Below are 72,089 nucleotides of genomic sequence, written 5' to 3'. Positions count from 1 at the left end.
TCCCTCCCTCGGCGGAGGCCCTGGCCTCGGCTTCGCGTACGGCGCTCAGACGGCGGCGGTGGCGCTCAGCGTGCCGGTGTGTGTCCGCATGGCTGGGCGAGGCCGCCAGTCCCCGTCTAACGGCGCCTCGGGCCCCGCGCCGCACGCGGTCTCCCAGAACTACTGCCCATCTTGTGCGGAGCGGCGCCCGCAAAACCCGGAGCGGAGCCGAGCCGCGCCACGGGGCTGGGAGCCGGAACGCCCGCCCGCCCGCAATGCCCCGGCGCTTTCCCTCCCCAGTCCGCTACCCCCACCCCCCCCCCCCCGCGGCTCCTGCTGCCTCTGCCGGCCCGGCCGGCCCCTGCCTCCCTTCTCCTCCCTTGCAACCCCCCCCAACCCCCACTCCTGTACCCTCTCTCTCTCTGTCACCTTCACCCCTTTCTTCCCTCCAGTTTCCTCTTTCTCCATCCATTTCCCCCTTTCACTTCTTTCCCCCCCCCCCCCACTCTGTCCCCCATTCTCCCCCCATTTCTCCCCCCCCTCTATCCCCCATTTCTCCCCCCCCCCATCTTCCCATATCTCTCCCCACCCCTCTATCCCCCATTTCTCCCCCCACCCCTCTATCCTCCCATTTCCCCCTTTCTTCCTTCTATCCCTTCTCCCTCCCATTCCCCTCTCTATCCCCACTTCTCCCTCCCATTACCCCCTCTATCCTCACTTTCCCCTCCCATTACCCCTTCTATCCCCACTTTTCCCTCCCATTAGCCCCCTCTATCCCCACTTTTCCCTCGCATTACCCCCTTCTCCACTGCTTTCCCTTCCTTCTCCCTCCAATTGTTCACCCATCTCCATCCAATTTCCCCTCTTCCTTCCCCCATTCCACTCCTTCTCCCATTGCCCCCTCTTCCCCAATTTCTGTCTTTCTCCCCTCTCTCCATCTCCTTTCTCCCTCCCATCCCCCCCCCCTCCTTTCTCCCATATTATTCAAGGCCTAACTTTATGCCCGTGCTTTTGGTCAACTTTTCTCCACTTCCATCTCTGTCGTTCTCCATCACTAGTTTGGGTGCCCAGCAGCTATGTTAAGTGCTTTGAGATGTCCTCCTGACGTGAAAAGATCTATTTAGATGTATATCTCTTCCCCCTTTACTCCCCACACCCCTCCCTTACTCCCTCCGCACCCCATTTACTTCCATCACCCCCTCTCACTCTCGCCTTTCTCTTCCCAACCTTACCTCTTTGACCTGACCAATCTTCTCAAATGCTGCCACCATATTCCCAGTTTATTGCCCGACCACTCATTTCCCCCGAGTCCCAGGTGAGGCTTGCGGGACAAAGCGTTAGACTGGAAATATCCAGGTGAGAATACAAAAACGAGCTAAATAAGTAGAGATCAGAAAATGGATCCAAACATTGCAGAGTCTCACAATACATTTGTATTGACCATAACAACAGTGAAACCAGAGACTGGACCTTGTGCACATAAAGGAAGACAGCAGAAATTGGATAAATATTAATCCTTGCAATTGCTTTAGCGCCTAAAACATCCAAACATCTCAAAGACCTCCTCGCGGAATGACTGCTCAGTGTAGTGACTGTATTTATTGGAAAACTGGAGTTACATGGTACCTAGAGGTTCTCAAACCGCCAGTAAACCATGTATCTGGAGGATTGTTGGCCAGGAACACTGTGAGAAACAGTTTTCCCCCAATAGTGTGACAGGATGTGTAATATCCACTTGACAGGAGACACTGCCAACGGGGCGGGAGCTCCAACGTTTATTGACATTTCACAAAGATCCCAACATCCGATTTTAAAGGTGTAAACACCACCATTTACGAGAGGGGATGTGTGTTGCTATTAAAAGTATATCTCAGGGAAAGCTGCGTTCCCGGTGGAATGTCTGTGACACCACTGAGCAAAACACAAGAGGGTGTGAATGGTTTTAATTTTGCACATGTGGACAAACCGGTTTTTTTTCTCTCCCCCCACACACATCAAACGACATGAATTCAAACCCCCACCTCTCCCGCACCTCTTGCGGGGCGATCCACACCAACCTCAAGGGGGGGACACACACTCGTCCTTCCACTGCTGCGAAAGGGGAAACGTTAACAAAAGTCTTTTTTTTTAATATATGTATATGTGTGTGTGTGTGTGTGTGTGAAAAAAAAGGTGAAGAGGTGAACCCACTGAGCCGGGGATTGTGTATATATATATACACACACACACATACACAGCTCTGCACACACGGTGCGGATTGCACTGGTTCTGTCCCTTCGCTTTTTTTGTGTGTGTGACTATTTTTTTAATCCCCCCCCAAAAAAAAAATAAGCCGTGCAATAAAACATATTCCTGGGGGAGGATTCCCCCCTAAAGCGCTCGTTGCTTTTGCGCGAGAGAGAAAGAGAGAGAGAGTGATGTGAGTGAGTGAGTGATGTGAGTGAGAGAGAGAGAGAGGGGAGGAGGTGGCGGTGGGAAAGGTCACAAGAGCGCGGCCCCTCTGCTCCTCTGGGACCCGCCGTCTCCGGTCCAAAGTCACCCCCCACCGCTCGCACCGGGAGGTCGGGGTCGGGTCGCATCCGTGTGCGGTCCGCCCGGTGCGGGGTGGTGGGGGGGGGGGGGGGGGGTATGGGCAGCGCTGCGCTGCGCTGGAGGGTTCGTGTTCGGTGCGGATCCAGTCCGGGTTTTACATCGGCTCCGACTTCCTCCATCCACACTGTGCGCCGAGAGCCGCAGCACTCACAGGGCCGCTCCCGCTCCTTCCACCCCGTCCCCCCACTCCCCCCACCCCCGGGTGCTGGGCCCCGCCCGCCCGCCCGCCCGCACCGCGACCCCCCGGGGCCTCCCCCCGCCGGGCCTGAGTGGGGGGCATTTCCCGGCCTTTCCCGCTCGGGTCGGGCGGACGCGGTCTCTCAGACGCGGGCGGACTACTTCCTCGAAGCTGTCTTTTTGGCACATTCCTGTGTCATTGCGCAGTGCAGTGTCTCTCAGCGCTCTTCCTGGAAACTCCCGCCCAAAGCACAGCACCGACACACTGCACCGGGACATAGCACCGATACACAGCACCGGGACACTGCACCAGTACATAGTGCACAGCACTGATACACAGCACCGACACACTGCACCGGGACACAGTGCACAGCACCGACACACAGCACCGGGGACATAGTGCACAGCACCGGGACACAGCACTGATACACAGCACCGGGGACATAGTGCACAGCACCGATACACAGCACCGGGACACACAGCACCGGGACACAGCACCGGGACACTGCACCGACACACTGCACCGGGACACTGCACTGATACACAGCACCGGGACACTGCACCGACACACTGCACCGGGGACACAGTGCACAGCACCGATACACAGCACCGGGACACAGCACTGGGGACATAGTGCAAAGCACCGGGACACAGCACCGGGACACTGCACCGATACACAGCACCGGGACACTGCACCGACACACAGCACCGGGACACAGTGCACAGCACCGATACACAGCACCGGGACACAGTGCACAGCACCGATACACAGCACCGGGACACAGCACTGGGGACATAGTGCACAGCACCGGGACACTGCACCGATACACAGCACCGGGACACTGCACCGACACACAGCACCGGGACACAGTGCACAGCACCGATACACAGCACCGGGACACAGTGCACAGCACCGATACACAGCACCGGGACACAGCACCGGGACACAGTGCACAGCACCGGGACACTGCACCGATACACAGCACCGGGACACTGCACCGACACACAGCACCGGGACACAGTGCACAGCACCGATACACAGCACCGGGACACAGTGCACAGCACCGATACACAGCACCGGGACACAGTGCACAGCACCGATACACAGCACCGGGACACAGTGCACAGCACCGACACACAGCACCGGGACATAGTGCACAGCACCGGGACACTGCACCGGGGACATAGTGCACAGCACCGGGACACAGCACCGGGGACATAGTGCACAGCACCGGGACACTGCACCGGGACACAGCACCGGGACACAGCACTGATACACAGCACCGGGACACTGCACCGACACACAGCACCGGGACACTGCACCGGGACACAGCACTGATACACAACACCGGGACACAGCACCGGGACACAGCACTGATACACAGCACCGGGACACTGCACCGGGACACAGCACTGATACACAGCACCGGGACACTGCACCGGGACACAGCACTGATACACAGCACCGGGACACAGTGCACAGCACCGATACACAGCACCGGGACACAGCGCACAGCACCGGGATACAGTGCACAGCACCGATACACAGCACCGGGGACATAGTGCACAGCACCGGGACATAGCACCGGGGACATAGTGCACAGCACCGATACACAGCACCGGGACACAGTGCACAGCACCGATACACAGCACCGGGACACAGCACTGGGGACATAGTGCACAGCACCGGGACACAGCACCGGGGACATAGTGCACAGCACTGATACACAGCACCGGGACACAGTGCACAGTACCGATACACAGAACCGACACACAGCACCGGGACACAGTGCACAGCACCGATACACAGCACCGACACACAGCACCGATACACAGCACCGGGACACAGCGCACAGCACCGGGGCACAGTGCACAGCACCGGGACACACTGCACAGCACCGATACACAGCACCGGGACACAGTGCACAGCACCGGGACACAGTGCACAGCACCAGGACACAGTGCACAGCACCGGGACACAGTGCCCAGCACCGATACACAGCACCGGGACACAGTGCACAGCACCGGGACACAGCACCGGGGGACACAGTACACAGCACCAGGGACACAGTACACAGCACCGGGGGCACAGCACCAGGAACACAGCGTCAGGAACACAGCACCTGGCACACAGCACCAGGGACACAGCACCTGGCACACAGCACCAGGGACACAGTACCAGGAACACAGCACCCAGTACACAGCACCCAGTGCACAGCACGAGGGACACAGCACCAAGTACACAGCACCTGGCACACAGCACCCAGTACACAGCACCTGGCACACAGCACCCAGTACACAGCACCAGGAACACAGCACTAGGGACACAGCAACCAGTACACAGCAGCCAGTACACAGCACCAGGGACACAGCGCCCAGTACACAGCACCAGGAACACAGCACCCAGTGCACAGCACGAGGGACACAGCACCAAGTACACAGCACCAGGGACACAGCGCCCAGTACACAGCACCAGGGACACAGCGCCCAGTACACAGCACCAGGGACACAGGACCCAGTACACAGCACCAGCGACACAGCACCAGGGACACAGCATCCAGTATACAGCACCAGGGACACAGCACCCAGTACACAGCACCAGGGACACAGCACCAAGTACACAGCACCAGGGACACAGCCCAGTACACAGCACCCAGTACACAGCACCAGGGACATAGCACCCAGTACACAGCTCCAGGGACACAGCACTCAGTACACAGCACCAGGAACACAGCACCCAGTACACAGCATCAGGGACACAGCACCAGGGACACAGCACCAAGGACACAGCATCAGGGACACAGCAACCAGTGCACAGCACGAGGGACACAGCACCAAGTACACAGCACCTGGCACACAGCACCCAGTACACAGCACCTGGCACACAGCACCCAGTACACAGCACCAGGAACACAGCACCAGGGACACAGCAACCAGTACACAGCAGCCAGTACACAGCACCAGGGACACAGCACCCAGTACACAGCACCAGGGACACAGCACCCAGTACACAGCACCAGGGACACAGTACCCAGTACACAGCACCAGGGACACAGCACCCAATACACAGCACCAGGGACACAGCACCCAGTACACAGCTCCAGGGACACAGCACCCAGTACACAGCTCCAGGGACACAGCACCCAGTGCACAGCACCAGGGACACAGCACCTGGGACACAGCACCCAATACACAGCACCAGAGACTCAGCACCCAGTACACAACACCAGGGACACCGGACCCACTACACAGCACCCAGAGACACAGGCTTCCAACACACAGCACCCAGAGACACAGGCTCCCAATACACAGCACCCAGAGACACAGGCTCCCAATACACAGCACCCAGAGACACAGGCTCCCAATACACTGCACCCAGAGACACAGGCGCCCAATACACAGCACCCAGAGACACAGGGTCCCAATACACAGCGAAGAGACACAGCGTCCCAATACAAAGCGCAGAGACACAGGGTCCCAATACACAGCGAGCCGAGATACAAGCTCACAATACACAGGACCCAGAGACACAAGTTCCCAATACACAGCACCCAGAGACAAAACCCCCATAATACACAGCACCCAGAGACACAGGCTCCCAATACACAGCACCCACAGACACAGCTTCGCAATACACAACAACCAGAGACACAGCCTCGCAATACGCAGCACCCAGAGACACAGGCTCCCAATACGCAGCACCCAGAGACACAGGCTCCCAATACGCAGCACCCAGAGGCGCAGGCTCCCAATACGCAGAACCCAGGGACACAGGCTCACAAACCATAGCACAGAGACACAGGCTTGCAAGAAAAAGCACCCAGAGACACAGGCTCACAATACACAGCACCCAGAGGCAAAGGCTCGCAATATACGCCACCCAGAGACACAGGCTCGCAATACACAGCACCCAGAGACACAGGCTCTCAATACACAGCACCCAGAGACACAGGCTCGCAATACACAGCACCCAGAGACACAGGCTCGCAATACACAGCACCCAGAGACACAGGCTCGCAATACACAGCACCCAGAGACACAGGCTCGCAATACACAGCACCCAGAGACACAGGCTCGCAATACACAGCACCCAGAGACACAGGCTCGCAATACACAGCACCCAGAGACACAGGCTCGCAATACACAGCACCCAGAGACACAGGCTCGCAATACACAGCACCCAGAGACACAGGCTCGCAATACACAGCACCCAGAGACACAGGCTCCCAATACACAGCACCCAGAGACACAGGCTCCCAATACACAGCACCCAGAGACACAGGCTCCCAATACACTGCACGCAGAGATACAGGCACCCAATACAAAGCGCAGAGACACAGGCTCCCAATACACAGTACCCAGAGACACAGGCTCCCAATACACAGCACCCAGAAACACAAGGTCCCAATACACAGCGCAGAGCCACAGGGTCCCAATACACAGCGCAGAGACACAGGCTCACAATACACAGCGCAGAGACACAGGCTCGCAATACACAGCGAGCAGAGACACAGGCTCGCAATACACAGCACCCAGAGACACAGGCTCGCAATACACAGCACCCAGAGACACAGGCTCGCAATACACAGCACCCAGAGACACAGGCTCGCAATACACAGCACCCAGAGACACAGGCTCGCAATACACAGCACCCAGAGACACAGGCTCCCAATACACAGCACCCAGAGACACAGGCTCGCAATACACAGCACCCAGAGACACAGGCTCGCAATACACAGCACCCAGAGACACAGGCTCGCAATACACAGCACCCAGAGACACAGGCTCCCAATACACAGCACCCAGAGACACAGGCTCCCAATACACAGCACCCAGAGACACAGGCTCCCAATACACTGCACGCAGAGATACAGGCACCCAATACACAGCACAGAGAGATAGAGGCTTACAATACACAGCACAGAGAGTCAGGCTCACAATACATAGCACAGAGAGATAGAGGCTTACAATACACAGCACCCAGAGACACAGGCTCGCAATACACAGCACCCAGAGACACAGGCTCGCAATATACAGCACCCAGAGACACAGGCTCGCAATACACAGCACCCAGAGACACAGGCTCGCAATACACAGCACCCAGAGACACAGGCTCCCAATACACAGCACCCAGAGACACAGGGTCCCAATACAAAGCGCAGAGACACAGGCTCCCAATACACAGCACCCAGAGACACAGGTTCGCAATACACAGCATCCAGAAACACAAGGTCCCAATACACAGCGCAGAGCCACAGGGTCCCAATACACAGCGCAGAGACACAGGCTCACAATACACAGCGCAGAGACACAGGCTCGCAATACACAGCACCCAAAAAAAACAATAATAAATTGGTCATTTTCAATCTACGACTGTTTGTGGGACATTGCTGTGCGCCATTGGCTGCCGCGTTCGCCCACAAATATACAGTCAATTCACTTTACAGTGTGTTCTGTGAAGCGCTTTGGGACGTCCTCCCGACGTGAAAAGCGCTATATCAAATGCAAGGATTATTATTATTATTATTATTACACAGCACCGAGAGACACAGGCTCGCAATACAAAGCACCCTGAGACACAGGCTCGCAATACACAGCCCCCAGAGAAACAGGCTCGCAATACACAGCAACCAGAGACACAGGCTCGCAATACACAGCACCCAGAGACACAGGCTCGCAATACACAGCACCCAGAGACACAGGCTCGCAATACACAGCACCCAGAGACACAGGCTCACAATACACTGCACCCAGAGACACAGGCTCCCAATACACAGCACCCAGAGACACAGGCTCACAATACACAGCACCCAGAGACACAGGCTCGCAATACACAGCACCCAGAGACACAGGCTCGCAATACACAGCACCCAGAGACACAGGCTCGCATACACAGCACCCAGAGACACAGGCTCGCAATACACAGCACCCAGAGACACAGGCTCACAATACACTGCACCCAGAGACACAGGCTCCCAATACACAGCACCCAGAGACACAGGCTCACAATACACAGCACCCAGAGACACAGGCTCGCAATACACAGCACCCAGAGACACAGGCTCGCAATACACAGCACCCAGAGTCACAGGTTCCCAAAACACAGCACCAAGAGTCGCAGGCTCAATACACAGCGTAGAGACACAGGTGCACAATACACAGCACCCAGAGAGATAGACTCGAGATACCCAGCACCCAGAGACACAGGCTCGCAATATACGCCACCCAGAGACACAGGCTCCCAATACACAGCACAGAGAGATAGAGGCTTACAATACACAGCACCCAGAGACACAGGCTCGCAATACACAGCACAAAGAGACAGGCTCGCAATACACAGCACCCATAGATACAGGCTCACAATACACACAGCCGGAGACACACGCTCCCAATACACAGCACCCGGAGACACAGGCTCACAAAACACAGCACCCAGAGATAGGCTCGCGGTATGCAGCACCCAGTGACAAATTCGCTGGATGCAGCACGCAGAGATATGCTCGTGTACACAGCACACAGAGACAGGCTCACAATACACAGCACCCACAGGGGTGCACTTGAATACACGGGTGAGGATCTTGAAATGGCCTCTGGGTGTTGGGCGTTGGGAGACTGCGCCTCGGGGTGAAATCGATCCTCTCTGGTATTGGCAGCCAGTGCAGTCTGGCCAGGACTGGGGGGATCGGGGAGCGGAGGTTCGTGCGGGTGAGAATGCGGGCGGTAGAGTTTTGAATGATTCGGATGGGAGACCGGCAACACAGCACCCAGAGACACAGGCTCGCAATACACAGCACCCAGAGACACAGGCTCACAATACACAGCACCCAGAGACACAGGCTCGCAATACACAGCACCCAGAGACACAGGCTCGCAATACACAGCACCCAGAGACACAGGCTCCCAATACGCAGCACCCAGAGACACAGGCTCCCAATACGCAGCACCCAGAGACACAGGCTCGCAATACACAGCACCCAGAGACACAGGCTCGACAATACACAGCACCCAGAGACACAGGCTCGCAATACACAGCACCCAGAGACACAGGCTCGCAATACACAGCACCCAGAGACACAGGCTCGCAATACACAGCACCCAGAGACACAGGCTCGCAATACACAGCACCCAGAGACACAGGCTCGCAATACACAGCACCCAGAGACACAGGCTCGCAATACACAGCACCCAGAGACACAGGCTCACAATACGCAGCACCCAGAGACACAGGCTCCCAATACGCAGCACCCAGAGACACAGGTTCCCAATACGCAGCACCCAGAGACACAGGCTCAAAATACACAGAACCCAGGGACACAAGCTCACAAACCATAGCACAGAGACACAGGCTTGCAACAAAAAGCACCCAGAGACACAGGCTCACAATACACCGCACCCAGAGACACAGGCTTGCAATATACGCCACCCAGAGACACAGGCTCCCAATACACAGCACAGAGAGATAGAGGCTTACAATACACAGCACCCAGAGACACAGGCTCGCAATACACAGCACCCAGAGACACAGGCTCGCAATACACAGCACCCAGAGACACAGGCTCACAATACACAGCACCCAGAGACACAGGTTCGCAATACTCAGCACCCAGAGACACAGGCTCGCAATACACAGCACCCAGAGACACAGGCTCCCAATACACTGCACCCAGAGACACAGGCTCCCAATACACAGCACCCAGAGACACAGGCTCCCAATATACAACAACCAGAGACACAGGCTCGCAATACACAGCACCCAGAGACACAGGATCGCAATACACAGCACCCAGAGACACAGGCGCCCAATACACAGCACCCAGAGACACAGGCTCCCAATACACTGCATGCAGAGATACAGTCGCCCAATACAAAGCGCAGAGACACAGGCTCCCAATACACAGCACCCAGAGACACAGGCTCCCAATACACAGCACCCAGAAACACAAGGTCCCAATACACAGCGCAGAGCCACAGGGTTCCAATACACAGCGCAGAGACACAGGCTCACAATACACAGCGCAGAGACACAGGCTCGCAATACACAGCACCCAGAGACACAGCCTCGCAATACACAACACCAAGAGACACAGCCTCGCAATACGTAGCACCCAGAGACACAGGCTCCCAATACACAGCACCCAGAGACACAGGCTCACAATACACAGCACCCAGAGACACAGGCTCGCAATACACAGCACCCAGAGACACAGGCTCACAATACACAGCACCCAGAGACACAGGCTCACAATACACAGCGCAGAGACACAGGCTCCCAATACAAAGCGCAGAGACACAGGCTCCCAATACACAGCACCCAGAGACACAGGCTCGCAATACACAGCACCCAGAGACACAGGCTCGCAATACACAGCACCCAGAGACACAGGCTCGCAATACACAGCACCCAGAGGCACAGGCTCGCAAAACACAGCAACCAGAGGCACAGGCTCGCAATACACAGCACCCAGAGACACAGGCTCGCAATACACAGCACCCAGAGACACAGGCTCACAATACACAGCACCCAGAGACACAGGCTCCCAATACACAGCGCAGAGACACAGGCTCCCAATACAAAGCGCAGAGACACAGGCTCCCAATACACAGCACCCAGAGACACAGGCTCCCAATACACAGCATCCAGAAACACAAGGTCCCAATACACAGCGCAGAGACACAGGGTCCCAATACACAGCGCAGAGATACAGGGTCCCAATACACAGCGCAGAGACACAGGCTCGCAACACACTGCACCCAGAGACACAGGCTCGCAATATACGCCACTCAGAGACACAGGCTCACAATACACCGCACCCAGAGACACAGGCTCGCAATACACCGCACCCAGAGACACAGGCTCGCAATACACAGCACAGAGAGATAGAGGCTTACAATACACAGCACCCAGAGACACAGGCTCAAAATACACAGAACCCAGAGACACAGGCTCACAATACACAGCACCCAGAGACACAGGCTCGCAATACACAGCACCCAGAGACACAGGCTCGCAATACACACACCCGGAGACACACGCTCCCAATACACACACCCGGAGACACAGGCTCGCAATACACAGCACCCAGAGACACAGGCTCGCAATACACCGCACCCAGAGACACAGGCTCGCAATACACCGCACCCAGAGACACAGGCTCGCAATACACCGCACCCAGAGACACAGGCTCGCAATACACCGCACCCAGAGACACAGGCTCGCAATACACCGCACCCAGAGACACAGGCTCGCAATACACCGCACCCAGAGACACAGGCTCGCAATACACAGCACCCAGAGACACAGGCTCGCAATACACAGCACCCAGAGACACAGGCGCCCAATACACAGCACCCAGAGACACAGGCTCGCAATACACAGCACCCAGAGACACAGGCTCGCAATACACAGTCCCCAGAGAAACAGGCTCACAATACACACACCCAGAGACACACGCTCCCAATACACAGCACCCGGAGACACAGGCTCACAAAACACAGCACCCAGAGATATGCTCGCGGTACGCAGCACCCAGCGACATGCTCGCGGTACGCGGCACCCAGACACATGCTCGCGGTAAGCAGCACCCAGCGACATGCTCGCGGTACGTGGCACCCAGAGACATGCTCACGGAACACCCCACAGAGACACAGGCTCACAATGCGCAGCGCCCAGAGGGTGGGGCTCCCAACACGCAGCAAAGAGAGACAGGCTCACAATACACACCACACAGAGACAGGCTCACAATACGCAGCACACAGAGACAGGCACACAATACACAGCACCAAGAGTAGCAGGCTCAATACACAGCGTAGAGACACAGGCTCACAATACACAGCACCCAGAGACACAGGCTCGCAATACACAGCACCCAGAGACACAGGCTCCCAATACACAGCACCCAGAGACACAGGCGCCCAATACACAGCACCCAGAGACACAGGCTCCCAATACACAGTACCCAGAGACACAGGGTCCCAATACAAAGCGCAGAGACACAGGCTCCCAATACACAGCACCCAGAGACACAGGCTCCCAATACACAGCACCCAGAAACACAAGGTCCCAATACACAGCGCAGAGCCACAGGGTCCCAATACACAGCGCAGAGACACAGGCTCACAATACACAGCGCAGAGACACAGGCTCCCAATACAAAGCGCAGAGACACAGGCTCCCAATACACAGCACCCAGAGACACAGGCTCCCAATACACAGCACCCAGAGACACAGGCTCCCAATACACAGCATCCAGAAACACAAGGTCCCAATACACAGCGCAGAGACACAGGCTCACAATACACAGCGCAGAGACACACCCAAAAAAAACAATAATAAATTGGTCATTTTCAATCTACGACTGTTTGTGGGACATTGCTGTGCGCAATTGGCTGTCGCGTTCGCCCACAAATATACAGTCAATTCACTTTACAGTGTGTTCTGTGAAACGCTTTGGGACGTCCTCCCGACGAGAAAAGCGCTATATCAAATGCAAGGATTATTATTATTATTATTATTACACAGCACCCAGAGACACAGGCTCGCAATACACAGCACCCAGAGTCACAGGCTCCCAATACACAGCACCGAGAATCACAGGCTCCCAATACACAGCAACCAGAGGCACAGGCTCGCAATACACAGCACCCAGAGACACAGGCTCGCAATACACAGCACCCAGAGATACAGGCTCGCAATGCACAGCACCCAGAGACACAAGCTCACAATACACAGCACCCAGAGACACAGGCTCGCAATGCACAGCACCCAGAGACACAGGGTCCTAATACACAGCACCCAGAGACACAGGGTCCTAATACACAGCACCCAGAGACACAGGCTCGCAATACACAGCACCCAGAGACACAGGCTCGCAATACACAGCACCCAGAGACACAGGCTCGCAATACACAGCACCCAGAGGCACAGGCTCGCAATACACAGCAACCAGAGACACAGGCTCCCAATACACAGCACCCAGAGACACAGGCTCCCAATACACAGCACCCAGAAACACAAGGTCCCAATAAACAGCGCAGAGCCACAGGGTCCCAATACACAGTGCAGAGACACAGGCTCCCAATACACAGCACCCAGAGACACAGGCTCACAATACACAGCACCCAGAGACACAGGCTCGCAATACACAGCACCCAGAGACACACCCAAAAAAAAGAATAATAAATTGGTCATTTTCAATCTACGACTGTTTGTGGGACATTGCTGTGCGCAATTGGCTGCCGCGTTCGCCTACAAATATACAGTCAATTCACTTTACAGTGTGTTCTGTGAAGCTCTTTGGGACGTCCTCCCGACGAGAAAAGCGCTGTATCAAATGCAAGGATTATTATTATTATTACACAGCACCCAGAGACACAGGCTCGCAATATACGCCACTCAGAGACACAGGTTCGCAATACATAGCACAGAGAGACAGACTCACAATGCCCAGCACCCAGAGACACAGGCTCCCAATACACAGTACCCGGAGACACAGGATCACAATACACAGCACCCAGAGACATGCTCGTGGTACGTTGCACCCAGAGACATGCTCGCGGTACACGGCACCCAGAGACACAGGCTCACAATGCGCAGCGCCCAGAGGGGAGGCTCCCAACGCGCAGCACAGAGAGACAGCCTCATAATACATAGCACACAGATACAGATGCACAGCTGCAGAGTGCCCAGAGCACAAACATAGCAGATGGCACAGATCACACTGCACAGGTATGCAGGGTGGACGGCACAGATACAGAGCACACAGCGCAGATATACAGCACAGATTTCAGACACCGGGCTCAACAGCACAAAATACAGAATTTAGACACACAGTAAGATACAGCACAAAATGCAGAAACAGCAACAACTATTCTAATTTGCATAACATCTTTCAGATTGGAAACATCTCATGGTACTTTAGTGAGACAGGGTGGAAGTTGCGTGGGCCATGGGGAAGGTGTGTTTTTTTATTTTGGTCAGCCGGGTGACTGGCACATCCATCACCCCGCTTAAGAGTATCCAAAACAAACTGAGAACTCCATCATCCCACCAACACATGGAAAATTCCAGAGACAGATTGTTGCTCTGGAAGGTGAGGGTGTCCAATCAGAGAAAGATGGGAGCGAAAGAGTGGGGAATGTGTCAGGTGGAGGTCCTATACAGTACAGAGAATAGAGAGGAACGCAGCCACTTATGTTGGATGAAAATACTCGGTGATTCGAAGTAGTCACCTGGCTCAGTGGTAGCTCTCTCACCTCCAATTCCAGATGATTGTGGGACCAAGTTCTACATCAGGACTTGGAATCATAAAACCAGGAGTAGCCCTTCAAGCCTGTTCTGCCATTCTATAAGATCATGGCTGATCTGTACCTCAAGTTCACTTACCCTTTCTTGCCCTTAATTCCTTAATATCCTGACCTAACAAATATATATCTAACAAATCACAATGCAGTGCTGGTTGGGGGGGGGTTGCATTGTTGGAGATGCCGTCCTTCAGATGAGACTTTAAACCGAAGTCCCGTCTGCCTGTTCAGGATCCCATGATGTTATTTCAGAAAAGAATAGATTTTCTCCCCGTGATCCGGCTGACAATAAAATTGGTCACTCACTCCAAGGCATTTTGTGGGGAATAATTGGCTACCACGTTTCACCCGCAAAATACACAAGTCAATCCATTTTATACAGTATATCCTGTGAAATGTTTTGAGACATCTTGACGACATGCCAAATGCAAGAATGCCTATAATTCACATCTTTAAGAAGCTGCTGTTCGACAATCCAATATGCAGCAAAGTTGGGCTTGCACTGAGGTCCCATTGCTGGCACTCAAATCCACGCTGCGGACACCAAATTAAATAACCTGAGTTATCAGTAGTTTATTAAAATACAACCTATATTGTAATTTACAACAGTCGGGCAGACTTGGAGCTGATAAGGAGGCAATTCACACCTTGGTGTTAATTAACACTTGACACCAGATGTTTTTAATCTGCAGGAAACAGCCAATGAGTCTGTGTGACTGAGGTTTTAACCAATGATTTTGCAGAAGAATGCTGACAGTATAATTTTCTATCAAAGTGTTTTAAAGAAGCCCAACATGACATTAAAGTGGCTTAAAAACAGGCACAATTTTCAATATTTCTAACAATGTTTCTGTTAACTACAGAGGCCTGAAATTGCAACTTGTCTCTCTCTCTGTCTTGTGATCATTTTTGCCTTGAAATTTAAGATCACTCAGAATTATTTAACATTCTTGAATTAAATTTAAATTTGGAAACCGGTTTTCAAAAAAGAAGCTGGCTTTCAAATTAATACTAAATTTTACCCAATTAAATCCAATTGGTCTCCAGGCTGAGACGGGATAGAATTCCAGGCCTCAGGAATAACGTTCTGTCTCTGCTGTGCCTCATAACTGTTAATACAATGTTATGGAGTATTTTGTCCATACATTACATGCTGAACTGTTTTGTAGAGACTGAAGGTTTATAGCTGCTAATAGTGTTCTCATGATTGAGCGTGTATGGAGATGCTGAGAAGCCTTGTCTCAGTTAGCAGATAAAAACTTGTGTACTTTTCATATCTGCCAGTTACTGGTGTGAAGTTCACAGCAAGTTATGTAGAAAAGGTGGGAAATGGGATTAAATAATAATAAATAGTAATCTTTCATTTGATACAGCACCGATAACGTTGAAGCACTTGCAAGCAATTCACTGGAAATTGCCGTCAATTGCAGTGACTGTTTTCTGTAGGCAAACAAACCAACCATTTTGCACACAGCAAGGCTCTCTAAGTACTGTAGTCATGAAGATCTGCCACGAGCCGGTGAAATGGTGGCACAGACTGAGGGGCCGAGGGAGCAATATGCACATTTGTTTATTGTAACAAATTGGGAGCTTGGGAAATTGTGATGGGGATTGTGAACGACTGAAGGAGGTCATAGATTGGCCAGGAGGCTGGCAATGCGCAAACAGTCAGACCCAGCCAGACACATACACACATGGGATGGAAAGGATCAGGCTCCGCTTTAATTCTACATTTACTATTTGGAAGCACGTGAGAGTGGCTCATGGGACAACGGGGATGGGGGTGTCAATACAAAGGGTGGTGGGTGGGGAGTGATATTTGTGCTGTACTTCCTGGTAATTTCTCTTCAGGGAAGCCTCCCCTCACGTTACTGGCAGTTTGTGAATTCCTGGTTGTGTTGGGCTGTGGCTCCCGTTTCATTAACAGATATTCCTCCCAGGACCTGGGGCTGAGGTCCTGTTCTGCACCATCTCATATATGATCTCATCTAATTGTCTGCGTGCAGCAGGAGTTGGGCCTGGGCATAGTTAGCATCATTTTATGTGCAATAAATTGTGCCGTTGCTGCACCGACTAGGACGTGGTCACTAACAGGCAGCACGAAGGACGTCCAACTAAACCAGTCAGACGGTGAGGGAATGGAGCCCTCAAAATGGCTGATTCGAACAGGAACCAAACCTTCACCCAATGCTGCTCTCTGCTGTCCACACAGAGCAACTGACACTGCTTAAAAATGTGATGCATAATCCGGTTCCATCACTGTTCTTTGTGTGTAACACATTATAAACCGCCCACAATCTCTCTTTCTCTCTCGGTTTGCAAACGTACTACTGGCACAAACGTCTGTGCCCGATCCAAAGCGCAGACACATTGCAGTCCATCTTCAGCTTTGTTTCCTCGACCCCGTTTGAATCTCTTCCCCTCCTCCATCGTGGTTTTATTGGTACATTCCCCAGCAGCCAGTCACCAAGCACACTCAACGTTAATGTACGAGGCTCCAATTCCCCCCCCCAACCCAGTTACTGAGCTCATCTACAGCAGCAGTTGGGGAGGGGGAGGGGGAGAGACTGAAAAACAATGAGTGAAAGGTTTATGGAAACCTATCTGCTGGGAGTGTATAATAATAACAATAATCCTTGCATTCTATATAGTGCTTTATCGCGGCTTTGAGACGCCTCAAAGTGCTTCACAGAATATACTATAATGTGAATTGACTGAATATTTTGTGGGCAACACACAGCAACAAATCTTGTACAGCGGTGTCCCACAAACAGTCGTGGATTGAGTGACCACATTTTTGAAGAGATTCTTAGCCCCAGAAAAGCAATCCACCAATTAACTAACAACTGGATTCCAACTACCGCGAGGCAACTAGAGACGTGTGGAGTATGGAAACCTGCCTAACGTTTCACCCTGCCGGGAATCGAACCCCGGGAAGGGTAAAACTTTAACTGATTCCACGCCCCGTGTGGATCAACACTCCGCAGCTTTGTATCCCACCACATTATGGTACTCTACCTTCCTGGATCCCTTCTCCAGGCATCAGCTGCCTCATGGGCTCATTGGTTCCCTTCCACACACCAGAGTTCTCGGGGCCGTGGGATCAGCCACAACACTTGCACTGTGATCTTTCCCTCTCTGCTCTCACCCAGAGAGCAGCTGATATGCCAAACTTGATGTGCCTGAAAGAAATAATGTTAGTCACATGAAGGCTTTGTGTCTCATTCGCTTTCTTGTTTCTTTGTCTGTGCTTCTGTCTGTCTGTGTGTGTGTGTATGTGAGAGCGAGAGAGAGAGAGAGAGTTAAATAAGGAATTCTACTGATGGGGGCTGCATTTTCCTCGTGTCTCACTACCCAACCCCATTCCTTTACCATGTCTGGGCAATTCTCGCCATCAGAGGGCGTCCCGCGCACACATTCCATTCAAAGGTCTTTAGCCTCACAATAAAGCACAGAATTTACAATTAAACCGCAGGCGCTGAATCAACACTTCGCACGCTTGGAGCAGCTGGTAAACAGAGAAGCTGGAGTACATCCCCAATGGGCAGAGAGGCGCAAAAATAACCAGCATAGAGCTGATAAATATCGGAGCCTTCCCTGGTCTATACGATGAAGAATCAGAACAGTACTGTACCAGGAACGTTCCCTTTTAACGTGGATCGTGTCGGAACTTGAGTTTATTGTCTCGGCTAACATTCCAGCACAGTCCCGAGGGAGCTCTGCATTGTCAGAGGTGTCATCTTTCAGATAAGATGTTAAAATGACATTCCCCTCTGCCTGTTGGATGGTAAAGATCCAGTACAGTAATGTAAACGAAAAAGCAAGTTTCTCAGGGTGTCAGGAATAATGCTCCAGATAAAATTGGTCATTGACTTCAAGGCTGTTTGTAGGAAATTGCTGTGAACAAATTAGCTGCCACATTGGTCTACGAATATACAGTAACTACAGTAATTACATGTGTAGAGCTGTGGAACCATTAGACATTGCAGGTGCTGGATCACAGATTACAATGTAGACAGTTTTTTTTTGACAGATGCAGACACCCATCACCAGGCTTAAGAGTATCCAAACCAAACTGACAATTCCATGCATCCCACCTCCACATCGAAATCCCAGAGAGAGATTGTTGGAATGGAATGCGCACTCCCTCTCCCAGGAGGATCACATCCTGCTTACCTGATTCCGGAAAGTATTAGGAGCAGATTGGCAAGAGCCCAGGTTCGGGGTCCCCAGAGTGTGCGTTGTAGTAACTTCTGGAATCTAACCAGCTAAAGCCGCATAGTTTGCCATTGGTATTGCTGCCTAGCAAGCTTTCCCGCTGCTTGTCCAGCTAGGACCACCCTACCCATTAGGGCTTTGGCTTAACAGGAGCCGAGTGGATGACTCTCTGCCCCTAGTGACAGGCGTGCCTGTCCATGACTTGCTCCTGACGTGAAAGGCGCTTTACAGATGTAATTTTGTGTTGTATTTTGTATTGCTGATGAGCCAGACGGGCTGATGTTACCAATGGCTCAATGCAACCAGCTCTGCTTGCTGTGTGCAGAACATCATGTGGGCACAGATGGCACCATCTCTCACATAGACGCTGTTTCAAGAGCTTCACAGCAGTTTTAACATTTTATTACAGGAAAGCATCTGTTCCTGGAGTCACAGAAGCGTTTTTGTTTTTAGGTTTCCTATAAATACTGTGTAGCCAGGCACACGGTTGCCAGAGGGCAGAAGTTTTCACACACACAGAATTGAGTGTTGCAGGTTTCATAACAATCATGGAAGCTGGTGACAAACACACACGCGCACACACACACAGGTGCTGTGACACCCTGCAATACAGTGTTTCACCAGGTCTTGTGAGGACAGGCAGGAGGTGGGGTGGGGTGGGATGGGTTGGAGGGATTGTCCCTGTGTCCCAAACAAGTAGCCAATTAGAATTGAATTTTGAAAAATAAAAAATAAAAAATTGGAATTGAGATACGGGTGAGAATGGCGGAACAGACTCCAGGGTCTGAATGGCATGTTCCCATGTTCCAATATATATATATTAGGGCTTCCAACAGCCCACTTCTACTCTAGTGCTGTACTGACAGGCTACTGGGCAGCTTTAGGAGGCGACTGCTCACAAATGGCGACACACTGAACCATGCTCGGAACTCCAGAGTTCAGGCCGGCTGTAGCCAGCACAGAGTTATCCAGGGGTAGCTTTCCCTCATCCTGCCTCCTCCTCCTCCTCCTTTCCACCCAAGCCTGCCTGTAATGGGTGCTCAGAGCTACGCAGCGCATATAGGGCAGCTGCGGCCCAGGGAAGGCTGGCGTCAGTGAAGTCTGCATCACAATCCTTACATAACTCCTCTCAGCAGCCAAACGCGACCAGACCGTATAGCACCCTTGAAAGAAAGGCTGGAGAAAGGCTGTAAAACACTCTAGGTTAACGACAAATTTATTCAGAAACACAAAGATATATTATTCAACAGTAATCCCAACAATTTTGATATCAATTATTTCAGTGATCATGACCCGTCAGTAATGTCCCAGGATAATCTAACTTTGTTTCTGTGCCTTTATGTGGCTCAAGGCTCAGTTGGTCACACTCAGGAGGTTGTAGGTACAGAACTTTGAACTCACAGTCTATACTGAGGTTTGGGGCAATATGGAGGGGACGGGTGGGGGGGGGGGGGATGGGCGGGGACTGCAATCTCAGAGATGCCGTCCTTCAGATGAGATGTTAAACCAAGGACCCGACTACCTGGTCAGGGGAACATTATAGATCCACAAACCTATTGGGAAAGAGAAGAGATTCTTCCATTGTGCTGACCAGCAATCCTCCAGGAAAATTGATCATTTGCTTCACGGCTGTGAGTGGGACCTCACGATTGGCTGCTAGCTTGCCACAAATGCACAGTCACTACACTTAACAGCTATTCCAAGTGAAGGATTTTTAAAGTATTTGAGCGTGATAGGCACTACATCATTTACAGGAAGCAATATTAGACATGGGCTCAGAGGGATTCAGGGTTGAGGAGAGATCCTTTAGTGAGAAGCCGGTACAGATTGCAACAGTTGCACAATGCTGACCAGAGGAACATTTGTCTGCCCGCAACCGTTCAGACCCATGGTCTGAGGGACAGAGCTTGGCTGCCCTGGCTGGTGCTGACAGTGGAGATAAGAATCTCTCAGCTCCCAGTCCGTGCAGTCACCTAGTCCAGACTAGAAACTATTGACTGCAAATCAGAGATAAGGAACTAACTGAAGCTCAGCAACGGGCCATGGGAGGGCAGGGGTATACGTCCCACTTGCTGACACCCTCTAATGGCAGCGAGCGACACCTTCTGAGATAAGATTGTGTGCCCCAGCACACCTGCAACAGGTGGACTTTGCCTCAATTATTGGTGTGCGAGAGCTCTGACTGGCAGGAGAATACTCCCTCCAACCCTGTGATCAGGCAGAAACCCCCCACCACCCCCCCACCCTGGGGCAAATCCCCTCTTACAACAAGGGTTCAACCAACCCCTCCCCAGCTCCATATTGAAGATATAAAGCTCCGAGATGCTGCCCGACATGAAGGACGCTATATAATAAATGCAATTTGTTGTTGTCATAACAGCACAAGACTGATGAGATAGGGGTCTCGGTGAATGGTTGTGAGACAGAGATAAGGTTCCTGTTCCTCTCTGGAGCCGTGGATGTGGGCGTCCTGGAGAACAAGGGTCAGTACGTGGCCCATTGATCAGCTTGGGGGAGGGGTGATCAGATGCAGTGTTGCTCAGGGTCTCAGGGCTCCAGCGAGGACTTTGCCTTTTGAGTCATTCTCCTGGTGCTGTAACAGGACAGCCCGAGGCCCATCATGGCCAAGAGCAAAGCCGACAGGTTAATGAACCTGTCCGTGCTGTTCACCACGATCTCCCCAGCAATCTGCATCTGCCAAAAAACAGCAACAGTTAGACTGTCTGAGAGCAGCTTCACCCACTCCCCCCACTCCAGCATTTTGAGACGTCTCAACAACATGACAAGCCGCTGTATCAAATGCACGGATTTGATTTATTATTATGCACACCCACACACCCCCATCTCTCATGCATACAGACATGTGTACACAGGCTGTGTTCCTGTTTCCCCTGGACGGACGCAGAGGGTGACCAGCTGCTATATGGTGGGCACAAACAGAAAGCAGACCCCATCCCCCAACCCCGCAATGCAACATTGCTCTCTGGTCCCTCGACTGTTCGTTCCCCAAGACCCCAATGTCAGATGTGCATCGGGAGAGAAACGGCACCTGAGACACATACAAACACACACAGCCAAGTAGAGAGAGACACACACAGTGTGAGAGAGACACACACGTGTGCACACACACAGACAGTGAGAGACCGAGAGACACACACACACACAGACAGCGAGAGAGAGCGACACACACACGCAAAGACAGCGAGAGATGGGTAGAGAGAGTCAGAGAGAGAGAGACACGGACAATTGTTCGCAAACTGCCTCCAGCTTTTCAATGTCACGTGTGCAAACCCCCATGTTGCATAAACAGTATTTTGTGGTTAAATATATGAAACACAATCACAATTGGCGCAAAGCAGCTTCCTGTGACCAGTGTGCCCGTGGGTGCAATACACACAGATCAACAGGCGAAATGGAATTCCTAAGGACTGAGATCCAGGAAAAGGATGTTTGTCTGGGAAGCTCTGTAAACTGCATAATCTGAGAGTCCCAGATGATCCGCTCTGGGAAAAACATCCCACTCACCTGCAGCAGTCGGAAGTAGCTGGGAGTCAATCGACTGAGCCGAATAATCATCTCCAATCGGATTCGACGTTCTGGGATTCAAGGCTTCGGTGAGGCTCGTTCCAAATGAGTGCGTATTCCTGGCGGAGCTGTCAGTCTGAGGGACTGAATCCACGGAGTTATTTTCGGTGTCAGTGTTGGTGTGCGTCTCCCGAGTGGTGCCGAACCGAGAGGCCACTCTCCCGGCCGTAGGCAGAGTCGGGAGAAAATTAATGTCTCCGTCTGTAAACAGGAGCCGTCTGTACTCTAGCCTTTCCCTCTCAGAGATGACACCGATATTGTGGCAATCTGTCACTGAGAATCAGCTCAATGAGCGTAGGGTTTGGGGTGGAGGCGAGGGGAGTGGGGGGGGGGGCTGTGTGCGCGAAGCCCGGATACACGCTCCAGTGTACACACGTGTCACAGCACTGGACGAACATTGGCCTGACGGCTCAAGCCTCTCCCGCGTGTGGAGCTGCACAGCACTAGCGAGAGCGGCTCGAAACAGGAGCTTAGCTGCCCCTCGGACAGACCCTTAACCTCTGAGCGTAGAGAAAAGATGTGATAGCTTCCCACACCTCCTCCCCTCCAGCAGCAAAGTGTCCACATCAGCGACACTGCTACAGAATCAGAGCTTGGACACAGAAGCCTCTTCACTCAACAACTATCAGAGATGGTCGCTATCCTCCCAATAGCCAATAAAACTGCTCAGCTGCCCTGCTATAACTTTCCTGGTGTCTGGCTTGACGTTCGGAAGATCAAATCATCTTAAAATGTTTCACCCCCCAAATGTTTCGGCTGCAAAACAGTCAATTCACTTAGCAGTATATTCTGTGAAAAGCTTTGAGACTTATTGAGGACGTGTTAGGGCGCTATATCAAATGCAAGGATTATTCTTATTATTCACAGAGAATTGTAATCAAGTGTAGCGGCTGTGTATCTTGCACACGGCCAGTACCTGCAAACAGGTAAGAAGACAAATGACCAATTTACTTGGAGTTTTGCTGACCAGGAAACTGGAAGAAGTTCCCCTCCCTTTTAGTAACTCCTTCGTGACACATGATGTGCAACATCCACCCGAACAGCTGTGTTGTCAAAGGCTGAATGCTGCTGGTGTAACATTAAAGCAAGGTCCTACCTGTCTGTTCAGCTGTTCGGGGGGATGTTAAATGTCGCGTGACTTTATTGAAGGGTTTCTTCCAATGTCCTGACCGGCAATCCAACATATCTTGACCATTCGCTTCATTGCTGTTTATGGGACTCTGGTCCGCTCAGGGCTGTGATCCCTCCCTCCTTCCCCCACAAGTGATCAGGAGACAGACTCGGTCCCCTGGCGAGTGGCAGCCCAGTGTCACTCACTCACTGGCAATGTCCAGTCACCACAATCCTCAGAGCAAATCCTCAGGGTACACAAATCTGCCAGGCCAACACGGCTCCCGACAAAATCCATACTGTAAGAAAGATGATTACTTTCTGTGCAGTTGTGTTAATGTTTATAGGAATGTGTCTACACTCACTGACTGATTGAGCTGGTTATTACTCCAAATGTCAGCATATCTGTCAGCCTGAGCCTCAGTGAATCTGACACTTTATTCGAAGCAGAAGAATGTTTGCTGATGTGCAGAGGCTCACAGGTTAGAGACATCACGTTGGTTACTGAGCAGAGTAGCTGCCCCCCACAGCCTGTCACAACACACACACACACACACACACACACACACATATAAATACACAACACAAAGATATTCACAACACACTCGCAAAACACACACACAAATAAACACACAACACATACACACACTCACACACTCCTTGCATCAGGCAAACACACAGATTCCCAGAGGCAGTGAAGCTTTGCTCGCTCCCAAACCTTCGGGTTGTGTCTCTTATCCTCGCCCGGGAACACCGCAGCGCAGGTACGCGCACCAGTGGCCTCACCCACAGCCGCCATCACACCGTCATGGCTTAGCGTTACCAAACAAATCCGGACAGGATGTGTCCCAACTGATGGAGGGAATGCCTACCCCACTTGCTGCTCCCCACCACCTACCCCATGCACCGTCCCTTGGCTCCCCCAAAGCCCCGCAGCACTAACCTGAGCTGTCCCCGTCATGGCGGTGGGGGGGGGGGGGGGGGAAACTCACTGCAGCGAGTGAGCCTGAGACAGACAATCAGTTCCAGGTGTGAGAAATATTTATTCTATGGGACCCCAGGGGTGGGCAGAAAGGTTTTGCTTCTCAGCAACTAGATAAACCACTGACTTCCCCCCACCCCCAGCAGGGGTGGGATATGGGGAGCACGATCGACAGAAAAAAATTACAGTCGTTACCCACACCACCCCTCTCCACAGCGCTTTGCTTCACCTCTTCCAGGGTCTTCAGCCTGAGATGTCTCCCCCCTCTCCAACCTCGACACTGGCCTCGCTCCTCTCCCTGTTCGTTATTTCCCTGATATCACTCCGGATTTGCAGCGTTCCCAGTTTCTCTCTGACTCCACGAGTGCAGCAGTGCCTGCCGGCAATGGGAGGCACGGATACCGACAACCCAGAGCCCGGGGCACAACACCTGACAGCTGCGAAGCCAGTGAATCGACAGGGGCGGAACCTGGCCGAGTGTAGTGACTGTGCAACTACAGTAAAATCTGCCACTATTTTGTGCACAGCAACATCTCTCAAACAGAATGAAGTGAACAATCAAATAACCAGGGTAAGAGTTGGCCAAAACACCGGGAGAAACTACCTTTGTGCCTCAGGATTTTTAACGTCCACCTGAACAGGCAGACGGGACCTTGGTTTAACTCCTCATCCGAAAAATGGATGAATGAGATTTTTAAACTCAAGATTACTGCGTGTAGTTGTGCCTGAGCGGAGTACAGGTACATGGCATTATCACATTGTGACCCAAGCTCTGAAATCTCACGTACAAACTCCACCTGTCCTACACACGTCACACATTCATTATACGTATACCTGTCGAGTTGCACAGGAGTGTATGGACATCTCTACACAGGAAGTGTGTACATTACAGGCTGACATGCATTGCCTGCCTCGGCTCATGTGTGTTACATGCACGGGTCCCACGCTGTAGCTCCACTGCTGCCCGTGTAAAGCTGTTAATCGTGTTCGGAATTCCTCCTGCTCCTGTCTAAGCTATTAATCCTCAGTTTAATCACAAACTGTTCGATAGGAACAAACACAATGAGTGCAGCAGAGCAGGCTCCAATGTGCACAGCAGCAACAAGAACCGGCCTATCCAGACCCGAAGTTAGAGCCTGAGGTGTGAATAGGGCCTTACGTGCAGTTAACCCTTTCCCTCTCACGCAGACTACTCAGCATTTGTGCTATGGCTGATCTGGGAGAGCCAGACAGGACAGTGTAGACAGAGCTTCACTCTGTACCTAATCTGTGTTTGACCACTTGACCAGGGAGCGCTGGACTGTTAGATGGAAGATCGGAAAACATTTGTAAGAACGTGGAACCCACTGTCCCTAATGAACGAACAGCCAGAATCGATTGTGAAGCTTACAAGAATGATAATAATAACCCTTGCATTTAATACAGCGCCTTATCACTCCGTTGAGGCATCTGCACAGAATACATTGTAAAGTGGACTGATTATGTATTTGTGGGCAAAAAGCGGCAGCTAATTGCACACAGCAGTGTCTCACAAACATTCATGGATTGAGTGAATTTATTTTTTGGGAAGGATTATTACCCTCAGAAAGGAATCCTCGCCAATCGAATAACAACCAGGTCCCTCCTTACTGCTAGGTAAACAGGCACGTGGAATAAGGAAACTTGCCTACGGTTTCGATTTGCTGGGACTCGAACCCGTGTCCTCTCGTTTGCAAGGCAAGCACGCTAACCACTACAGCACGGGACGCCAAAGAGAGATGCAAAAGGAAAAAAAAATTATAGTGTTGGTCGTCTGCGTCTCGTAACTCAGTGACCGTGTTATAGGCAAACGCTAAAAAAAAACTGACTCCCAAGTTATCGGGTCACTGTCATTTCATCGGTTGCCATTTTACACGTGCGCCAGACATTGCTGATGGCATTACTTTCTGTGCATGGTGCACATATGCAGCTGAAGCTCACTGGCTGAATGGCTTCTCTTTTTTTCTGTGTTCCCCACAACTTCCTTTATATACACTTATATATTATTAATAAGTTCTGGTTATATAACACCAAACTTTTATGCATGTAGCCACCTGCTGGCTGGAACCCACCATCTCCTCATTTTCAGGTGAGGGTGTGACTCTGATCATGACAGTCTCTCCAATGGCCAGGAACCACTTTGAAACGAAAACTTTACAAGAAATTCTTACAATTGGCATTAGTGTCTGTCATTACAGTCACAGTCAGCGCTAGAATCGCCAGACAGACCCAGAGTCAATGCCTAGTGCAATTGGGCAGCTGTGAAGCACTTTGAGATGTCTCAAAGACGTGATAAGGCGTTATAGTGCAAGAATTATTATTATTATTTGTTCTGCCTCTGTCTACATGACCCAGTAACTCAGCTACATACAGCTCAGAAATTACACCACATGCATCTGTCTGAATATTCGCTACACACAGCTATCAATAATGATAATCCTTTCATTTGATATAGCGCCAAACATCTCAACTTTCTGTGCAGTAACTCTGTACTTGTTGGCAGACCCAACAGCCAATTTTCACACAGCAATGTTCCACCCACAGCCGTGAGGTGAATGAGAAATTGTACATTTTACCTGGAGGAAAATCCACCTGGATCACGGGAACAACTCCTGTTCTCTTTCCAAATGCGCTGTGGGGGATCTTTAACATCTGTCTGAAGAGTCAAAGGCAGGACCTTGTTTTCACATCTGGTTCAAAGCACGGCGTCTCTTACAATGCGGTGCTCATCCCCCACCCCCTTCAGATCACTCCCGAAGACCTTCCTCTTCGATCCTGCCTGCAGTCACCTCCCCTCTCCTTCAGGCTCTGTTATTGCTTGGTGAAGGGGGCTGTATAAGGTATTATTGACTCTTTTGCATCAAAATAGATTGCAATTTCAAGTTCAACCTCATTTTATAATAATGCCCCTTTCATTATGCAGAGCTCCCCGCCCACCCCCCCAGCACTGAACTGGAGTGTCAGCCTGGAGTTCAGAATCCTGAGATAGGGTTTGAACCCACAACCTTCTGAGGACAAGTCATTGAGCTTCACTCCTGTGACACTCACTTTAACATAGTATTATATCCTCTACACAATACAATACCAGGTGCAGGGACCTGTGTGACTTCTCTATCCCTCTCTCTGTGCGCGTCTCTCACTGACCAGTTCTTTGCTTCTGACAATAAGCAAAACTTTCAAATAAAGTTTCCAAAGTTACTCACTTTGCCTCTATGTCCACGGATGTTAAAAATAAACCCCACACACCTCCCGGAGAGAGCAGGCAGCACAGACAGGGTTAAACAGAGAGACTGTGGGTGATGCACACAAACTGTTGAGTTAATCAGTTAATCACAAACTTTTTAACTCAGAAGCAGGAGAGTTGGTCTGGTGCGTGCTCGCTGGTTCTGGAGAGCTTCTGTGCTGTGGTTCCCCGCTTAGCACAGCGTGTGTGTGTGTTGCCAGTCAGTCAGTGGGCTGAGACGTTGAGAGAGGAAGTTAGTTGCCCATTGAGTTAGTATCTCAGCCACAAGTGAACTCTTCCTGTGCCACTCACTGTAACCAATTCCATTCCTCCCTCTCGTTTCCCTGCCTGTTCTTTCCAAACCCACTTTATAACAGAAAGACTGTGGCTGCTTCCCAAGTATGTGTGTGCAAAGGAACTTGGCAAAGAGAGACCCTCCCCCAGCATAGATTTATCCTGGAACATTCACCATCCCGGCTCAGAGGTGAGGAAGGGCCACTTGGGCCGGGGACCCGGTTGAACCATCTCCGCTCGTAGGAACATGGGAGTGAAACGCGTTGGGTGAGAGAAAGGGGAGAGGATTAGTCAACAGCAAATTGCATTTGTATAGCGCCCCCCCAGGCAGGGTCGCGTCCCGAGCGCTGGAGGCAGAGCAAAGCTCCAGTTCCCATCTGCAAGTTCTTGGGACCCTTTCATCACAATTGTCACACGGGAGGGTCGAAGCCTGAGCAGAGGCTTCCCCAACCCCCACCCCACGCGGCTCAGGGTGCTGCCTCAGTGCTGGGTCCATGCAGTTTGCTACGTCCTCTCCAGCTCTCTCAAACACAAACACTCATAAAAAAAAGCACAGCACAAGATTCCTTCTGGCTCCATTGTCCATCCCAGGTCAGCCACAGCACGGGCTACAGACCGAGTCAAGCTCCCTCTGTACTATCAGTCCAACAGTCCAGATCAACCACGCCCAGTTTGGAGATAGAGTGAAGTTCGCTCTGCACTGTCTCTGCTCTGTTCCGAGCTGAGTTCTTGTTTACAGTTGATGCTGTGTTTGGTCTTGGAAGTAAAACAATGTGCCTTTCAGGCCAGTTGCTGCCAGTGTGTGTGTGTGCGCACGGCCCGAGGCTACAGCTTCAGCTACGAAAACAGCAGGAGCGTCCCCGCATCACGCATGTTGCTGTGTGATTGGTTGGATCCCATGTGTGGGTTAGGGAGTGATGCTGAGTGTCCCACTCCAGCACAGATGGAATCAGTTTACACTTTAATAGGAGCTTAGAAGAGAAATGATGCAATTCGCGATGAGAATTAGGCATCTTGGCTGCTAACCAGGGCTACAACAACAACAACTTGCCTTTATATGGCGCCCTTCACACGGGGTAGCATCCTGAAGCGCTTCATAGTGGCTGGGGGGGGGGGGGGGGGGGGTGGGGAAGGTAAGTGCAATCAAAAAGGAAGGTCTTTAGGTGGGATTTGAAGGTGGGGAGGGAGGGAAGGGGCAAGGCGGAGGGATTGAGGGAGTGTGTTCCACAGTTTCGGGGCCTGGCAGTTGAAGGCACAGCCACTGATGATGGAACAGAGGGCACGAGGGACAAACAGGAGGCTGGAGTGGAGGAGGCGGGTGGTGGAATAGTTAGGGAATAGATCGGATAGTTCGGGAGGTGCGAGGGAATGAAGTGATTTGAAAACGAGTGAGAGGATCTTTTTCAAATGTCATCTTTTCAGGGCTCTGATAGCATCTCAGCAGAGACAAGAATGTTAGCGCAACACTGACCCCCTCGCTCTATCCCCAAACCCTCATTCTTTTATATATGTTCATTCACCAACAAAATACACTCACTGCCCTTTACAATAGATCATGTGAAGTGCTTTGAGACATCCTCCCAATCTTTTCAAATAGAAAGATTATAATCCTTATTCATGGATGCACTCGCCACCTCACTAGTACAGAACCTTGGTGTCTTGTTCAACCACCCTTTAAACTCCACATCGATGCCTTGACCCATTCTGCTCACCCCCACCTCTGGATCACCCCCTCCCCTCAGGCTGCTGAGATTCTTACATAAAATAATGAATAAAATATCAATGCTATCCTCACGTCCAGGCTTCACTATGCTAACTCCTTGCTCAGTGGACTACCCAACTCTTCCCTCCACAAATTGCAGATTATTTAGAACTGCAGCGCGTGTCCTCTCCAGCACCAAACTATATGAGCCGATCCGATCACCCACGTCCTCAGCATTCACTGGCTCCACATCCCACAGAGGATCAAGACCTTCCTCTTTGAGCGACCATCCCATCACTCCCACCCTCCATCCCTCTTAAATTCCAACCCCCTGGTTGGGGGCAAACTCTTGACTGTCCAGAGATCCTGGTTCTCACCTTCAAAGCCTTCCTCAGTCTTGCTCCCCTCTACCTCTCCGACCTCCTAAACCCTTACCACTGTTCGCTCCCTCCGCTCAGCGGGCTCCGGCCTGCTTCATGTCCCCTGCCTTGCTCGCCCCACTATTGGCAGGCGGGCCTTCCGCCACTCTGCCCCTACCCTCTGGAACCCCACCCCGCAGTCTCGCCACCTTCAAGACCCACCTCAAGTCCCTCCTCTTCGACCGTGCTTTCGATCTCTCTGCTTCCCCCCATCCCCGCCCTCCCCCTGACCCTCAGCTCGGGTCCATAACTCTGTCTGTCCAGCACCTTGGGACGTCCTCCCGACATGAAGGGTGCTATATAAATGTAATTTTGTTGTTGATGACAAATGAAAATAAAGATGAAGCAAATTTTTTTCCCCAGAAAGTAACCAAATGGCTCCTCCTGCTGTTTGCTGTTACAATTGCACATTGTAAACGTGAAACACACGGTTTACAGGGCCTGGAGTTGCGAACATTCCAGTCACATTGCTTGCGACGCACAGGGTTGGCAAAATATATTTGATAATTTTTTCCCACCTCAGCTCTCAGGAGACCGCTGTCTGCTGCCTCGTTGCCCTCCATTTGTGAGGACAGAGATCTGAGGGATACCGCACGAGACGTTGCAGGGGCTGGAGGAGAAGCCGTTTGCCGCGCCGAAGTGGAGGCGGTGTGAAAAATTACCTGTGGAACACTCAAGACGTTATAATCATTACATTAAATGCAATTAGATGCCTGAATGTAATGCATTCCTTACATTGAGGCTCGACTGTACAAACTTCTTGCTTGTTGGCCTCCCCAACTCCTCCCTCCATAGGGCTGCAGGTCACCCAGAACTCTGGAGTCCGTGTGCTCTCCCGCACCAGGCTCCATGACCCTATCACCCCCATCCTCGCCCAACTCCACTAGCTTCCCATCACACAGAGGATACAGTTCAAGATTCTGGTCCTCACATTCAAAGCCTTCCATGTCTTGCTCCCCCCCACCTCTGCAACCTCCTAAACCCCTACCAGCCTGCCTGGTCCCTCCACTCAGTGGGCTTCAACCTGCTTCACATCCCCCGCCTCACCTGCCCTACGATCGGCGGGTGGACTTTTTGCCACTCTGCCCCCACCTTTTGGAACTCCATTCCACAGTCCCTCCGCCTCACCCCCACCCTTGCCTCTTTCAAGACACATCTCAAGACCCCCCCACCCCGCCCTCCACCCTCCGCAATTCGATCCCAACTTGAGTCTGAAACTCTGACCCTCCAGTGCCTTGGGAGGTCCTCCTGATTTGAAAGGCGCTTACACATGTAATTTTGTTGTTGTTGGTATGATCCATAGAACCCAGAAGGTGGTGGTACAGGGAATATCATCAGGCTGGGAGTATGACACCGATGGAGTTCCATAGGGGTCCGTTTTGGAAGCACTTTTATTTGACATCTTCAAGAATTCAATACAGAGAAATGCAAGTGCTTCATATGGGGACAAAAAAAATCCATTATTTAAATGGTAAGAAAATAATCTGTACAGAAAATGACAAGAACCCGGGGATCCTGATTGACAATAAATTGAAGCTATCCCAACAAGGCTTGGTAGCAGTGAGTAAGGCAAACCAGATGCTGGGTTGTATTAAAAGGGCAATATTGAGCCAAAATAGTAGGTTATCCTGCCACTTTATAAATCAGTGATGTGACCGCAGTTGGAATACAGTGTGCAGTTCTGGTCACCGCAATATAAAAAGGATATTGCAGCAATTGAGAGGATACAGAGGAGGGCAACCAAAATGATTGAGGGGATGGAGGAACTAGACTACAATGAGTGATTACACAAACTGGGCATGTTCATGCTAGAGAAGGTTGAAGGGCAATATTATAGTTTTTAAGATTCTGAAGGGAATAGATAATGTAGACCATGATAAGCTGTTTTATCTTGTACTGAACAGCAGGACCAGAGGACACAGCCTGTGATTGAAGGGGAGTAAGTTCAGAACAAATCTTCAGAAACACTACTTTCGTGAGCAACTAGTAAACTTATGGAACAGGCTCCCCAGAGAGATGGTGGAAGCAAAAAATATTTTTTTCAAGAACAAATTAGATAGATTTCTGCTAAAAAATATCTCGGGATAGAGTATATAATTTGGAACATAAAACGTCAAGCGACTACCAGGATGGTGGAAGGCGAACTAGATAGACCTTGGTGTTCTTTCGCCTAGCGAACTCTTAGGTTCTAATTAATTTCCTGAGCTCTATGGATTACAGCCTGTTTACTCAGCCTCATTCATCCCAGGTATTAGGTGAACAAACCATCACTGGCGCTGACTCCCTGTTCTTTAGGTGTCTGGTATCTTAATAATAATCCTTGCATTTGATATAGTGCCTTATCAAGACTTCGAGACGTCTCATAGCGCTTCAAGGAATATAAAGGGAATTGACTGTATATTTCATGAGCAAAATATAGTTTTTGCCCCAGCAGTGCAGGCTTCCTCAGATTGGGCACTTATGCCCAAATTAAACATATTTTTTCGAATGAGGTTTGACTAGTGGTCTATGCAATTAATTCCGATCTGACCAATTTCTCTGCGCTTCCAAAGAACCCATTCTCGAACTAAAAAGGACCAACAAAGTTCCAGCTTTGGTCTCCAGATAGTCCACCTGTCTCACACTTGTAAGGACCTTTCCTCTCATCTATGTGTGTAGATATACAAGAGAGTTAATGTTCCAATAGAAAATATTTACAAGTCAAGATGTACTTACCCTTGCACCCTTGTGATAATTGTCCGTTAAAATAGCAGGAACATGGAATTCTCTACATAGAATAAGAGAGCTCTAGTGGGGAACGAGCATCAGGAATAGAGCAAGGGAATGGGACAAGAGTAGCTTGTTCTCCACTTGACTATCTTCAGCTTCCTGTTTGCCCCTCGTGCCCTCTTTTTCACCATCAGTAGCCACCTTCTGCCATATGACCCAATATCAGGAACATTCTTCCTCTAACTCTCCATCTGCCCCCTCCTTCCCCATCTTCAGGTCGTGCCCGAAGACCCTCCTCTTTGACCGTGTCTATGGTCACCTCCCCCCTCAGCATCAGTCCACTGTCAAGTACTCTGGGATGCTACCCTGCATAGGAATGCAAGTTATTGAGTAGAGCTTTCGTGGGGGAATGAGCACCAGCATGGGGCGTATGGATCAAATGGTATATTGCTTTGCTGTAATTTCTCTGGTCACTTCCTGCTGGAAAGGGAAATGTACCCGTGGACAACAATGAACTCAGCTACGATGCTCCCTATAGCCAGACTTCTGGCCTAAACTCAAACACTCGAGTAAGATACCAGCCAGAGAGATACCTACACCCATAGAACAGCCATCCAGAATCACTCACTCAGCACTTGTGCCCAGTCAGCACGATTCTGTGCCTTTTAGAAGCATAAACACCGAGACAGAGAAACTATTCAAAGTCCACCCTGCTATGTTTCGGCCGACTGAAAATAAACAAGTCAGTGAGTTTGGAGTAAATCTCCACAACAAAAAGAAGACTAAAAGCCCCATGTCCAAGCAGAACAGTATCCAACTTTATTAAGGTAAGCAAATCCAAAATACCATGGGGATATTCAGCATACGATCTTATCTTTAAAAAAATCCATCAGCCTCAAAACAATTCCAACAAGAATATATTTTTACAATTTCTTTTCAAACAGTACAATTAAAAAAAAAATCATAAAATTTACATTTTCAATTTTCTTAAACGTGTGGAGTGAGGGTAGGAACACTTCATGCTGAGAGTGTCAGAACATTACTCAAGAACTAAAGACTTTACTGACAAAAATCACCCGACAATGTGGTCAGAGCAGTTACAATTTGTTGTGTATACGGGGTGGCAGGAGGGAAAGAGACAAGAATTGAGCTCAGGGTTTTCACTTGTCTACACAAAAGCCCCCCTCCCTCGAAAGTAAAGTGCGTACACAGCATCGGTACGCTTGGTTGCTGCCCACTCAAAACTCTAAAAAGAAAAGTTGCGTTTATAAAACTTGATAAAAATATTCTTTCAACTGTACAAGTTGCAAGAGGTACACAAACTCATCGGAATCAGGGATGGCATTTTCTTTACTTCCCATCCCATCTCCGTCACCAGCAACTGCTCTAGGCCTGAAAAACAAAGTGATTTATTTTACTTTCCATAGTAACCCGTTCTGTAGGATGATCGCTTCACAGAGATGCCGGGGAATCTCTAGGCTGGGAGGGGCTCGAGGGAATTGTTAAACTTTTGGTCAAAGATGTATTTTTTTTTAACATCTTGTTTTTAAAGACAGGAAGGAGAAAACCCTAGAATTTTGGGTGAGATCCAGAGCTTTATGAGGACTGGGGGGAGGGGGCGTGAAGGGAGAGGGAGAGAGAGATGCGACTTAAGTGTTACGGTGCAGTACCTCTTTATTTTCACCATTTTCAGCAAGTGGAGTTCCAGACTCCTTGTCTGTCTCGGGATCTTCTTTGCCTTTCTTGGCCTTGGATCCTTTAGCCTTCACCGTTTTCTGTTGGGAAAAGTAGTTTCTAAATGGAATTACTGAACTCAACTCTGAAATGGCAATAACTGTGAAATAATTATAATTAATTCCTGATTTTGATTTAGCGCCTTGTTTTATTAAGAGGCCTCAAAAAGTATTTCACAGGACACTAAATTGGCAATTGTATTTTGTGGCCAAACAAACAGCAATGTCCTATAAATAGCCATGGAATGACCAATTTTATTTAGGGGATTGTTGGCACTGGGATAAATTCCTTCTCTTTTGGAATCGTGCCGTGGGATCTTTAACACCTACGTAAACAGGCACAGAAAGGACCTCAGTTTAACCTCTGATCCAAATAGCTTGGAGGTGGGGAGCAAGAATTGTGACACAATGGGCTGAAGTGGGGGTTAAACCCACAAAGGTCTAACTCAGAGTGCCAGCGACAGAGCCAGGCCGATACACAATGAATTACTCGGACGAGCAGGGATGTAGGCAAATGGATAGCTAAATCGACTCCAACAATGCTTGCACAGAGACAAGGCAGATTAAACATTGCTTGGTGAATTTGGATGAGGGGTGAAATATTGCCCAAAACACTCCTTCTGTTCTTCTTGCAAACAATGTATTGGAAGTCGTCCATTGGCAAACTTAGTTCAGTGTCTCAATGCCTCATCCAGCAGCGCAAAGCTCCCCCCAGCAATGTTGGAATGAGCGAAGACTGAACTCGGATCCCAGTGGAGGGCTTCCCAAAAGTCAGAAGCTACCTCTCAATCATATGAGGTAAGACAATTCTCAGACTGGAATCCACCCTAATCTGAGCCAGAGCTTCGCTGGCATCAGTGTTGATTAGTGAAGGCGCCTACACCAGGGAGGCTACAGCCTGACATTGGACTTGAAATAAGGGCAAAGGAACACTAGGGCTGTGGTACCCAAACACAAATCCAGCAGGGATTACAGCTGGTGTGAGCGCTAACACCTGCACATTCACAAAGACCGCCTACAAATAGGCAAGGCACATCAAACATTTTGCCGAGAACAAAGACTACTACAGTTTTTCCGAGAGATTCAAGAAAAGACTCACCTTGGGGGCAGCCTTCTTGGGTTTAGGCTTCTCTTCTGGGACATTTTTTCGCTAATGGTAGATTAAAAACAAAAGTTAGAAAGATACTATTTTCCAATAGCAGTGCGGGGAATTAATTCCTTGGTCCTGATACTCAAGAGACAATCATTCCAATGCTCTACTAAACTGGAACCAGGGTTTGAAATCCCAAAAGGAACATCAGGATTAGGATCCAAATCCACCTTTTTTGTATAGGAAAGAATTCACAGCCAAATTCTCCTCCTCTACAAATCTCTGTCCACCGCGCTCAAGAGCTGTTCAGCAAAGCAAAATGGAGGCCAGAAGGCCTCACTGCACCTCACAGCCACTCTTAGGTTAGGAAACAGCGCATTCCCAGGCTTGATCCCAAACCCTACCTGTCCTGTATGGCTGAATGATCCCCCTCCCCATCACACAGGGCAGCTACTGTTACAAATATTGCACACCTACCTTCCGGGGTCGCAGTGTTATTTGTAATGTCTGTAATGCAACAACAAAACATCATCAGTAAAATCCATCGTTTAAACAAAAAAAATCAAATATACAACGTATTAACGAATTTCATCATTTACTGATGAGAATTAATGAAAATATTTATTAGTGAACAGGAGAGAGGGAAGATAACTTACAGTTGCGCTATCCCCCTTGCTTTCATCCTGGAACAAAAAAAAGCAGAGAGTTAGTGAATGTCCGAAACATCCACATGTTCAACGAAGAGCCAGGACAGTGACCGCCTGTGATGCAGGTTATGATGTCAAATTCACTGACCGCACCTTTGCCACAAACCCAAACCGATCCCCACATGAGGATCTTCCTCACCTTGTGCAGAACAATTAACGGGATAAACAGAGGGCAGGGGATGGGGGCCGAAAGGGGCCAACAGACCCCAAAGAGCAAAGTATTTACTTTAGTTTTAAACAGTGTCTCTCTCAAGCAGAAAAGTTCCAAAGAGCTTCTTGACCTTTGATCATGTTTTAAAGATCAATGGAAGCGCAGAAATAAAGTCCCCACACCTAGTAGCGGCATCCTCAATCAGATTTGAGTCACCCACTTTTTCCGCTGTCCAATGAGGCCGGGCTCCTCAATCAGCGAGCGACAGGGACCGGCGGAGACTCTGACGGATGCAGAGAGGCCGTTTCTTTTCATTTAAAAAGTCTTTTTGGAATTTCCCATCGTCAACAATGCCGCTATATTGACATTATTATCGACAATAGGAAACTCAAAAGTTGTAACTAAAACAAACCTCTGGATTTCCTTCTCTGTGTGTCGGAGCCAACGTCTATTTGCAACATTGACAGGGAAACAAAGAGACTCCAATGGAGGCAGAGAACCAAAGAGTCATTAATTCGTTTTTTTTTAAAAATGTGCTGATGTCTCTAATGATGATGGCTTGAGCATTATTACAGCCAGTGGAAAATTCAAATAGATGTCAAATGTTTATGAACATCGAGGTTGATCCAAGTTTTAGATAAATTTGTTAGAAAACACCCACGTCGGCTATTTTCCTCCTCACTGTGAATCCGGTCAGTAAATACCTTGTGTCTATGTTTATATATGTTTCACAGTTTGGTTTAGACATGAAATAGTTATTATTTTAACGTATCAATCTTGTTTCTTTAACAATTTTTAAAAAAATGCTTGTAACATTTGACTTTTGCAATAAACGGTGTTAGCCGGACACCCCCCCCGATGAAATCCACTCTGAAGAATAACACCTTCCGCACTGTACACTCATAGCAGAAGCAGTGCATATACCAGAAACCTCCTCTATTACTTATAATTACATTGTGCATCCCTATGCCATCCAGCGCCTGATCCTCCCGACGTAAAAGGCATCACACAAATGTAATTTTGAATTGTATTAAACACAGGATTCAGTGGAGGGAAAAGGTATCCAAAGATACCACACCCGATCTGTGCTCCTGGCAAGTCAGTGAATGAATCAGGAGAAAAATTATCATAGCACCATCCCCCCACACTTTTTGCACCCCAACAGCCGACTCCTGCTCTGTGCTTCATTGCCATCAAAGGATCAGAAGGAAGCCATCAAGCAGTTTATTTTTTTTTCCATATCCCCTTAATACCCTTTACTCATGGGGTATTTGTCCACCTGGCTTTAAAACATCCCAATAAATTTACCCCGCACCACCTTCAAGGACATTCTCACAACCCTCTGTGTAAAGAAATATTTTAATTTTCTAACTCTCTGATTTCATGGTTGCACTCCGTTTGAGCCCCTCTGCCATTATTACCCGTCATAATTCTCTTCTTGCTTTAATCAGATGAACTAATTGAATCCTCAGTGCTTCTTTCACAAGACACCCACGTGTCAGCTCTGCTAACTCACCAGAGGTGCGACACTGTACAGCGCTACACAGCTCAAGTCATCTCCAGAAGGACAGAAGAAGCAGGGCTTCCAAGCAAAATTTTTAGGGCAGAGTGAGTGAGAGAGATCAAGTGAATAAATACCAGAGTACAAATATTTTATTTAGTGGTGATAGGAGGAAGACCAGCCCAGAGCACTCTCCAGAGTGACAGTAAAGCATTGCTTTAAACAGTCACCGAGGATGGCAATTTCTTTTCAACCAACGGCTGTTTCACTCTTGAAAAACGTAGCCAGTTATATCCCCCAGCGCTGCGAGGTTCCCACCTCCATCGCAATTGAAAATGGTGCCAAAAGCGAACCGAATGCACCTTTTTTGCCTCAACTGAGCTGTGGTGTTTAAGTGTTAATCGTCAAAAATAATTATTTCATTTTCCTTAAAAGGGGCAGTGAGCAGATTATTTTTGATAGCCCACAGATTCTACCCTTCGCGCCGTAGCACACAGGCTCACAACTCACTCCGTGTAAAGTAAGCTTCGCTAACACTGTAGAACACCTCATAAGGAGACAGATAGACACAGACTTTATATCAAGCTAAGCTTCCTGTTGAATATTTGAGAAATTACAGCATTAAAAGCACTGACTACGGGCAAGACAGAGGTCCTGAGAGTGTTAAGTGGCCGTTGACACATTCAGCAAATTCTAAATTCACCAAAGTCATCGAAGTTTCCTTAGAGGCGCTGTACTTCTGAAGAGATCAGCGCTTCCAACACCTGCTCACAAAGTGGAGTCGATTACGACACAGGACATGTGGACATTTTATCAGTTAGCCACAAGCGTTCTTTCTCACTTTCGATTCACGCGTTTTCCTCGGGAATGCAAAATAGAAATTATAATATGCGCAGTGCTCTTAATTAACGCTTTACGTATGATCGCTCGGGTTACACTGTAACTCGATGCCTTACTATCCAATAACAATGTTTCAACACCGTGAGATGAGAGAAAACACAAAGCAGGAAATAAAGTAGCACTCGGGTGTTTAGCGTCAGGCGAAAGAGAAGTGTCAGAAACAGATTACAAACATCATGGCTGGCACAGGCGACTAACTTTTGGGGGGAAAGTTTCCTCCTAACGAATTGCTAACCAGGAAGAACACAAGGCTCGGACTAAAAGTTTGAGAGGCTTATTTGTAACGGTCCGGAAATCACACACTGGAAACGCCTGCAAGAACCCAACATGGCCGGATACACTCGGCACCTAATGTTCACCATCAAAAATAACCGAATCGTAAGAGGTTGTAAGTCTTTTTTATTTACAAAAAGTCAAGTCAGTATCTGAGGTGAAACGCCAACTCCCTCCTGCTCTATGTCCTCCCACTTTTGGAGCTGCATCTAAAAAGGTTGTGGGATAAAGTGTTTTAAACAAAAACAAACTCCGTTCACATTCAAGGGTGTCTTTTCTCTCTCACCAATGGTCTTGAAACATCACCCATTCCGGGATCGCAAACAAATGCAGACTGAAATAATAGTAATCCTTGCACTTGATCGAGCGCCTGTTCGAGACGACGCAAAGCGCTTCACAGAATATACTGCAAAGTAAATCGACTGTGTATTTTGTGGGCAAAACGCCTCAGCGGATTGCGCACAGCAGCGTCCCAACAGGGATTGAGTGACCAAATTATTATTATTCATCTTAGATCATTACCCCCCGGGGGGGGGAGTGTCAGTCACCCAAACTACTTATTGCCGGTCAAAAACCGAGGCACGGAGTGAGGAAACGCGTCGAGGGTTTGGTGAGGTCGGATTAAACATCTCCCGCCTAAAAAAAAAAATAACCTCAAGAAGTTCTCTTTACGTGGGGTGGGGGGTGGGGGGTGGGGGGAAGGGGGGAAATACCCCCGACAACCCCTCCGAGAATCAATCAGAGCGGAACCTCAGAAAAGGCGCCACGGTCTCAAGTCGTCTCCCCGCCCGGAGATGAAGACACTGAGGCAAAAATATTTTGCCCCCAATTCCCTTCGAAACTTATTATTTTTTAATTTTTTTTTCCTGAGCCCCAAAAAACGGGCAAAATACTGCGTTTGAATCACACAACGTACAGAAATATACACATATATATATATATATACACATATAATTTTTTTTTGAAACTTAAGGCAGATTTGAGTTCATCGACTGACTTTCTCTCAACTAACTTTTAAGTGACGGTGTAATAACGAGTCGGTAATACGGTGCGGTCCCGGGGGTTTGAGGGGGAAACGACGCCTTTTCTTTTATTTTTCTTCTTCTTCTCTCTCCTTTTCTTTTTCACCCGATTTTATTGAGCGCCGCGCGCGCTCCCACTCTCCCGCCTTTTTTTCTGGGGCTCGTGCCCGCGCCAAAAAGAGCGGGAGCGCGCGCGCTCTCTCTCTCTCTCTCTCTCACACACACACACATATATATATATATTTCGGGGTACGAACCCCGTAAAAATAAACCAACGAAAGCCCCCACACACCCCCCGAAAAAAAAGGGTAACAAAAGAGATCCGTTTAACAAACAAACAAATAAATATATTTTTGCACAGACACAAAACATACACTCGCACACACAACACATGCACTCGCACATACAAAACACATACACTCGCGCACACAGAACACATGCACTCGCACACACAGAACACATGCACTCGCGCACACAGAACACATGCACTCGCACACACAGAACATACACTCGCACATACACAACACATGCACTCGCACACAGAACACATGCACTCGCACATGCAAAACACATACAGAACACATGCACTCGCACATGCAAAACACATACAGAACACATGCACTCGCACATGCAAAACACATACAGAACACATGCACTCGCACATGCAAAACACATACAGAACACATGCACTCGCACATACAGAACACATGCACTCGCGCATACAAAACACACACAGAACACATGCACTCGCGCACATACAACACATACACTCGCACACATACAGAACACACGCACTCGCACATACACGACACATACACTCGCGCAAAAAAAAACCTTTTTTGAACACCGGCACCGGGTCCGCACTCACCTTCTTAGGCATTGCGACGCTGTGCGGCTCTGCTCTGCTCTGCTCGGGGTGTCTCCGTGTGCGGTGTCAGTCGGTCGGTCGGTCGCAGCTTCACTGAGGAACAAACCGGTTTGAACCAGCCTCGCCCCCCCCTCTCCCCCCTCCCTCCCTCCCTCACTCACTCACTCCCCCTCCCCCCCGTCCATCCGTCCGTCCGTCCCCGCCCGCATTGGTCACAGCCCCGGACACGTGGGCGGCGCCGGGGAATGGGGCAGAGCCTGAGACACAAACATCCCCACCCCCCCCGGGGGGATGGGCACATCTCCCCCCCCACCCCCCCAACACACACACACACCTCCCCCCCCCCCCCCACACACACACCCACACCCACATACACATCTCCCCCCCCCCCACACACACACCCACATACACACCCACACACACACATACACACCTCCCCCCCCACACACACACACACACACACACACACCTCCCCCCAACACACACACACACCCACACACACACCCCCACACACACCTCCCCCCCACACACACACACACATACACACCTCCCCCCCCACACACACACACCCACACCCGGGGACAGACGCCCCATCTCGCGGATCACAGGCTGTCAGACTCCCGCTTCGCTACAAAGTTGCCGCCGCCGCCGCCCCTCCCGATACAATGTGTCGCAGCAACTGCAACATTGTCGCCAACATGTCTGTGTGTGCGGTTGTCGGGAGTCTCTCACCCTCTCACACACACACCGTCCCACTCGTTCTCCCCACACACATGGGCTCCCCACCCCACCCCACCCCCATCACACGTACCCTCACACACTGCCTCATTCACTCTCCCCCACCCCACCCCACACACCCACACACCCACCTCTCCCCCCCACACACACCTCCCCCACCCCACACACACACCTCCCCCCCCACACACACACACACCCCACACACACACCTCTCCCCCCCCACCCCCCCACCCCACACACACACCCTCCAGAGGGATTTCCTGATATCAATTACAGTCACTCTCAAATATCTTTGCAACTCGCATTTATTTATGCAGCGCTTACAATTTTTATTTGAATTATAATATATATATTCCCCCCCCCCCTCGCCCCCACCCACAGCATCCTTTCGATTGCTAAACCTACCCCCACCAGGAATGTCTAAAGATGGCTTCGGATTCAAACAATGAATGACCTTTTGTTTGATATGACGCCTTAAACCTCGGGAGGGGAACGTCTCAAAGCACTTCGCAGGATTTTCGTTTAGGGTGAGCGTGCACACGGATCCAGAAAGGTTTAAATATCCCAAACGGAGCATTCGCCTCGCAAGCGAGAGGACCCGGGTTCGATTCCCAACCGGGTAAAAATGTTGGGCAAGTTTCCTTACTCCCCGCGTCTCTATTTACCCTCACAGTAAACAGGAACCCGGTTGTTCGGTGATTTGGCGGATCACTTTTCTGGGGTAATAATCCCTCCGAAAATAAATAAATAAATAAATAATTATTTAGTCACTCGATCCGGGACTGTTTGTGGGACAATACTGTGTGCAATTGGATGCAGCGTTTCACCCACAAAATATGGAGTCAATTCAATTTACAATATGTTCTTTGAAGCGCTCTGACACATCTTGAAGACATAATAAAATAATAATCCTTGCATTTGATATAGCGCTCTTCACGTCGGGAGGACGTCCCAAAGCGCTTCACAGAACACACTGTAAAGTGAATTGACTGTATATTTGTGGGCGAACGCGGCAGCCAATTGCGCACAGCAATGTTCCACAAACAGTCGTAGATTGAAAATGACCAATTTATTATTGTTTTTGGTTTTGGAGGAATTATTATTAGGCTCTGTGTGGAGTAAGGAAACTTGCCCAAGGTTTCGCCCTCTGCCTGGAATTGAACTCAGGTCTCTCGCTTGCAAAGCGAGTGCTCTAACCACTGAGCTACAGAACTCCACGACATGATAAGGGGCTATATCAAATGCAAGGATTGTTATTATTATAAACGACATGTATGGTGCACTTTTTATTAATGGATAAGAATAATGTGGAGCGTAACTGAGTTACAGCTACCAACTAGTTACTGGAATCGGAATCGTGGGGGGGAGGGTTTGTACATATATAGAATAACTGATGTCCCCTCATCCCCCGTGACATACAGGCAAGAATTTAATCAGCAGAGGAAGAAGTCCTTGGCTCGTGGAGCCTCTGCAGGTGCTAGATGCAGTGGAACTAACCACAATTGCAATTCCCCGCTCTTTCCCCAACTCTCTCATGTTATTGCTCTTCAAATACTAAATGCAAGTTCCTACCAATTGAAAGGTTTCAGGTTTATTAAGTGTAAAAATATGGAATGTGGGTAGTTGGATGGGGAGCTCAATAGCCTGCCTGTTCATGCATGAAGTTGGTGCTGTTTTTGCTACATACACTACAGTATTTGGCAAGTCAGTCAGCAGCTGTCAATGCAGACAAGACCTCTCAGTGTGCCTCAAAACAACTGTCACACAAACCCGGGTCTGAACTACACCAACCCTTGACTGTACGCTAATTCTACACTGCACCAGCTCTGGAACCGAAAGACCAATTGACAACGCCCCAACAACACGGTCACAAATATGTTGGGTGGGAGCTGGTTCCTGCCTTTCCCGTTGATGATGATTGGGAGGTCTAACCTGGCACTCCTCCACATACAACATTGAATGAAAGAGGCAAAGGTCAGGGGATTGCCACCCTGCTACGGCAACTGATTTAGCACATGTCATTTTCAATTATTTAAAGATACATGTGTTGGTGCCACCGTCAGGTGTAGCAGCTAGTCTCCAAGTGGCAAGAGCGAAACAGAAGGCCATTCAGCCCATCCAGCCTGCACTGCCAGTCACCGAGAACATGGCAATAACAACAAATTTGTATTGCGCTTTTCACATCCCAAGGTGCGGGATGGTCAAGGATCCACACTAGAGTTGGAGTTGGGAATCAGGAGGGGTGGAGGGTAGGGAGGCTGGGGGAAGGAGGGTGACCAAAAGCGTGGTCGAAGAGGAGGGTCTTGAGACCTTTTAATTCCATTTCTCTCGACTTCCCAAATACCTATCTCTCTCTTACCCTCCCAGATCACCGTTAAGTTACGTCTCATTTGAAAAACTAGCTCATGAATAATGCACCATCTCCCTCCCAGGAGCCTGTCTAATGGAACGAACGTTCTTGTGGTGAGATCGAAATAGCTATATCTCCATAAGGCAATGGTTTCAACATTCTTAAATTCAGGTTTAATTTGGAAGACTTTTTTTTAAGAACTGGATTAAAACTGGATTTATCCAAAATTTGGAGTGAGTTGAAAATCATATCTACATCTGAGAACTCCAAATAAATGTTAAAACTTTTTCATGTGTGAGAACCCAGGTTGAGAAGGCACGGTCAAAGAGGAGGGTCTTGAGACCTTAGTTCCAAGACTCAGATGCAGATGTTTGAGCAAAAAGCATGCTTCAAAATATTAGCTGAATGTTTGCATTGCTGGAGTCATTTACAGGGGTGGTGAAGAACTGATGTGATAGCCTGACCTGGAAGCTTGCACGAGTTATAGGCCTGGCTGTGGCCGACACCAGTATGGAGTAGGCCTCTGCTCTGAGCGGCAGTATTTCTCTGTGGGCTGCCTCAGCTCTGCTCTCTGCACCCACGCGCTCAGATCATTTCCTGTTCACCAACTGAGCTGTAGCAATTGAGCCACGCATAGTCTGGAGACTGCAATAATCCTCAAGTGCCTTCCCATACAGTTTGATAATAATCCATGCCTTTGATACAGTGTCTTATCACGTCATCAAGACGTCTCAAAGCGATTGCCAGCATACGCTGTAAAGTGCAGTGACTGTACCTTTGTGGGCAAAATGCAGTGAGCCAGTTTGCGCACAGCAACATCCCACAACAGCCATGGAAAAATAAATGAACAATTTCTTTTTATTTGGGGGGATTGTTGGGCAGGACATTGCTGCAGTCTGATAGTGAGCCTCAGATAGGATCACAAATCAACAACAAAACAGTGATAAAGAGGTTTCCAGCTTAGAGCTCGGGGCAGTGACTGTGTATACATTTTCCCGTTGTTACTATCTGAGCTGAGATGGCAAAGCAGGTAGGAAAAGCTCAGGCGAAGACGTATCTACCCATTTGTCTTCATTCTTCAGAATATACCCTAAGCCCTAGACTTCCCAAGCTGTTGCTTAACCGAGTCTCAGCAATACTGCCCCCAACCCCTTTCCTGGTAACTCGTGCCATTGTTGCGATCCCACTTCATAACTGTAATTGTGAATATGTTAACCCATGTAGTCGAAAGCATCATTTTGATTAATGGTTAAAAATTATGAGGTAGGCTAGAAAAATGTCAAGAGACGTGTTTATGACAACTGAAGTTTGTTGAAGATGTCTCTTCATCACAAATTTGTGTTTGTGTTGAATTCAATCGTGAAGAACTCCTAGATTTCTTTGCCTCAAAGATTCAAAACATCTGCTTGGCTGCATCGTCCTCCCCACCCATGTCCACTTCCATCCCACCAGACCATTCACACTGCCTTCTTCCTCCGCTATGGCTCCTGCCGCTTTCCACTCCTTACACTCCTTTGCCCCCATTTGTCCGTCCTCCTTCTCAACTACTGGTCGACACAGTGAACCAGTCTCTCTCCTCAGGCTCTGTTCCACTCACCCTGAAAACCGTTGTTATCACACCTCCTCAAACAAAAACACCTGCAATCCCTCTACCTCTCACACTACTGTCCCATTTCCAACCTACCCTTCCTTGCTAAAGTCCTGGAACGTATTGTTGCAGGTCAACTTCGGTCACACCTCTCCCTCCACTCCCTCGAGCCCTGACAGTCTGGTTTTCGCCCTGATTGCCCAAAGCACAGAGACAGCGCTTGCCAAAGTCACAAATGACATCCTCTCTATCTGCGAACAGGGCTCCCACTGCCTCTTTGTCCTCCTGGATCTCTCTGCCGCGTTCAACACAGTTGACTACACCATCCTCCTCCACCCTCCTCTCCTCCCTCATCCACCTTAGTGGATCCACACTCTCATGGTTTGAGTCCAATTCAACCAACTGCCTCCACTTCATCTCAACAAATGTTTTTTCCTCCGGCCTCGCCTGTTCACCTACGGGGTACCCCAGGGCTTCATCCTCGGACCCATCTTTTCCTCATCTATATATTCCCTTTTGGGAGATGTCATCCGCAGACATGGGTTTAACTTCCACATGTATGCGGATGACACACAAATCTTCTTTGCTTCCTCCAGCATCGACTCCAGGTCCACCGATGTTCTATCAGCTTGTCTGGCAGACATCAGAGCCTGGATGAGTGCAAACTTCCTGCAGCTGAATGTGGACAAGACAGAAGCCAAACTCTTTGGCTCCTGTCAACATCTTCACTCCTGCAGGTCTAAACTTCTCAGTCTCCCTGAGCAACATTGAAGATTCAACTTTGACTTGTAATTAACAAACCCCAAGCAAGACTTTTCTGGTCTGAAGCAAGAGACTTTTCGTCTGATGCAAGATATTTGCCTACTGTTTGTGAATTTATCAACTGACTACCAAAGAAGCAAAGATTTGAATGATTTATGGTGACCAACTATTGATTCTGTTACTTTGAATATGGACGCTTGTCTATGATATTGATTCGTCTGTTGTATTTGTGATAATTGAACTAACAAACTTTACATTTCTTATTAAGTAAAGACATTTTCAAAGCATGGGTTGCTGAGTGTCTTTGGTTCCTCTGTTCTTGGGTCCTTAATTAAAGCAGGGTATAAAGAATAAGTATTCTTATTCTGTTCATTGCCCAGAACCCAACACCAGTCATTACTTACCTTCTGTGTAAATAAATACTTCCTGGTGTCTGTCCTGAATTGGCCCCTCACATCTCTAATCCTTCAGCCTCTTGTCCTGCTGTGGGTACACACAGTCTTATCCTCCCGCTTGCACTCTAGCTTTCATTCTCGTTATTATTCAAATAACCTAAATAGAGATGTGCTGATGTGCTGATAACAGTTCTTTGCGTTCTCCATTTATAGAGCAACACTCCAAACTCAACTAAAGAACTTTCTCTCCTTAATAAATGCTCTTTTACTCATGTCATTTACTCCACTACATCAATGTTCTTATACACAAGGCAGCAACTCATCTGGTACAGCGCCTTTCAGGAGGACATCCTAAAACACTTCACAGGATTTGTTGTGGACTGACTATTTGTGGGTGAACGGGGCAGCCAATTTGCACATAGCAATGTTTCACAAACAGATATGAAACGAATGACCAATGTTATTTGGGGGATTGTTGGCCAGGACACTAAGAAAAAGAAACTCCCTTCTCTTTAGTGTCACAGGAACTTTTAACGTCCATCTGAACAGGCTGACGCGACCTCGGTTTTAACATCTCAACCGATGCCTCCGATAATGTAACACACCCACACCTCCGGCACTGCATTGGAGCGTCAGCTTAGACTATGTGAGTCCCAATTTAGGGCTTGAACCCACAGGTTTCTGAATCAGAGGCGACAGTGCTACCAACTGAACCATTCCAGTAGAATGGTAGAACAAGCTTGAGGGGTTGAATGGCTTACTCCCGTTCCTGTAAGATAGGCTTATCTATTTATTCCCTCAAAACAGATGTATTTGCATATTATGTAAATACAGGCTGAGTTCGTTATGAAGGAAAAGCTTTCCTACACTGTTCCATCCAGCACTCCCAGTTCTGGAAGATTGTTGGCTAGAACAAAGGGGGAAAATTCCCTTCTCTTTCCTGAAAGACCATGGGTTCTTTAAAATCTTACCTGAACAGGCACATGAGATCTCGGTTTGTCTCATCTGAAGAATGGAATTGCCGAACAACGCAACGCTGTCCAAATACTGCACTGCGTCGCAGGCACAGCTCAAAGTCCTGATGCAGAGCTTGAACTTACAACCTTCTGACCGAAAAACGAGAGTGTGACTGCCTGAGCCACGCTGACACATACAAATAGCAAGAGCTCCAATAAGAATAGAAATTTATTCTGTTTTTTTGAAATTCTTTCTTCAGACACAATTATGTTAGAATGTATATGAGCTCAAAATATTTTAACATATAAATTATATAAACGGGACATGCCCATATTCACCAAATCCCTGAATGAGTAGGGGACTGTGATGGGCTGAGGAGGATTCACACACACTCAGGGGCCACAGGGAACCAGGTCAAGTGTCCAGGTTAGTCTGTGAGCTGGCATACAAGGGTGGAGTGAGGCATCTTCACAATCACTGGTCTCTCCCATTTTGGGGGTGACAGCAGAACAATTACATTGCAGTGAGTGGAGTACAAGTACTGCCGCTTTCTCAGTCTCAGCAGCACTGCAATAAATGGAGATTAGTCCTCCTGTGACCTAGCCAGTGACCGCCCCAATGGGACTGTGTCTCTCCCCACTCCACCACACATACCACTGGGATGTGCACTCACATCGCGATAGCACCCTGATCCCTGAAGCATATTACTCCGAGCTCCACTCTGGAATTCTACTCCAGTTGTTCCCACATTTGATGTTGCTGTGACGCATTTCCGGTTACCAGAATGAAATCCCCCCCGACCCCCCATCATTTGTTACATGCATTTCTCATTAAGAAACATGCCATTTAGATCCTCAATGGCAGAGTTTTGCCGGTAACAAAATCCCACAGGTTTGGAACAGGACTCGAGGCCGGGAATGGGAAGGGGTGAAAGGGGACGTCAGTTTGAAGAATCAGGAATGAAGTGAATACCTCATGTGGGACAATTCTCCTGACCTGTAGACAGGTAAATATTGAAGCCAAACTGTTTGTTCCAGCAATGCCTATACTGACTGCACTTGTTCCCTCACACGTGTCCTGTCCTGTGGATTGCAGCAGGATGTTGATGCCTCTCCTATGAGCATACAAACGGTGGGCAGCCCGCTACAAGATCACTGAGGAATTTCTTGCGCTTCTGTTCGAGTGCGCACAGGAAGCTGGTAACTCGTTGCTCTCGTTCCGCTGTGTACTGTTGCACCTGGTTCTGATCCAATTGCCCGTCCTCCACATTCCCCGAGGGACTCTGCTCCAGGAGCTCCAACACACAGGCGCGATCAGACTCCGCTTGCCGTCGCTTGCAGTCCGCAACCTGCAAGTCTTTGGCTTTCTGCAATTTAATGGGGAAATTATGATAATCTTTGCATTTGATATAGCGCCTTATCACATCGTTGACACGTTTCAAAGCGCTTCACAGAATATAATGTAAATTGGATTGGTCATGTATTTTGTGGGCAAAACACAGCAGCCAATTGGTGTCCATGGTTGAATGACCCAAATATATATATTTTTTGTAAGTGATTATTACCCTCGGAAAGCGATCCACCAATTGACTAACACCACTTACTGGTATGTAAACAGAAGCGTGTGGAGTAAGAATACTTGCCTATGGTTTTGCCCTGCCCGGGAATCAAACCTGAGTCCTCTCTCTTGTGAGGCGAGTTCTCTAACCACTCCTCTACAGGTCTTCACAATCGATTAAAATGAGATTTACGCTCAGAGTAACTATGCCCCACTACCCCACTGGTCTCCTGCTCACAGCCACAATCTGGAAGCTGCTCGCTCCTTACCTGTATGGCTGTGTAGTTCATCTGGTATTGCAGCACGGCCTGGCACAGGTTCCAGAATGAATACTCTGGCCACAACACGGGCTGGAAAACCAGGCATGAATGGGATGTCTGAAGAGAAAGTCAGAGCGGAAGATGGGATTATTGATACAAATTGATTAGCTGTACCCACTGCAGCGATGCTTGCAAGCAAATCCAATATGGAATGTAGATTTCAGTGATACCACTCACAAACTATTTAACATGCCATAAACACTGTGTGTACACCTTAAGCAAAACGACACTCCCCTCCCTATGCAAGATCTCTCCGATGAGGTATAAATCATGTCTCTATGTCAATCGGTTATTGCTTTCTTGGCGGACGGACAGATACACAGACAGACAGACAGAACGTCTTTATTAGTATAGAAGATATATTGGTTGCTTACTAATTGGTGGTATTCAAAGTGCTGAATCCATGCCAGCAAAGGACAATCCTCACATGTAAATCTCCCCATGTGTCACACATTGTATCAAATGTAAGCATTTTTATAATTATAATCTCTTCGTACAGCAAACACACTGGCCTGGGTCAGGTGCTGCAAGCGAAGGGGAATTAGCAGTTGTGACCCAGTATCTAGGAACGAAGGTACATCCGCAAAGTGCTCCAAACCTCAGAGCAAGCTCCACCTGAGTGCTCAAAGGCTTGCAACAGTTGAATAAAACCAAAGTGTGGGAGTCCCAAACCCATGAGAGCATGTTGTTGCTGGAACGTTCTATGCAATGCATTCTGTGGTAAAGAGGACATTAGAGATTTTACGTAAAGTGCAAGAAGCCCATAAATGATTAATGTGCTGTACTGAGGGTCTTACCTGCCACAGCATAAAGTCACTGAGACGCACCTCCCCGGATGTCCGGATCAGCAGCCCTGGGTTTGGAGACCCACTGGAGTAAAGGCATTTGTCCAGCACAGACTCGGACACGTCACTGAAAGAGAGCAAGTTTTAGAAACCGAGCTCCCACCATAAATATGCCCCCTCTCCCACACACACCAGAAATACCACCCCACAACACACACCAGCACTGCATTCGGGTCACCTCAAACCAACAACAACAATTTACAATTGTATAGCACCCTGCGTGTCGAAAAGATGTCCCAGGGTGCTGGACGGTCAGGGGTTTTACAACCTGAACTGGGAGTTGGGGTCAGGAGGGTTGGAGGGTGGCCGCTACTCAGTGAACCCAGCTCGTCCGGTCGAAGTGCCTTAGGCAGCCCAAGATCAAGCTCACTCAAGCTGCTATGTTTTTCCTGCATTAGAGTCACTACATAATGGGAAACATCTTCATATGCTAACATGGCAACACTAGTGAAAATGGAATTTGGTTCTTAATTATCCAATATGGACATTGGAGAGAGAGACTCCACCTGGCTTAGGTGTGACACTCACTCCTTGTCTCACACAGAAGATCAGCCACTCACAGAGACATTACACAGGGCACCTGTCGAAATCATTCCCCAACATGTGCCTTCGGGGAAGGAGACAAAAATCAAAAGACCCTTTTCTGAGAGGGATTATAAATCCAATCAGAATTTATTACAAAATCCCTTTGCCTTGCTCTTCTGTCCCTGCCTTCAATTCTCTTTTTGCTCCTCCCTATTGACTCTGTAAAGTGCTTTAAAGATGTTCATCCTACTTGAATGGTGAAATACAAATATGAGTAGTTGTGGTTATGGCTGTTGGTATCCCGTTATTTCACACAGAAATTGAAACAAATCACTTGCTCAACAGCCACTACAGGGAAGAGGTGCACAAGCCAATCCCATGTCACGGAAACACCCTGTTTTCCCCATTCTAATCAGCAGAGACTGAGAGCTGAGCTTAGCGTGTAGTGTGAAAGGTAACTTTACCTGGGCTTCAGTATTCCTTCCTCGACTCCCCAGGCCATCTCACGAACAGCATTGCTGATTTCGTGCCGGGAGGTATAGGCAAAGCACACGTTCAGGAAACACCTACTCAAAAGGAAAAGGAAGATGTAAAGATAGTTAGTTACAAAACTAAACCAGGACCTGACTCACCAGATTTAGAGATACTTTTACTAAGTCACAGCCTCTGGAGAAAGATTCTCTGGTAGATGAAAAACACGTCTTAAAGGTCTCATGGCTGCCGGAGGGATTTGGTCATTTGACAGAATGTTGACCTGCTTCCTGGACTGCTTACCCAATACCCTCTGGTACACCAAAAACATCAGCACATGAGAACTGACCCACAGAAACTCGATCACTAGTGCCACAAGGTTCCATTAAAAATGCTGGCTTCATTATGGGAAGGGCATGGGTGTGTGAGAAGTTAGGGAAGAAACCTGAAACAGTCCAGCTCCTGTTTCAGGTCCAGAAGAGAATTATAATAATCTTGCATTTGATACAGAGCCTTTTCACATCTTCAAAACATCTCAATGGGGCCTTACAGAATTTACTGTGAAATGTAGTGACTGTGTATTTTGTAGGCAAATGCGGCAGCCAATTTGCGCACATCAATGTCCCACAAACAGCCGTGAAGTGAGTGACCGACAGGATGAAGAGGAAACTCTTACTTGTTGTAATGCTGAGTGGCAAGTACAGCCTGTGCAATCAGCTCCTGGATGTCCACAGGCAGCAAGGTCAGGTCACCCAGAACCCGGATACAAACACCGTGTTTCTTCAAATTGTCCCTAAATCGAGAAAAAGACAAAGAAAAAGCCTGATCAAACCAGTGCTGAACAGGAGGAATTATCGCTGAGAGGAAGAACCTCACGCTTTCACTTTTTTAATCTACTGCTCAGTATACACATCACGTCTCCCAGCTATACAACAGAGCAATTATAAAGCTGTTTTTGTGATATAGAATTCTGTTTGGAGATTTTGCGCTGAAGAACAGCAGTTGAGACAGCCTGTCCTGAAGGCAATTTGGTATTGTCTGCCCTCTTCTAGGTTACCCTTTCCCGGGTGACACAATGGGCCGTGTGGCATATGTTTCTTTTCCTAAGGTCCTGGTCAACTTCTAGCAGCTCACACAAAGGGCTTATTCCTCAACTGTCAATCTTGACAGCATCATGGAGAGATTAATCTGATGTGGAGCCAAAAATCCACCTCCAAGTAAGGGGTCTCTGGTCAGCGATCAGAAGCAGAAACAATGGCTGATTTGGCCTAACTGTCAGTCACTGCCGCAAACCTACTGTTCCTCGAGAAGTCGTGTGAACTTCTGCCGTGCGAGTTCCATCAGCCCATCCACCTCCTCTTTCGAGCGTTTGAAGTTCTCGATACTGAACGCGTAGACAGTCACCTCCTGGATATCCAGGTGCAAGCACCACCGGAGAGTCTGCAACACATACAGAAAACAACCCCATCAGCTCAGCTGCAGTTCCACACCCAGGCATGACTACCGCATTACACTGCAACGTATAGGAAGGCAAACAGCCATTTCAGGCTATTAACAATAAGCTGGGGGAAAGGCTTGATCCTGAACCCAGTTTGAAGGAACGCAGATACTGCTGATGAATTCCATTGTTTGAAAGACATAAGTGGTTCTTATATGCATTTGGAGAGAGGGAGCCATACCTCTGCCAGCTTCTCAAAGCCCTGAGAGTGGCCCTGTTGTCTTTCCACCTGCCGCTTTTCAGCATATCGACGGTTCCCATCCATGATGAATGCCACATGCTTCGGGATCGGGCCAACCTGCAGAAGAGGTATTGAGATATTTGCAACTGGCAAAAAAAATGAGGAGGGAAGAGATGAAGGGGTAGAAGAATTTGAGAAAAGAAGGTATAGAGGAAAGTACAGAGACTGTCCAATTCCAGAGCTCAGAAGATCTACAAATCCACTTTAATGCAACTATGAGGGTCTGAAGTTCCCTGAAGTTCTATGAAATACGCTGACTTTACATGTTGCGTGCAACACTGTACTGAACAGGGTGGTAGTGACCCACTGTCAGTAGGTACTGATTTTTTTTGTTCTAAGGCTCAGACTGTGTGACATCGTCCAAAATCATAGCATTACGTAGTCAGCCATCACAAGAGCTTCAGAGAAAATCTCATGTTAATAAAGCATAATAAAGATTTACCTTTAAAACGCATGCACTGAGCCGCTCAGCAAGGTGAAGCTTCTTCTCCTGGATCCAAGACATTCGATGGGTTTGCGAGTCCCTTCAGCACTGCTTACAGACCTCACCGTGTTCGATAAACTAGGGGGGAATAAATCAAAATGGGAGATGAGAATCTCTGAGGCAAAGGGACTTGGGTGAAGTTAATGAAGATTTTCTAAACACTGGATTCCGGGTGCTTCTTTTGGAGTGCTCTGGAGCGCTATCCTGCACGACAGGCACTATATACAGATGTGTGTGTGGAGTACTGTAGCTCAGTGGTTAGGAGTACTCGCCTTGCAAGCGAGAGACCTGTGGCAGTAAGTAGGAACCCGGTTGTTAGACAATTGGTGGATCGCTTTTCCAGGGGTAAATAATTCCTTCAAAAAAAAACACTTGGCCGCCCAATCCACGCGGGTTTGTGGGGTCGCCGCTGTGCGCGATCGGCCGCCGCATTCCGCCCACGGCAACATCCAGTCCCGTTCAGCCTCACAGTGCGTCCCGCGAAACGCTTTGGGAACGTCTCGGAGGCAAACGCAAGGATCGTTTTGAAGGGGCGGCGGAAGGACCCGAAACGTTTAGACTCACTCGTCCCGGCTCCGCAGCCGCTGCCGGACCCCCTGAGAGGTGACGGCCACTTCTGTTGCGGTTTCAGATTTCCAGCATTTTGGCGTTTTTTTGCAAAGATTATTGGTATTCTTATCCCCTCCCCCTCCCCCCCCCCACACACACACACCAGATTGACACGCGGCTCGGCCAATCACCTGCAGCCCCGCAGGTCCTCCAATCAGCGTGGAGCAGAGGCGGGACGTTCCGCGAGCGACAGCAGCCAATGGGAAAGAGCGGCGTGGACTCCGCCGGGTGAAGGGCGGGAACCCCGGTGAACTGTGAATGAAACGGTCGCCGGGGAAGCGCTGGGGCTGCTGCTGGCGGCGGCGGGGGCGGGGGCGGCGGCGGCCGGGGAGACGCTCGAGCGCGCGGGGCTGAACACAGCCGGTACCTGAGCCGCGAGGAGCGTCGCCCGGCCGCCTGCGTCACACGTCGCACGTCAAACGTCGCACGTGACACGTGACACGTCAAACGTCACACGTGACCCGCCGCGCCGTATCACTCCGCCGCGCACAGCACCGGCTTTAGCCTCATCGCAACCGCTGCGAACTGCGCGCGCACCCGCCTGGACACGCTGTTGGCTCGTCATCGGCCACGTGGTCATTCGCTGCGATGCCTCCTCGGTGAACGCCCTTCAGCGATTTGTGTGGGACTATTTTATGGAGGGCCGGAGTCAGTCTGGTCCGGGGGTGTGGAGGGGCCGCCGCTGGTGGTCATGAAGGCCCTCCCGGGGTCACGAGCTTCACTGGGAATCCCCGGCAGCTGTAGTGACTGTTTGACTCGTCGGCCCAGGCCACCAACGGCCGTCTTGTTGCGACGCGGCGGTTCGTTCGATTCCATGGAATGACGTTGACCGTCACAGCACTAAAACTGGTCCATCGTGGAGTCTCTGTAGCTCAGTGATTAGAGCACTCGCTTTGCCAGTGAGAGACCTGAGTTCAATTCCAGGCAGAGGGCGAAACCTCGGGCAAGTTTCCTTACTCCACACAGAGCCTAATAATAATCCCTCCAAAACCAAAACAATAATAAATTGGTCATTTTCAATCTACGACTGTTTGTGGGACATTGCTGTGCGCAATTGGCTGCCGCGTTCGCCCACAAATATACAGTCAATTCACTTTACAGTGTGTTCTGTGAAGCGCTTTGGGACGTCCTCCCGACGTGAAAAGCGCTGTATCAAACACAAGGATTATTATTATCATTATTCAGCCCAACCCGTCCTCACCAGTGTTTATCCTCCGCGTGAAACCGCCACCTGATCCCAATCCATCTTCCGATAATCCTCCCCTTTCCCCTCTCCCGCGCGTGTGCATCCTCTTCCCTTATAATTTGTCCGGAAAGTAGAAGCAAAAGGGTAAAGTGGCACTATGAAACGGGTAACACCATCAATAAATATCACTATTATACAGGAGCAGAGAAGCATGAGAGAACAACAACAACAACAACAAGATTCCATTTATAGAGTGCCTTTCACGTCGGGAGGACCCGAAGAGGGGGGGAATGGTCAGGGTAAGGGGAGGGAGGGGAGGGAGCGAGGAGGGGTAGAGAGTCGAGAACGGAGCTGAAGGCTGAAGGTCAAAGAGAAAGGTCTTGAGACCGGCCTTGAAGGAGGAAAGGGAGGAGGCAGCAAAGGCACTGGGGATGGAGTTCCAGAGCCTCGGGGCTGAGAGGCTGAAGACCACCGATGGTAGGGCGATTGGGGCGGGGGATGTGGAGCAGACCGGAGCCAGAGGAACGGAGGGTACGGGCAGATAGGTAGGGGGATAGTAGGTCAGAGAGGTAGGAGGGAGCGAGGCCGTGAATGGCCTTGTAGGTGAGGGTGAGGATCTTGAATTCGAGTGAGAAGACTACAATAATAATAATAATAATAATAATAATAATCATTGCATTTGACATATATGAATAGAGTTTAGTTAGCGAAACCTGCAACATTGGCTGTCACTTTCACACAAGGTGTTGAAGCAACTGAAACGTTTTTACTGAATGCTGGGATCTGCTGCTGAGCGATACAGTACGATATAAGCTTAAAAAGGAAACCAAATGTGAATAATCAGATGTAAAATGTTTGATTTTTCCATCAACCTCATCGTCTGAGCCAAATTCAATAAACTGGGTGGTGGCTAGAATTTTAAACCCTGTGTGAAACACATAATAATAATAATAATAATAATAATAATAATAATCCTTGCATTTCATATAGTGCTTTTCACATCGGGAGGACGTCCCAAAGCTCTTCACAGAACACACTGTAAAGTGAATTGACTGTATATTTGTGGACGAACGCGGCAGCCAATTGCGCACAGCAATGTCCCACAAACAGTTGTAGATTGAAAATGACCAATTTATTATTGTTTTGGAGGGATTATTATTAGGCTCTGTGTGGAGTAAGGAAACTTGCCTGAGGTTTCGCCCTCTGCCTGGAATTGAACTCAGGTCTCTCACTTGCAAAGCGAGTGCTCGAACCACTGAGCTACAGGACTCCTTATGAATTTCACGAAACTGACCGTCCAGCACCTCGAGACGTCCTCGCGACGTGAAAGGCGCTAACCGTACAAACGTCATTTTGTTATTGTTGAATTCAAAACTGGAAGAAGTGTGGGTTACCGAAAAACCTGACCTGGGGAACCCGATGCAGAATTATCCCATGGACACCACAAGATGGCAGTGAGTGGACATCAGGTGTCAGTCTGGCTCAGTTGCCCGCACTCTGGCGTCTGAGTCAAGAGGTTCAAATCTCCATGTCCACGGATTTGAGCTCACAGTCCAGGCTGACAATCCAACACAGTAGGGGGAGTGCTGCCCTGGGGCGTGTGCATTGTCAGAGTCAACCTTCAGATGTACATATTCACCTACAAAATACACAATCACGACATATTAAAGTAATTACTCTGAAGTGCTTTGAAGTGAGCTATTCTGAAATGAAAGGGCTGCATTAATAATAATAATAATAATAATAATAAGCCTTGCATTTGATATAGCGCCTCATCACGTTTTCAAGACATCTCAAAGCGTTTCACAGAATATATTGTAAATTGAATTGAATTGACTGTAGATTTTGTGAGTGAAATTTACAGCTTTTTCAGGCACTGGCACGATGAACTGGACAGCCCCCTTTGTGTCCCTTAATTTAAATGATTCTATGTCCTGGAATCACAGTGGAGAGGACAGTGCAACTCACAGAGCGTCAAAATGACTCACACCTGCTGTATATTAAATGCAATGGTTATTATTGTGGTACATTAAACTAATGTCCTGAACCTCTTCAAGTGAATGTTAAAGATCACATGGCACTATTCAAAAAAAAAGAGAAGGCAATTTCTTTCTTCTTGAACACATTTACAGAGATCTATCCTGGTAACTGATAATTTCACCTCACAAAATATACAGTCAATTTGCTGTGAAATGCTTTGAGATGTCTCAAAGACATGTCAAATGCAAGGATTATTATTATAGTTCTTGTATTTGTTATTGGGCAAATTGGGCCTATAATGTTGAAAGGGGAATTCAAGTTCCGTAACTGTATATTTGTGGGCAAATGTAGCAGTCAATTTTCATACAAGCCACAAAGTGTAAATGATCCATTTTTCTGTTGGCCAGGGACACCAGGAGTAACTCCTTTCTCCTTTTGAATATTGTCAAGGAATCTGGTGATCGTGTTCCGCACATCAATTAATGTTGGTGGAAAAAAACTGCCCCTTACCCCTAATTCTTGTCCTACCGTTCAGCCCTTTTTTNACCTTCATCAAAGTCAGAATCTTGAAACATCATTAATTCACACAGGATATAGTGTCCTCCTTTGACCACTCCAAGCGTCTCCTCCCAGAAAGATTGGAGCAACACAAAGCTGTTCAAAGAGCTAATAACAGTAATAATGTGGCTTTGTAGAGATGCAATGATCATTATTAACCCTCTTTGAACTCTAGCTGGTAACAATCATCTCTTACTAATCCCCAAATTAGTTGAAAAGGGAATCACTCCCACTCTATATTCACCAAATTACTTTTTTCACTTAACATTTAGCCCGGAGTCCTGACCGACCGGCTGACCTGAGGGAAGGTGAACAGTTCCATTAAAATGTCAGTCAGGAACACTTCACATAATAAATAATAATAATCCTTGCATTTGATATGGCGCCTTATCACGTCATTGAGGCATCTCAAAGCGGTTCACAGAATATATTGTAAAGTAAATTGACTGTATATTTTGTGGGCGGAACGCAGCAGCCAATTGCGCACAGCGGTGTCCCACAAACAGTCGTGGATTTGTTTGCTTGCCTCCAAATAAACAGTCACTACACTTGACAGCAATGGCTTTGAGACCTTTCAATTATATAGGTGCTGCATCAAATGCAAGTATTAATATTGGTTTATTTCAGAGGGGGAGTCAAGCTTGGTGGGGGATTAGCAGAATCTGCCCTGGGGAATATCTCATGGCGTGAGCTGATGTATAACAGCTGGGCTGGAGGACAAACACACAAAACAATGCAGCCACATTTTAGTAAAAGTTTTTTTTTTTGGCAAGTTAATCGTTTATTCCAAATTTAGAACTTCCAGCCACAAATTCATGTTATTTCCTTTAGTTGATGAAAGCGGCTTTCTCTGTTCCAGCTCCTGTCCGCAAACACAACAGCCCATAATTACAAAGCTCCTCAGTTAAAACTAGACTTCACGTGAACTTTCGTCCACATCCAAAGTGCTCTGTGTCCATTATAGATAGATATAAATCTGATTTAGTTTATTTTACTGTCACTACCTCATTCCCTCTCCCTTCAGCTTAGCCTAGGCTGGACCCTGTTCATCCTTACCCATTCGTTCTAGATTTCACAAACAGTAAACACCTGATAACAAGTCTCTCCGAGGGAAAAGGACTCAGCAGTGAGTTATCCAGAGTGGCAAGTTAGGCATATGTATCAATACATAAATAAATGCGGCTGAGTCACTGACAGCATGACTTAAGTCCTAGTGACAAGTTAACAATATCAACAAATTGCATTTATATATGGTAGCGCCTTTCACGTTGGGTTGTGATGTCCCAGAGAAGTTAAGACAGGGTCGAGTTATCAAGAGTTTACTGTAACCACTTAATAATAATAATCCTTGCATTTGATGTATCTCCTTATCATATCATTGAGACGTCTCAAAGCGCCTCACAGAATATATTGTAAACTGTGTATTTTGTGGGCGAAACTTTAACCTAAATCGCTGCCGACGCTCACTCTCTGGGCTCACACCTGAGGAATGGTCACCTCGGAACACCTGCGGAACTCCCTTCAGCACAAAGCAGTTCCAGCAAGGGAACAGCAGTTTGTAACTGTGAATCCACCCCGGCATTAGCCACGAGAGGATCGATCTGAATAAGATAATGTGAATTGATTTCACCAGCCTGCAATCAGAATGTTCTATAAACATCCTCCGCTGCTCTGGGTGTGTGAAAGAAAGGCCACTAATCCCCGGAGCGATGGCAGTGAGTAACAGCTACCAGTCACAGACTATCACGGAGACCTCTGTCTCACACACTAACACACACACACACACACAAGCTGCAACTAATCAGAGAGGAGGCAGCAGCCTGGGGGTGAAAGGGCAGACATGAGCTAGCAAAATCAGCAGGCTGCGATTTACGGATCTGTCTCCCAATCCAGGCATTGTGAAGCTGGTTCACATTACAGAATCGTAAATCCGATCCTTGGAATAATTTCAGTTCACATCTCTCAGGACGTTTATTCGATCAGTTTGCCCAGAGTCTGGGACCCACCCGTCTCAGGTGCGGGAATGGGATTAGGCTTCGTGTGATCACTTTACAGAACATTCTCTGAAGCGTTTTGAGTCCTCAATGACACGATAAGGCATTATATCAAATGCAAGGATTATTATTATCATTATCACAGATTCGTGTAAACTGGGGAGTAACATCAAATGCTTTGTTAGGTTTGTTTCACATCCACTGATCTGTCTTCTCAGCACAAGGCGAGGGCCATCAGAGGTCACTGTGCTTTGGGAGTGGAATAAGAAAGTGAAAGAGGTAGGGGTTTAGCCAGGGACAGGCCGGAGGGGGATGGGACAGCATGCATTATATCAAATGCAAGGATTATTATTATTATTATGCCACAACCACATAAAACCCTAAAAGTTAAGAGTGCGAAGCGCCTTGCTCCACAACTCCACAATTGCTTCTTGTCCAGCCCAACGCTCCCCTCGCCACCCCCCACCCCCCACCACACACACACAGTGATAACGTGATCGGTCTCAGCTTGTGACTTGTATTTGGGTATAAATGGGATTTTGTTTGGTCAGCTGTGTGTCTGACACACGCCTGAACCCCATCACCATTCTTGAGAAGAAGCAAACCAGACTAAAGTTCCACAAATGTATGCAGACCACCCACACACGGAAACTTCCCTCAATGAGATAGTTTAGAGACCAGCAAACCTGGGTGATGACAGGTGTCCTGTGGACAGTTTGTGCGCGTTCCTTCAAATGTAAAACAACTGGCAAGATTTCATATGATCACAAGAGAGATTGGGTGATCTCATGTGTTGAAGAATACCGATCCAACTGTCCTCTCTTTACAGCATCAAGGCGTTTCTCAACCTCCTGCCTGGTCTTAACAACCTTTCTGGATAACCCATTCCAGTCATTAATTACCCTCTGGGTAAAGAAATACTTCCTGGAACAATACTTAAGAAATACTTCCAAAATTGCCCTCTAAACCTGGGACTTCTTGTTCAGTTGCCTTCAGTACTTGCTTCATGTGTCAGCCTGGCTCATTGGTAGCGCTCTGGACTCTGAGTCAGGTTGTGGGTAAAAGTGGCATGAACGTTAATGTGAAACATGCTTCTTTTGTAAAGGTTTGATTTAATGAGTTTAAAGAGTTAAGAGAATTTGCAGCGTCTGGCTTCTGCCAGATGGCTGGCGCGGGATGTGGAAATGTCAGACCGGAGAAACAGCAAGAGAACTTCGCTCTGCCTCTAACCCAGGCTCCACCAGAGCCTCTGATATCAACCCTGTGTGAAAAAAACGCTAAATAAAACTTCCAGTGCTTGTTTCCTTGCCTCCCCTCCCCCGCTCCAACTAACTTCCCACGGCACAGGTGGGAGACGTGCTTTTTGAACTCTTAAGATTTATAGCATTTCAGAGTGTTCAGAATTAGGGCAGATTCTTAAATAAGCCTCAATTGCGAAGTTTCTTTTAAGAACTATAGGGAAACATGGAGTTCAAAGTAAAAACTGAATTTAGCAATTGCCACATAAATAAGAGTAAATGTAGGCCCTGTAAGAGGCTGCCTGAACAAAGTAAATCCATGTCAGGAAAGTGAAGAACTTTCATATTTTAAAATTTCACCCCCAAAATAGTCAGTTCACATTACAGTATATTCTGTGACACGCTTTTGAGACATCTCAACAACGTGATAAGACTATATCAAATGCAAGCATTATTATTATTATTATTATTATTATTATTATTATTATTAACTGGCAATCAGTGGCTGTGCTCACACAGCAGAACAAGAGCAACTTGCATATAGTGCCTCTCACTCAGAGTAGAGTCTCAGAGCGCTTATATTGCAGAGATTCGGATCAGAGTCAATTTGCCTCCAAAAGACAGTGATGAATCAGATTTTACCACCATTTGTTCGCCCTTCACCATCCCCACCTCACATTCCCCCACACGTCCAGAACTTAGATAAAACTTTATTAAACTTTGCATTCCAGTTACAAAAATGTCAAACCTTTGTATCAAATACAGAAACATACATTCCAACACCACCGGGTTCAGAAACAAAAGAAGTGGGCGGTGACCAGTTGTGTGAATTATAAATATAATGCACATTCAATACTTAACAATTGACAGCTAAACTCATGCCTGGAGTCACAGCAAGTGCGTGCATGTGTGTGTGCACACTTGTATGTAAGTGTGTGCACATGCATGCACTGAAATGTGAAAGTGATTGTACGATGCAGTGTGTCTACTCGTGTGTGTAGGTGTCAGAGCTCCCATGGAGCAAATGATGGGGGCCATGGGGGATGGGGGGGGGGTGTTACCCCAGCTTATTACACTCTCAAAATAAAATATTACATCTTAAATATAAGCCTCATTTGTAAGTTCTGAAGGCTGAGCTTAGCTCTGCTCCTCCCAGAGCTTTGGTCAACATAGACTGTGTAGTCTGTCCACAGTTCATTCAATGGTCAGGTTGCCTGCCCCTCCCTCGCTCTCTCGCTCTCTCTACACAGTGGATTCCCTTGGCCCTTCCTTGGCCTTTTTACAGCCGTACAGCCATTTGATGACCCGTGCGTTGCGTTCGATGACGGACACCTCCGCGGGGACCTGCTTGTTCATTTCCTCTTCGTAAATTCCCTCCCTGTCCGCGCTGTGCCCGCACGGCTCACTGCTGTGTGAGGTGGCTGTGCCGCTGGGCTGGGGTCTGGCCGAGGCCAGTTGCCGAACGACCTCTGGGTCCAGCCCACATTCATTGAAGAAACGTTCGGCCTCAGAGAGAGCAGCAGAGGAGCGCTGGTCAGGGTCAGAGTTTACACTCAACACAGCAGCCCCGCTCACCTTCGCTGACCTTTGCAGCCTGGCACGACAGATGCCCGGAGAGATGGCGACGTTTGTGTGTGGGTACAGAAAGATGTAATCGTTCTTGGTGTCCGGTGTTGAGTCACTGTCATTGACGTGTCTGGCTCTGGCCCCGTCCTTCACACGGTCCAGGGAGGCGGTTTGTTTTTCTCTCACCGAACCCCGGAAGAGCCGGCGGATGAATCCGTAGCCTCTGCCGCTCTCCGGGGCTCTGCCTTTGCCGTCCCACTTCTGCCGGTACATGATCAGGGAGTCGGGTCTTGGCATTCTCCGGGCGTTTGCCCGCCTGACGGTGGGAGATTCTTGGCAAGCCCCGTCCAGCAGAACGTTCTGCACGTTCTTCAGCAGTTCGAAATTCGTGTTCTCTTTCGTGATGTGGCCCGAGCCGGGCTGGAGGCGGCTGAGATCGGCCGCGTTGGGCTGACCGTGTCCGCGGGAGTAACCGGGCAGCGCGGACGCGGCTTGGGAAGGTGAGGCCGGATCCTGCCGGCTGCTCATGGCCTGCTGGCTCTTGACGTACTTGGCCTTGTCCGCTTCCAGCCTCTCGACAGCGCTCCGCACCGGGCTCCTGTCGTCACTTTGCATTTGCCGGCGTAGATACTCCGGGCCCCTGTTGAGCAGCCGCAGAGGGGAGGGCGAGCTCACCGGAGTCCCAGGCTTCATTGTGCAGCGATTAACGGCAGGCCGGGGCCATCTATAAATCTAGAGCTCGAGATGGCATATATCCAGATTCTCTCGCATGTCCAGCGGCTGAGGTCAGGCTACCTGGTGCCTCCTAACCGCAGAGAATCAGCCGCCACCAATGTCTCTATCAGCCACTCAGCACTCAACTTCACACAGCTGACCTCAACAACAACAACAACAACTTGCACTTATATAGCGCCCTCCACGCGGGGTAGCATCTCAGGCCATCCTCCTGAAAATAATCAAAGCAAAGTGTTGACAATCATCAAGCTGTTTTGTCCCAAATTTCCTGACACACCCTCATCTTCGCTTTAATCACGTACAGCCTCGACCACGAAAAGATGTCACACATCTGTTACCTGGTGTGAACTTTCCACGTTTGGAAACGTTTTCCGGAGGAAAGTTTGGAAGCACGTCCGGGCCAACTGATCCGGGGTCTCCTCATTCCAATCAATGGAGAGGCACGACTAGCGCTCAGGCAACACAGCTTCTGGGAAGAGAAAATAATCCATAAACTGAATTAATGAAGCGAACGGGGCTGAGAATCAATGCGAGTCAAATCAGCTGTTGACATTTACTATTGGATCATCTGACAAGATGGTTTTGACAGCAACTATCAATTTTTTGAGGGTCAGCTGGGAGTCTGACACAAGTGGAAACCCATCACTGTGCCCAAACCAAGGTGAGATTTCCATGCGACCCACCTCCACATAGAAATCCCAAATCGAATGGAATGTGCATCCTCTTCCTGGAGAGAGAGGGAAACTATTCACTATGATGATTAAATCTCCTGGTGTTGCGGGATCGATTTGTCAATGTGCCGGGAGTCTGGTTTGTCCCAGTCTCTCTCCTGAGGAGAGCTGCAATTGGGATGGTTGCGTCTTGGGAGAGGCAGAAACAGTAACACAAAAAATTTTGCTCGAATGATCTCCAACTGAGTCGTACATTGCTACAGTTTTATGGATGGGAAAAATGCGGGGGAAGGGATTAAGTGTAGAGAGCTTTAGTGGAGAAGCTTTTCCGGGCACTGGCACAATAGGCCGGATGGCCCCCTCGTGTCCTTTAATTTTGATGACTCTGTCCTGGGATCACAGCGCAACTCACAGAGCGTTAAAGGCTTGGTTTTGGCCAATTGCCTGGACTGTGCAACAACACCAACAACAGCAAATTACATTTATATAGCGGCTTTCACGCCGTGCAGTGCTTGTGCACACTCCTAGGGACCTGAGTTTGATTAGTCTGATCAGAGGTGCTGACCTGTTGAGCACTGAGCCTGCATCCTTCCCTGTGCCGCACACTGCTAATCACAGCTGCTCAACACACTGAGAGAGCTTTGATCTTAACACACCGTTGAGGCTTTCATGTTAGCTGCAGGCAGTAGAAATATTACACGTTTGCCTTTTATTCAGTGGATGAAAGGGCTGGAGTTTGTTGAGAAGGAGACCCATATTAAGTTTTAGACATCTATTCACAAGTAAAACAGGAAACATGCACAAATCCTTTGTAAACTCTTGTGTGTGTAGAAAGGGAAATAGAATTGGTTTGTGCACTGTCGCTAGTCATTCCTAAAGCAGGCCAGTGTATAAGGTGTGTGTTGGGACAGTGGAAATCCCTCAAGTACAGTCAATCCTTCAGTCAAACCTGCGTGAGTCAATGGCAAAGAGTTGAACGGGGTCAGGAAGATTTGAGCATGAGCTCAGTGATAATAATAATAATAATAATCCTTGCATTTGATATAGCGCTTTTCACGTCGGGAAGACGTCCCAAAGCGCTTCACAGAACACACTGTAAAGTGAATTGACTGTATATTTGTGGGCGAACGCGGCAGCCAATGGCGCACAGCAATTGATGAACCCAGCTCATAGCTGGACCGAGGATCATATACGGTGAGAGAAATGTAATTCCATCCAGTCTTAGCCTGCGAGGCCATTTTGACTTACAATTTAAGGCCAGAATTGTACCTAATTGTCAAACATTCCTACACGTGTTTACAACGACAACAAATTACATTTGTATAGCGTCTCTCCAGTCGGGAGGACCTCCCGTTTTACAAAGAATGTACGGCACAGACGCAGGCTGCTCAGCCCATCCCGCCTGTGCCAGTCACGGTTTATAATTTGGAAGTTGGTTTCCTCTTAACAACTTCAGAAAAGCAGCTTCAAATTAGCCTGAATTTAAGAATGAGCTGATGTGACAAGATGAAGCCTGGTGTGATTCTGTCTCTCTGGCTGCATCTGCCACAGAAGCAATGACAATGAAGACATTTGCTCAGAGGGAAGGGGCTCATCCCCACTTGTTATCCATCGGAACAATTATCCAGCCGGGCCGCACAGCGGAGTCCAGGGTAGATTTATTGAGTCTAAGTCTGACCTTTTCACCTCAGTGCCACTGGCTGAAGACCACAGTGTTGTGGTGAGAGTTTCAGAAGCTTTCATCTCTGTGACCTAATGGTATAAGGAGTGCAGAATGACCCTCATTGACTGCAGGTGGTCACTGCCTTTTATAACCCCAATAAAGGAAGTGCCTCAAGGAGCAGCATTTGCTGAGTCGTCCAATTGCTGAGTCACATTGTCCGCCTCCAACCGTACCTCAGCCCCAACACAGCCGAAACCCTCGTCCACACCTTCATTACCTCCAGCGTTGACTACTCCAATGATCTCTTCACCGGTCTCCCTGCTCCACTCCACTACAAAGTACAGATTCAGAACTCCGCCGCCAGTATTTTCACCCACACTAAACTTCGTATTCCTGTCACACCGGTCCTCGCCGGGCGCCACTGGCTCCTAGTCACAGAATGGATCGACTTCAAGATCCTCTCACTCTTCACGCAATGGTACCTCCCTATCTTTCTGACCTGCTTACTCCCAACTCCACTGCCCACTGCCTTCTCCCAACTCATTCCAGCCTCCTGCTCATCCCTCGTCCCCTCTGCTCCACCAACGGCCTCCACGCTTTCAGCCACTACTTCCCGAAACTTTGGAGCTCACTCACTCAATCCCTCCACCGTGTCCTCTCATTCCTCTCTTTTAGATCACAACTGAAGACCTTCCTCTTCGACCGTGCTTATGGTCACCTCCTCCCTCCCCCCAGCTTGGCATTAGGCTCCGTAACTGTTAACAACAATAGCTTACATTTATAATAACACCCCTCACGCAGGTTAGTGTCCCAGAGAGCTTCAAGTGTTAAGTGTTCCGAGACACTGCGTTTTACAGGGAATTACTTTGAGTGCAGTGAGCGCAGGTTTGCACCAGCAACATCCAGCACACAGTCAACAAGTGAATGACAAATTGGGGGAGGAGAGAGAAACTGGAATAAATATTCAGATTGTTGGTCTCAAATTTCAACAAAAAAAACAGGAAGGGAAGAAAACGGCCTCAGGAGGGAGAGACGAGTGATGTAAAGTACAACAATTCCCTCACAGTGTGAAAACGTTAGTGAGAAAGTTCACGCTGCTTTGTATTATCCTCTTCTCCTGAAGGTGCTGACTCACACTGGGGGCCACCCCACATCCTTCAGTTGAGACATTACAGCCAGCTCAGCTCTGCCAGTTCAGGTGGACGTGAAGGATGTGGATGTGGTGTTGTTATGGTGGGTGGGGAGTGACGGGTTACAGGCCTCACAGTACTAATGGATCAGGATAAAATTTATACTAAACAGTTCTAATGCTCTCTGCCCTGTAAGCACCGAAATAGACATTCCTGTGTGGAATCAGCAGAGAGGCTTAGATTGATCATAAGCTGCCCATTTGCTCCCCAGCTCATCTGATATCCCATCACTCCAGAGCTTAATGGCTGGGGAAAGGATTTACCAAAGCCGGCGTCCGAGATGGCTTTTCCATATGGCCCCAAACTGCCTCCCAGTAAGCCCCCCTGCCCCTGCCTGGATTCACACAGCCACAGTTCTTGGGACAGACACACCAGCTGTCCCGCAGAGAGCATTAAATCTCTAGGAGAGGGGAGAATTCAGAGACAAGGAAGTTGTACAACACACTCAGTAATATTTTGATTTAATCCGAGCGGGGAGTGGAGGAGAAACTGTTGCTTAATGCACATATTCAGAGAGAGAGAGGGAGAGAGAGTTTAACAGCTTAAATAGTGCAGAAGTGTGAGATTCCACATTGTCTCACTCGGTGAGATCATTTTGTCTTACAATTTAAAGATTGTACAGAATTGTAGCAAAATTCATCAATTTAATCTTAATTTGGACATTAGTTCTTTTTCTTTGAAGTGCTTTGAGACTTCCTTATGATGTGATAAGGCACTGTATCAATGCAAGGATTGTTGTTATTAATAAGAACTGTGCAAAAGCAGTTTTAAAATTCAGATTTTTTTCAAGATTCTGTATCATCTTAAGTTTTAAAACATTAACCCGGCTACTTTTCCTCTCCCTGCTTAAAGTTACCTTGGTCAGTAATTCTCCTACCACCCTCCCTCCCCCATATAGCGAACCTTGGTCTGGGGAAAGATTATCAAATCAACGTAGGTTAGTAAGGATATAGCTGTAATTGAAGAGAGATGAAGTAACTCAGGGTGGAAGCTGGTAAAGCGACTTGAGTCAGAGGCTGGAAGGAATTGTAAAGTAGCTCTGAGATGCTGACACTCAGGTCACTCAATCAGGGCCACAGACATCTGGCTTTTGTTAAATGGTCAGCAAAGTGGATGATAAGAAACGGAGAGGCTGAAAATGGGCCTCCGCGGAGCTGTTTGTGGAATTTGATTCCATGCGAGAGTGAAAAACAAAATCTCAATTACTCAAGACATGCTGAAGACATTTCTCAATGTTTCGTGCTAAAGTTATACTCTGTGAACTCCACTCGAGCTACACTCACTGACACTGTGACATCTCTTCCTGCTGCCATTATAGATAGTGCTACCCAACCACCTCATCATGGTAATTCCCAGGCTGTTCCCGAAGGTGTAGTGGATAGCTCTCTCCCTTTGCTCCCCCAGCGAGAGGCCTCTGGAGGCTGGTAGAGCTTTTACTGTGAAGGGAGGAGCGCTGGACCCAGCAATGACAGTGTCAAAGCAACTTGTATTTGTAAACAATGCATTTGCCAAGTACTTATTCATGAGCCCTTTAAATGTAGAGACGTCATCTCTTCCCATGGCAGTGGAGTTTTTCTCAAGCTCATAAGAGAAAGTTGGGATGAAGACGGTCCTTTGGCCCATTTGATTTCATCATTCCAGAATACCCATTGAGAAGATAAGATCCCTTAACCACAACTCCAACCAAATTTACAGGAGACACAAAAGCATTTTATACCATTAGGCCTCTGTGCCACATCTCTGAAGAGGTAATCATTTAGTCTTACTCCCTCGCCCTTACTCCTGAACTTTTTGTATTTTCCTTGACAAATATTTGTTTAATTCTCTTTTAAAAGACATTATGATGGGCTCTTGCTTCTATCCACCACTTTAATAGGGCATTCCCCATGTACTAATAACCTGCTCTATTAAGCCATTTCTTTCTCCCTCCCTTTATTTGTGTATTATGCAGCACCCCTCACCTTAGAGGCAGCGAGTCTGTGCTCTGTGAGGACTCGGTGCCTGGGTCAGTGAGCTGGGAAAGCCAGAAACCATCGCTCATTGCATTGAATCCCTTGTGCAGAGAGACAGCTGTCCTGCTCACACTGTGCTCGGCCCCTTGAACATATCAAACATTAATATCACCGGCGACTAACTGTAACGTTACACCCACTAACAGTGTGAAACTAATGGGGAATTCATATCATACACACAAAGCGTATGAATGTTGGCCTGCTGAACTCTACAATGCACATCATCATTCCCCCACACCCAACCCCCCAAATACTGACTCAGACCGGGGTGCTGCCACCGATCACCTTCTGTACTCGGGCCAAATGGTGATGGTGGTTACTAGATAGCGATGAGGGTTTTTCTCCCCCTTCTGGCTCCCTGTAATGGTGTTTCAGCGATTTGGGACTTCCTCCTGACGTGAAAGGCGCTATACAAATGTCATTTGTTGCTGTTGTAACCCTTCCACTTTACTCAGAAATTACAATGAGAGACTCCGCTTAGTCACAGGAGCAGGAAATAAAACATACCATTTGCATCACTTTTCCTCAATTGCAGTTCCATTTTACTGAAACAAACTGGCTCCAGAGAGGGTTTGTTCATCACTGAGAGGGAGAGAGTCTGCAGGTGTCACATAGTTACCTAATACTGTGCATTGCCACATTCAGGTTATAATGTTCCAATTCTTCTTATTAAATATTTAGTAAGAAATTGCATGAACGTTGTAAGCCAACAACAGCGGAATAAAATCAAATGGTTTGTGGTCACAGATCTGGTTTGTGGACATCAGGCGTTACTGCAGACAAACCTCAGCGCAATATAAAACAACAACAAATTACATCTCTATTGCGCCTTTCACGTCGGGAGGACGTTCCCAAAGCGCTGGACAGTCAGGGATTTGGACCCGAGCAGGGGGTTGGGATCAGGGGGTGGAGGGTAGGGGTAGGAGGGTGACCAAAGGCGCAGTCGAAGAGGAATCACTCAGTTCTCTTCATCTCTTCAGGTGTTAACCAGTGACACTCATTCTTAAACCACAGAATTTCAACACATTAACTCCAGGATCTCAGAGAAAGGCACCACTCACTCACCTGCGTGTGGCTGAGCAGACCCCAGGCAGTATGTCCCTCTCCCTGCCCTGCACCATGGCAAGACCAGCAATAAAATATCACACAGATCAGAACTGTGGCTGCATCCTTTACATAATCGTTTGTGTGTGTGTATGTGTGTGATGTGTGTGTCTGTGCCTCTGACTGTCTCTGAGTCTGTCCAAATCTATATGTGTGTCTCTCTCTCTCTCTGAAACGATGTGGTGTGTGTCTGTACCTGTGTGTGTGTGTCTCTATCTGTTTCTACACAGGTAATATCTCTGCAATATCTGTCTGCATCTCTGTGTGTGTGTGTGATGTGTGTGTCTCTCTCTATATGTTGGATGTCTGTACAGAGTGAGGCTGAGTGAATCTCCTCCCACCTCTGGCAGGATTGCTCCATGTGCCTGAGGAGCTCCTCCCCAGCTTCCTTGGGTCTCTCTCGGATTAAGCAGACAGCAATTATCATTCAGAATAATTCCAACTGTTACACTTTGTAACTCTTATTTTTTTGTTAATGCAAAATGACACCGACATTTCAGCAAACAATGCATTAAAATCCCATCTCTCTTTCTTTCTTTCTTTCCCTCCACTGTCTCTCCTTCTGTCTCTCTCTCTCTCTCTCTTGTCTGATGCTAATTCTGGGTATCAGAATGGAAAAAAACTTCTCTGAGTCAACATCCTGCACATTGAGAAGCGCAAAAATAACAAAAAAAAACCACCTTAGAAGTTAACTTTGGCTCAGTGGCTGTCGGTCAATAAAATCACCCGGTGGTGGGCGGATGGGGCAGGTTTGCTGCTCTGACTAAGGGATTCAGTGTACAAAAATCGTTGCGGAAAATTACAGGTGGTTTCTCTTAGCCAGGCTTTTTTTTCTCTCTCCTCAGTAATTGCTGCTTTATTTGAAAACAGAAGGCACTGGGAACATGCCTCACAGGTCTGTGCGCAATTGGCTGCCGCGTTCGCCCACAAATAAACAGTCAATTCACTTCACAGTATATTCTGTGATGCGCTTTGGGACGTCTAGAAGACGTGAAAAGCGCTATATCAAATGCAAGGATTATTATTATTATTATCTATGAAGAGAGGAACAAAAACAGAGAGAGCCGGGAAAACTCAGCAGGTCAGGCAGCATCTATGGAGAGAGGAAAGTGAGTCAATGTTTCGGGTCCACGACCCTTGGTCAGAAAAGAACAGTATTTTGTGTTTTGTCTATGGAGAGAGGGATGTGAGTCAACGTTTCAGTTCAATGACTTTTCGTCAGAACTGTTATGGCTCAGGTATGATGGGCCGAATGATCTCCTTCTGTGCTGTAATATTCTATGACCTGAAATGTTAACT

General features: G+C 48.6%; 3 protein-coding genes and 1 long non-coding RNA gene across 6 annotated transcripts; all 4 read right to left on the bottom strand.

Annotated features, from left to right (window-relative positions):
• Nucleotides 1-34,104: 34,104 nt before the first annotated feature.
• On the bottom strand, nt 34,105-41,722 carry LOC103179566 (non-histone chromosomal protein HMG-17-like). Its single transcript, XM_007894924.2, has 6 exons — nt 41,554-41,722; nt 36,788-36,814; nt 36,609-36,638; nt 36,141-36,191; nt 34,979-35,083; nt 34,105-34,700 (listed from the first exon to the last, which is right to left on the bottom strand). The coding sequence occupies exons 1-6, from the start codon at nt 41,563-41,565 to the stop codon at nt 34,695-34,697; spliced, it is 231 nt and encodes a 76-aa protein (XP_007893115.1). The 5' UTR covers nt 41,566-41,722; the 3' UTR covers nt 34,105-34,694.
• A 6,839-nt stretch (nt 41,723-48,561) lies between these two features.
• On the bottom strand, nt 48,562-55,340 carry dhdds (dehydrodolichyl diphosphate synthase). Of its 3 annotated transcripts, none has more exons than XM_007894921.2 (9): nt 55,261-55,340; nt 54,243-54,362; nt 53,741-53,857; nt 53,359-53,501; nt 52,738-52,854; nt 52,055-52,156; nt 51,018-51,132; nt 50,170-50,277; nt 48,562-49,709 (listed from the first exon to the last, which is right to left on the bottom strand). In XM_007894921.2, exons 2-9 carry the CDS (start codon nt 54,303-54,305, stop codon nt 49,458-49,460), a joined length of 1,017 nt encoding a protein of 338 aa, XP_007893112.1. In that variant the 5' UTR covers nt 54,306-54,362; nt 55,261-55,340; the 3' UTR covers nt 48,562-49,457. The 3 variants fall into 3 exon arrangements, with proteins under 3 accessions (XP_007893112.1, XP_007893114.1, XP_007893113.1); XM_007894923.2 differs by lacking the exon at nt 55,261-55,340 and adding an exon at nt 55,025-55,049; XM_007894922.2 differs by lacking the exon at nt 55,261-55,340 and adding an exon at nt 54,849-54,938.
• Nucleotides 55,341-62,543: 7,203 nt separating this feature from the next.
• Nucleotides 62,544-64,291, bottom strand: fam110d (family with sequence similarity 110 member D). The gene has a single exon (XM_007894920.2). It carries the CDS (start codon nt 64,106-64,108, stop codon nt 63,092-63,094), a length of 1,017 nt encoding a protein of 338 aa, XP_007893111.2. The 5' UTR covers nt 64,109-64,291; the 3' UTR covers nt 62,544-63,091.
• A 39-nt stretch (nt 64,292-64,330) lies between these two features.
• LOC103179563 lies at nt 64,331-71,467 on the bottom strand. The gene is made up of 3 exons (XR_487990.2): nt 70,752-71,467; nt 64,489-64,619; nt 64,331-64,361 (listed from the first exon to the last, which is right to left on the bottom strand). It is a non-coding gene; the product is annotated as an uncharacterized LOC103179563 (long non-coding RNA).
• Between the last annotated feature and the right edge of the window lie 622 nt (nt 71,468-72,089).

The sequence above is a fragment of the Callorhinchus milii genome, unplaced genomic scaffold (genome assembly GCF_018977255.1).
Source record: "Callorhinchus milii isolate IMCB2004 unplaced genomic scaffold, IMCB_Cmil_1.0 Scaffold10, whole genome shotgun sequence".
In the NCBI taxonomy this organism is placed as follows: Eukaryota; Metazoa; Chordata; class Chondrichthyes; order Chimaeriformes; family Callorhinchidae; genus Callorhinchus; species Callorhinchus milii.
This window is presented reverse-complemented; position numbering and strand designations above follow the sequence as displayed.

Excerpts from the sequence above, each read along its gene's own strand:
- LOC103179566 (XM_007894924.2), bottom strand. Across the intron at positions 36,192-36,608 it reads TAACACTGCGACCCCGGAAG|CGAAAAAATGTCCCAGAAGA; the intron begins GTAGGTGTGCAA and ends ATCTACCATTAG. Across the intron at positions 35,084-36,140 it reads CCAAGAAGGCTGCCCCCAAG|AAAACGGTGAAGGCTAAAGG; the intron begins GTGAGTCTTTTC and ends TTTTCCCAACAG.
- fam110d (XM_007894920.2), bottom strand. The coding sequence starts at position 64,108 with ATGAAGCCTGGGACTCCGGTGAGCTCGCCCTCCCCTCTGCGGCTGCTC.
- dhdds (XM_007894921.2), bottom strand. The coding sequence starts at position 54,305 with ATGTCTTGGATCCAGGAGAAGAAGCTTCACCTTGCTGAGCGGCTCAGT. Across the intron at positions 53,858-54,242 it reads TCAGTGCATGCGTTTTAAAG|GTTGGCCCGATCCCGAAGCA; the intron begins GTAAATCTTTAT and ends CCTCTTCTGCAG. Across the intron at positions 49,710-50,169 it reads TGAACTACACAGCCATACAG|AAAGCCAAAGACTTGCAGGT; the intron begins GTAAGGAGCGAG and ends ATTAAATTGCAG.